The 72,089-nt window shown below is 39.9% G+C and overlaps 3 non-coding genes across 3 annotated transcripts; 1 reads left to right on the top strand and 2 right to left on the bottom strand.

Annotated features, from left to right (window-relative positions):
* Positions 1–17,716: 17,716 nt before the first annotated feature.
* Positions 17,717–17,820, bottom strand: LOC112804808 (small nucleolar RNA R71). Its single transcript, XR_003203426.1, has one exon. It is a non-coding gene; the product is annotated as a small nucleolar RNA R71 (small nucleolar RNA).
* A 7,615-nt stretch (positions 17,821–25,435) lies between these two features.
* Positions 25,436–25,543, bottom strand: LOC112804143 (small nucleolar RNA R71). The gene has a single exon (XR_003202762.1). It is a non-coding gene; the product is annotated as a small nucleolar RNA R71 (small nucleolar RNA).
* A 38,337-nt stretch (positions 25,544–63,880) lies between these two features.
* On the top strand, positions 63,881–63,988 carry LOC112804977 (small nucleolar RNA R71). Its single transcript, XR_003203593.1, has one exon. It is a non-coding gene; the product is annotated as a small nucleolar RNA R71 (small nucleolar RNA).
* Positions 63,989–72,089: the final 8,101 nt, after the last annotated feature.

Below are 72,089 nucleotides of genomic sequence, written 5' to 3'. Positions count from 1 at the left end.
GCAAGATAAGCCTATAACTGCAAAGAAGATGGCCAAGGTGTTGGCTGTCAATCCACTTCAAAAGGCTAGAGAGCATAGAGCTCATGCTCATGTGACACAACCACAACAACAAGAGGAAGAGGAGGCAGAGGAGCAACCACAATTTCTGGCACTTCAACCACCACCATACCAACAATACCAATAATTTCCTAAAGGAATGAACTGGGAGCAGCTGCAAGGAGACCTGTACCAAATGAAGGGAGATCTGCATCAACTGAGGGAAGATGTCAACCAATTTCAAAGTAGCCAAAGGGAGCAATAGAACCAAGTGAATGAGAAAATACACAACCTCCAAGGAAGTTTTGAGCAAGCAAGGAAGGAGCAGCAAGAGAAGTTTGATTGGGGTGAGGTGCGAAGTGTACTTAACAAAGTAGTGGAGCAAAACAAATGGCAGCAGAGGAACCTTGCTGAGTTTAGGCATTTCTATGATGCCTGGACCATTTCAAGGAGACAATATGATATCAACACACAAGCGAAGCTGAATCACTTGTGTAATGCTGTGGCCGCCATCAACCCCGGATACCCAACATTCATGCAAGGGCTGGAGGACTTGAGTGCTAGACAAGAGGAGATCCTAGCTAAGCACAAGGAAGATGAAAGAGATTATATGGTAAGGCTGAGTTTCTGGAAGCCCAAGGACAAGAAAGCACAAGAAGGATCCTCCAAAAAGGATGGAGATGACTCCTCCGCCTCCAAGAAGAAGGACAAAGGCAAGGGGCCAATGAACTAAAGAAGCTGCATAAGGTTGTTGAGTTCCATAGTTGACATTTCCCAAAATTCTGAATTCTGTTTAAGTTTTTATCTGTTTACTTTATGTTTGAGAATAATTGATAATGTTAGGATAGTTTACATTTTATTTTACTTGAAGTCTTTTGTGAGTCCTTTGATATGTAAGAAAGAAAATGCAAAGATAACTGTAGTCTTTATTTACATTAATAAAGTAGAGTTTGTCTCCATAAGAGTTGTTGTGAGTGTGTAAGAACAAGAGTAAATGAGACTAAGACCAAGAAAGCTTATTCAAAGAACTAAGGAATAAAAGACTAAGTGAAGAACCTTGAATGAAGTAAAAAGAAAATGAGTCATGAAAGGTAACTAGTCCTAGAAGGCATGACAAGTAGAAGTTGAGAGGTGTTCTTTTAATATCTATAGAACCAAGAAGTAGTAAGCAACAAAGACCCAAGGCTCTGAGCATCAACTACTAGGGAGGGAAGAGAAACATTGAAAAACTAAAAAAAAAAGAGTTAGAAACCCTAGTAGATGCTTTTGGTGAAGATGTGTCAACAAGATGCCTGGTGCACAAAAATTACACTCACACTATGTAATTCCGCACAACTAACCAGCAAGTGCACTGTGTCGTCCAAGTAATACCTTACGTGAGTAAGGGTCGATCCCACGGAGATTGTTGGTTTGAAGCAAACTATGGTTATCTTATTATTCTTAGTCAGGATACCAATAGGGTTCTTTAGCTTTAATTGTCAAAAGTGAAAGGGCATGAAATGAGTAATTGTTACGCAGTAATGGAGAGTATATTGGAGTTTTGGAGATGCTTTGTCTTCTGAATCTCTACTTTCCTACTGTCATCTTCTTCACGCACGCAAGGTTCCTTCTATGGCAAGCTGTGTGTTGGTGGATCACCATTGTCAATGGCTACCATCCGTCCTCTCAGTGAAAATGGTCCAAATGCGCTGTCACCACACGGCTAATCATCTGTCGGTTCTCGATCATGTCGGAATAGGATCCATTGATCCTTTTGCATCTGTCACTACGCCCAACACTCACAAGTTTGAAGCTCGTCACAGTCATCCAATCCCTGAATCCTACTTGGAATACCACAGACAAGATTTAGACTTTTCGGATTCTCAAGGATGCTGCCAATGGATTCTAGCTTATACCACGAAGACTCTGATTAAGGAATCCAAGAGATACTCATTCAATCGAAGGTAGAATGGAAGTGGTTGTCAGGCACGCGTTCATGGGTTGAGAATGGTGATGAGTGTCACGGATCATCACCTTCTTCATATTGAAGTGCGAATGAATATCTTAGATAGAAACAAGCGTGTTGAATAGAAAACAGAAATAATTGCATTAATTCATCGAGACGCTGCAGAGCTCCTCACCCCCAACAATAGAGTTTAGAGACTCATGCCGTCAGAGAATACAAAGTTCAGATCTAAAATGTCATGAGGTACAAAATAAATCTCTAAAAGTTGTTTAAATACTAAACTAGTAACCTAGGTTTACAGAAAATGAGTAAACTTAGATAGATAGTGCAGAAATCCACTTCTGGAGCCCACTTGGTGTGTGTTGGGGCTGAGACTTGAGCTTTTCACGTGCCTGGGCTGTTTCTGGAGTTAAATGTCAGGTTGTAACCTGTTTTGGGCGTTTAACTCTAATTTGCAACCTGTTTCTGGCGTTTAACGCTAGAATGGAACATGGAACTGGCATTAAACGCCAGTTTACGTCGTTTATCTTCGAGCAAAGTATAAACTATTATATATTGATGGAAAGCCCTGGATGTCTACTTTCCAACCCAATTGATAGCGCGCCAATTGGACTTCTGTAACTCCAAAAAATCCATTCCGAGTGCAGGGAGGTCAGAATCAAACAACATCAGCAGTCCTTTTTCAGCTTGAATCAGATTTTTGCTCAGCTCCCTCAATTTCAGCCAGAAAATACCTGAAATCATAGAAAAACACACAAACTCATAGTAAAGTCCAGAAATATGAATTTTGCATGAAAACTAATAAAAACATACTAAAAAGTAGCTAGAACCTACTAAAAACTACCTAAAAACAATGCCAAAAAGCGTATAAATTATCCGCTCATCAATGCCTGGGCAAGTAATTCTCAGGGGTGTTTCAACACCTAGCACCCTAAAGCCAACTGGCTTGGGAGTGTTAATTGAAAGCCTAACTAAAGGGTTGTCTTGAGACAAAATACTTAGAGTCGTGGTCAATAAACAGAAAAGAAGCACAAAAGGAGAAAATGAGCTAACTCTTACTACTTCAAGGTGACAATCAATGAAAAGGACCCCTAAGACACATATTTGGAAAAACCCTTAAGGATCTAGGAGCCCTTTGAGACATTCAAAGCATTCATGCATGTGTTGAGTGATCGAGGAGGATTGCGTTGGTTAGGAATTTCTCTTATAGAAAGAAGAATTTCGTTGTAAGCATAGCTCCAAACCAACAAACAATTCTCACATCAAATTAAAATTATGGTTTTGTCACATGTACAAATCCCAAATAAGAATTAACCGGAGTATTTGGACTCCGGGTCGTCTTACGAGGATTGCAATGAAGTGGTCAATTATTGGCTATAAAGGAATATTTTGGGGTTTTGGAATAAGAGACATGAAAAGTAAATGATAAGAAAATTCAAATAACAAAAAGGCCTTGGCAAGGGTTGGTGGTCAAGGATCTCTATCCTTATCACTAACCACAACATGAGAATTGGCAAGGATCAACCCCATTAAATCATCATCTAACTAATAAAGGAGAGTCAAATGAGCTATGTCAATCCAAGTCCATAAGTCCTAGGTCTCTACCAATTCAATTTGTGAGATCTAAGGTTAATGGCTCCCAATCATCAATCACTTGGACATTAGCAACTCAAGAGTTCCTAAGTTACCTTCCCAAGCCAAGAGCATAAAATTCTACTCTAAGGCCCAACCAAGCATTTTGTCAAACACTTGGTGGGTACAAATGGAAAGCATAGTAAAATTGCAAGAAATGTAAATCTACCAACTACCAATTGCAAGAAAAGTAAATTCACAACTCAAATCAACAATTAAAAGAACATCAAACATTAAATTTCATTAAATGTAAATCAAATTCAACATGAGTTCATCATCACAAAAGAAACATAAAAGAGAAATTAACATGAAAACTAAGAGAATCGAGTAGTAGGAACAAGAAATCATAAAGGGAACAAGATGAAAACATGAAGTTGGTCCTAGATCTAAGATGTAAAATAGCCTAAGAACCCTAATTCTAGAGAGAAGAGGGAGCTTCTCTCTCTAGAAACTAAACTACATGATGCTAACACTTCAAACAACTGCTACCCCCGTTGCTTGGGCTTCAATTCTGCATGAAATACACTCAGAAACAGGTTGGAATTGGGCCTGGGCTGCTTAGAAATCGCCCCTAGCATTTTGCAATTAAGTGAGTCACGTGCGAGTATCGGCGCATATGCGCCATGTGCGCGTGCGCGTCGATTGGCTATTTCTTCATCCACGCGGACGAGTCATGTACGCGTACACGTCTCTATGCGAAATTACTTTTGCGCGTGCGCACCTTGTACACGTGCACGCCCATCGATGCATTCCCAATTATTGTTTCCTCATGCATTCTTCACTTTGCATGCTTTTCTCCTCATTTCTTCCATCCAATACTTTCCTTATGAACCTGAAATCACTCAATAAACACATCAAGAAATCGAATGGAATTAAAGTGAGTTAAAATCACCAATTTAAGGGCCTAAAAAGTATGTTTTTACGCTTAAGCACAATTCAAGGGAGAATTACAAAACCATGCTATTTTATTGAATAAATGTGGGAAAAGGTGATAGAATCCCCCAAATTAAGCACAAAATAAACCACAAAATTAGGGTTTATCAAATCTCCCCACACTTAAACTAAGCATGTCCTCATGCTAAAATTAAGAAAGAAGCAAAGGGGTATCAACATTTACTCAATACAAACTAACTAAATGAAACCTATCTAAATGCAACCTATCTACATGAATGTATCCACTTGGTCAAAACAGGTCAATTTTCAAGAATACATATACAAGCACAAGGGCTAAGGCAATAGCAATCAAATCAACCCATAATTGAATTGAATCATTGAAAGCTTTTACAAACTTGCAAGAAAAGATGATCATGGGTGGAGACATGTAATTGAGCGATCGAACCCTCACCGGATGTGTATCCGCTCTAGGCACTCAAGTGTATTGATTTGATTCACTAAATTCTCCCCTAATCATACTTTCCAAGATTTGTTTTTCATCTAACAATCGACAATTACTTTATACATGCATACAAATATCATGAGGGCTTTCTCATAGGTTGTAATGGGACTAAGGTTAAGGTAAGGATGCATATGGTCAAGTGGACTAGAATTTGAATCTTTGATTAACCTAAGCTTCCCACCTAACCTATATAACAACCTATACAATTCAAAGCTAACCTAACTACCCATTCTTTACTTTTTCACACACTCATGCATTCTATTTTTTGTCACTACACATACGCATTGATTTTTTTTATTGAGCTTTACTTGGGGCCTTTTGTCCCTTTTTTATTGCTTTTCTTTTTTCTTTCTTTTCTTTATTTTTTTTTGTTTTTCTCATTTTTTTTCTTCTTTTCAAACTAAAATATATACAAGAACATCAATGCATATGGTTTACACATGATTAATACATGAGTATGTACCCGATTCCCAAGATTTTTCAACAAAAACACAAACACACTTTTATCTCTACCCAATGTTCCCAACTCTCCCAAAATCAATTGATAAACACTCTCCCTAGCCTAAGCTAATCAAAGATCCAAACATGGGACATTTATTGTTTTTCACTTAGGCTTGTAATGTGCTACAATTATGAACAAATGGGTTAAGTATAGGCTCAAAATTGGCTAACAATGGAAGATAAAAGGTAGGCTACTTGGGTAAGTGAGCTATTTGAACAATGGCCTCAATCATATAAATGCATGTATACATAAAATAATAGACATAAAGAATCAAACAAATCAAAGATTACAATCATAAGAAGAGAATAATGCACACAAGAATGAAAATAAGTTGTTATATATGATGTAACCACACAATTACGGCTCAAATCTCACATGCTTGTGTTCTGAGCTCAAGAACATGATCCACAAAATATATAATTCAAGCAAGTTCTAAAAAACTTTTTTTTTCAATCAATTGGAGTGCCCTCTAGATAAAATCCTTGAAAATTTTCATTATTTTGACTAAGCTTAATATATACATATGCAAAATAAGAAAATGCAAATAAAAATCCTAAAATGAAATGCAAAAAGTGTTGGGATTAGAAACTTGTTACCCAAAAATGCCGCTTGGTCGGACGACCTCCCCAAACTTAAAAATTTGCACCGTCCTCGGTATACTCAAAGATGAGCAAGGGGTACGGCGACCTTCCTAGTTGCCACCTCCAAGTGATGGGTCAATCGGTTGCTACATGTCCTTTTCCTGCTTCCATTGTTGCTTATGATGACTTATCCTAAAAATAGAAAACAGGAGATAATAAGACAAGTAAATGCACAAGCAAGGAAGCATGGATTGTTATAATGAGGTAATTCACTAGAATTGAGTGAGTGAGTTAATGTGACATTGATGAAAAATAGGCGTGTGGGTCCTAACTTGCATGCGGTTTAGAACTCACACCCTATTATTTAAAAGTCATGTCACAATTACACAAAAGAAGTATGCACTTCACTCATTCTAGTGTGCTTGAACTACTTCAAGAGACTTGTAAGTTAAGTCAATCAAACAAGTAGTGAAGAGGCATGGAAGCATTCAAGCAATTAATCAAGCAATTGTGAGATTGGATAATGCATGGACATTGATTGATGTGTAAGTAGACTTAGTGAACAAAATGGTATATGAAACTTACACAACAATCAATGACACATATTGAAGTTGTTGCAACACCTAAGTGACATAGAGGTGAAACACATGGGTGCTATGGAACTTAGGAAAAAGAAGATAGAAGTGGAAATCCATCACATAGGAAGCATAGTCCATAAAGCTTTACAAAGCTCAAAAATATGTCACTTGGTAAGCTTTCGATCCAATTTCACAATTCCACAATCTCAATGCATGAAATAGGCGGTATGAACAAAGCATAGATCACAGACAAGCATCACCTAAAAAATGCAATGATAATATACAATTGCCTAATAATGGATGATGAATGCATGGTGGCCAAAACATGCAATTCAAAGAGGTAAGATGCATGAAAGCAATGTAACATGTACTTGGTGTTCACAAATGTTAAGCATGGAAAGTTCTAAACCAAGTAACCAAATATAATTTCAACAAAGAAATCAAACAATGACAATTAATAACAATGATGTTAAGATAACATCCTATTAATAATGAGCAGTAATAAACAGTAGACAAGATTAGTAATCCAACACTTATAATGGAAAACAAAAATTAAACTAACTAACTAACTAAAAGAAGTGGTGTTACATGATATTTGGTAGTGTTGGATGATATTTGAAGGGTGGAAAGAAAAGAAGAGAAGAGAGAATAAGGGAAGAAATGGAAATAAGAGAAGAAAAGAAAGTGGGTGAAACAGGGGCAATCCACGCGTGCGCGTCATGTGCGTGTAAGCGTGGATTGATGAAATGGTAGCGACGTGTACGTGTAAAGCACGCGTACGTGTGATGAGTTATTTGGAGCGGCGACGTGTATGCGTGAGGTACGCGTGCGCGTGCCTTGGGCACAAAGTTGGCACACTTCAGGCATAACTCTCGGGTGAATGTATGGATGAATGGAATTTTGGATCCACGTGTACGTGTCATGTATGCGTGCGCGTGGATGGTCGAAAATGCTTGGGGCGTGCGTACGTGTGGGGGACGCGTACATGTGGGTTGGAGCTCTGTTTTTCAAAAATTTTCTATGTTTTAGCACCAAACCAAGCATTCCAAACGTCCAAACAACTACCAAAACATTATAAAACCTTATTTAACATACTAAACTCCCAAATAAACATATCTAACCAAACAAAACATAAAACTAAACTAATTATTAGCAATATTTACAAAAGGAAAAAGGAAATATGTTACCATGGTGGGGTGTCTCCTACCTAGCACTTTTGTTTATTGTCCTTAAGTTGGACTTATGGGGAGCTCTCCATCAAGGTGACTTGTGCTTGAATTCATCCTTGAACATCCACCAATGCTTGGACTTCCATTGTAGTTCATCATTCAAAGTTCATAACTCCAAGCTTTGATGGAGTTCTTCACAAACCATAGGCTCCCAAAGTTGATCCTCCTTGTGTGATCCGGGATCCCACACTTTGTTTTCACACCCGTCCTTGAGTTGATCATGGTAATTTCCTCCGGATGGCAAGAGAGATGAATTCTCATGGAAGCACCAAACTAACCTCCTAGACCCATCAAATTGAGCACTAGTCCAACCCTTGCTCCTTGAAGCTTCAACCATAATGAGCCTAGACTTACAACGCCAACCACTAAACATCATCCTCTTACGCTTAATTCTGCAAAGCGCCCTAAGTTGGCCATCCGTCTCAAGCAAACCAAATTCAAGTGGGATAATAAAGCTAAGAGTTAGAAGTTTTACGCACTCAAATGAAGGATTGGATGACAACCTAGGTGGAGGAATTTCCAATGATCTTGACAAGGCGCACTCTACTCTCGTCCATCCTCTACTAGAGGCTTCCACCACTTGGCAAGATTCTTCAAGCTTTACCTCTTGCCAAACTTCCTCAAGTTCCCATTCTTCTTCACCAATGCCTTCAATCTCTTTCTCATCACTCAAATCATAAATAGGAGGTTGAGTGAAGTCTACCTCCTCATCAATTTCGAGCAAAGTGGGGAAGGATTCTTCAAGCTCAAGAGGATCATATGTTGATTCGGAATCATCATAAATGGGAGGGCTTGTTGCTTGGAACCCTTCTTCCAAATCTTCAATCACATTGTGCCTTGGAGGTTATGCACTCTCCTCCTCAACATCAACTTCAAATTCCATGGAAGAAGGCTCTTCAACTTGTGATTCCTCTATGTACTCAACATATCCTAAGGTGCCAACCACTACTTCCCTTGGTTCAATCATCTCTACCTTCTCCTCTTGTTATACTTCTTGATTTAACTCCTCTTCTTCACCTTTGAGCTTCAAGTTCACTCCCTCACTAAGCTCCTTGGTTGCTTCTCGACATTCAACAATGGGAGTGCCTTGATCGTGCAAGCTTAGGCGGGATGAGACTATATTACCAATGGCTTCTACTATAATAGCCATTTTTTCTCTTAACTCCGTAAACTTCTTTTCATCCTCCTCTTGTCGCCTTAAGAGATGAGATTTAAGATCTCTCAATTCTAGCATGGGGGCTTCATCGGGAGGCGATGGTGAAAGAGAGGGTTCATTATTTGGGGGAAGGTTGTTGTAATTGGAAGGTGGTTCATATTGGTGAAATTCTTGAGGTGGTGTGTATGAACTTTGTGGTTCATGGGAGTATGGGTGTTGGTGTGGTGGTGGTTCTACAGATGGTTTATATGGTGGTTGGTATGGTGGATATGGGTTAGGATCATATGGAGGTGAATGGTGGTATGAGGCTTGTGAGTATGGTGGAGGGCTATATTGAGGAGGTGGTTCATATGCATATGATGATTGTGGTCGGAAACCACAATGATGGTCATCACATACATTAGATTGGTATGCATCAAGATTTAAATTGTACCCATAAGAAGCTGGAGGAGGTTGTTGCCAAGAAGGTTGTCCATAAGCTTGGGGCACCTCCACCCTTTGATCTCCAAATCCTTGATGCATGTTATCATTGTAAATTCCATCTCCTACAACATAGTTTGAACCACACTCATAGCCAAAGTCGTGAGAATTCATAGTGATAAGAGAAAATAAAAACAAAAGCTAATAAGAAACAAAGAGACCGAATCCTAAAACTAACAAAACTAACAAACAAACCAAAATCAAGCTATTCACAATATATACAATAGCCAATAACATAGCACAAATGCGCTCCCCGGCAACGGCACCATTAATTTGATCGAGGAGGATTGCGTTGGTTAGGAATTTCTCTTATAGAAAGAAGAATTTCGTTGTAAGCATAGCTCCAAACCAACAAACAATTCTCACATCAAATTAAAATTATGGTTTTGTCACATGTACAAACCCCAAATAAGAATTAACCGGAGTATTTGGACTTCGGGTCGTCTCACGAGGATTGCAAGGAAGTGGTCAATTATTGGCTATGAAGGAATATTTTGGGATTTTGGAATAAGAGACAAGAAAAGTAAATGATAAGGAAATTCAAATAACAAAAAGGCCTTGGCAAGGGTTGGTGGTCAAGGATCTCTATCCTTATCACTAACCACAACATGAGAATTGGCAAGGATCAACCCCATTAAATCATCATCTAACTAATAAAGGAGAGTCAAATGAGCTATGTCAATCCAAGTCCATAAGTCCTAGGTCTCCACCAATTCAATTAGTGAAATCTAAGGTTAATGGCTCCCAATCATCAATCACTTGGACATTAGCAACTCAAGAGTTCCTAAGTTACCTTCCCAAGCCAAGAGCATAAAATTCTACTCTAAGGCCCAACCAAGCATTTTGTCAAACACTTGGTGGGTACAAATGGAAAGCATAGTAAAAGTGCAAGAAATATAAATCTACCAACTACCAATTGCAAGAAAAGTAAATTCACAACTCAAATCAACAATTAAAAGAACATCAAACATTAAATTTCATTAAATGTAAATCAAATTCAACATGAGTTCATCATCACAAAAGAAACATAAAAGAGAAATTAACATGAAAACTAAGAGAATCAAGTAGTAGGAACAAGAAATCATAAAGGGAACAAGATGAAAACATGAAGTTGGACCTAGATCTAAGATGCAAAATAGCCTAAGAACCCTAATTCTAGAAAGAAGAGGGAGCTTCTCTCTCTAGAAACTAAACTACATGATGCTAACACTTCAAACAATTGCTCCCCCTTTTGATTGGGCTTCAATTCTGCATGAAATACAATCAGAAACAGGTTGGAATTGGGCCTGGGCTGCTCAGAAATCGCCCCCAATGTTTTGCCATTAAGTGAGTCACGTGCGAGTATCGGTGCGTACGCGCCATGTGCGCGTGCGCGTCGATTGGCTATTTCTTCATCCACGTGGACACGTCATGTACGCGTGCGCGTCTCTCTGCGAAATCACTTTTGTGCGTGCGTGCCTTGAACGCGTGCGCGCCCATCGATGCATTCCCAATTATTGTTTCCTCATGCATTCTCCACTTTGCATGCTTTTCTCCTCATTTCTTCCATCCAATACTTACCCTATGAACCTGAAATCACTCAACAAACACATCAAGGCATCGAATGGAATTAAAGTGAGTTAAAATCACCAATTTAAGGGTCTAAAAAGCATGTTTTTACACTTAAGCACAATTCAAGGGAGAATTACAAAATCATGTTATTTTATTGAATAAATGTGGGAAAAGGTGATAGAATCCCCCAAATTAAGCACAAAATAAACCACGAAATCGGGGTTTATCATTGAGCACTTAGTCCAATTCTTAGTTATATTGCATCCATTCAAGGTCAAGTCTCAATTCAACAAAAAGACCACTCACATTGATTTGCTTGAGACAAGCAAAGTTAAGTTTGGTGTTGTGATGATTTACATCATCTACCCTTTTTCTTGCATAAAAAGGACTATAAAAGAGGCATAATCTCATTTCATCATTGCAATTCATGCCTTAATTGATGAATATCATAGTACATTGCTTTGAAATGAGTTTGTGTTGAATTTCAGGTGGAAAAGACATCAAAAATGGGAAAGAAAACAACAAAACAAGTGGGGCGTGTGAAGCAGGCGTGCTACTTGGAACAAACGCCACAAAAATGTATTGGCGTGGCACGTCAAAAACTGGGCATGGCACGCTGGTACAACATTCTAGAGAGCAAAAATAAAGATCATCAAAGGGGCGTGGCACGCCAGAAGCAGGGCGTGGCACGCCAATTCATTACTAGAAGAACCATCACTATGGCGTGCCACTTTGTGTCGAAGGCGTGGCACGCCAGCTCCAGACTTCACTTGGGCGTGCCACTTGAGGGTCAAGGCATGGCACGCCAAGCCCAAATGACCCATGATTGAATGGGCGTACCACTTGAACAACAAGGCGTGGCATGCCAGTAAATAAGAAGACAATGCAAAAGCTGGGCGTGCCACTTGGTATCGAAGGCGTGGCACACCAGCTCAAGAAGTCCCACTAAGGCGTGCCACTTGAGTGATGAGGGTGGCACGCCAGCACCTAAGGAGACCAAATAAAGCTGGGCGTGCGACTTGGTATCAAAGGCATGGCACGCCAGTTCAATCATCCCACTTTGGCGTGCCACTTGAACATCCAAGCGTGGCACACCAACCTCTAGGACCAAGGCAAATGAAGGGTGTGACACACCAGTCTCATGGCGTGGCGCGCTGGTAGTGTTTACCAGAGGAGGAATTAAAGGGCCAATGAACTTGGGCGTGCCACTTGAGAGATAAGGCGTGGCACGCCAGCAAGAAGATGAAGCAAATGAAGGGCGTGACACGCCAGTCTCATGGCGTGGCACGCTGGTAGTATTTTCCAGAGAGTAGGAAGAGAAGCCAGTGAACTCAGGTGTGCCACTTGGGAGATAAGGTGTGGCATGCCAGCAAGAGTGTGAAGCTTTAAGAGGGGCGTGGCACGCCAGACCCTGGGCGTGCCACGCTGGTACAAATTTCCAGAAGCATGGAGATGAGGAAAATGACCTTGGGCGTGCCACTTGGTGTCGAAGGCGTGGCACGCCAGGTTACTTGGCCAATTAAAATGTCCTGGGCGTGCCACTTTGGCTCGAAGGCATGGCACGCCAGGGGTGAAATAGAGGATGGCGTGCCACTTGAATGGAGAGGCATGGCACGCCAAGTCAGAAACAGAGGGAGCGTGACACGCCAGAGAAGCGCCAGTCACACGCCAGCTGGAAGATCACGTTTGTTGAGTTTCTTTTCACTCCAAATTGTAATTTTCTTTTCACTTTTGTAATTTTCTTTTATTTTCTAGATCTAGGAGTAGTATAAATACCCTTGGAAGTATGGAAAAGGGGGTTAGCAAGTCACAGAGTTTAGTTTTGATCTCACTTTTTACTTTTCACACTTTATCTCTTCCATCTTTTGTACTTTCTCTCTGAGCTATGAGTAGCTAAATTCCCTCTCATTGAGAGAGGGAGCTCTATTGTACTTGATGGATTAATGATAGTGAATTTCTTCTTCTCTTCATCTTCTCTTTGATTTGCTAGAAGGAATTTCGATTTTCATGCTTAGTGTTCAATTAACTTGGAAAAGAGATTGAATGCAAAATAGGCTTCATGGAAACCTTGGAAAAGGAAACATGAAACCATGCTAGAAATCCCTTCTTACACTTGAGTAGAATCTGGGTTTTCGTGTTTGGATATGGTGACATACAATCCTCCCTCTACTTGGACATATGATGATGTGTGGTATAATCAGGGACCAAGCATATCTCTCTTCAAGATCTGAGAGATTGAGTCACCAAGTGATTAGGGCTCAATCAATCATGATTGCCAAGAGGTCAATAAGTTGCATGATTGAAGAGGATATGAGCTAGATTTAATCCAAAGAGACAATATCTCCTAATCTCAATGAATTCCCCCATTCTTATCTCTCCCATTCTTTTATAGCTTTACTTACATTCTGCAAAATTCCATTCCCGTTTACATTCCTGTTATTTCCATTTCTGCACTTTATTGCTTTCCTTTATTCTTTTGTTATTTATGTTTCTGCCATTTATAATTCTGCACTTACAACTTATTTTGTTGAGCTTGACTAATTCACCAATTAATTAAAATTACTCAAATCTACCAATCTCTGTGGATACGATCCCACTCCACTGTGGGTTAATACTTGACGATAATTTTGGTGCGCTTGCCAGAAGCGGATTCATCAATATTATTGGGAAGAGGTAGTGAATTCCGCTCATCAATTGACATAATGGATACTCTGGTTGAAAAAGCACTTGAAGCAAACCAATATGAAGACCATGGGGAAGCTCAAGACATACAAGAGGAAGATTTGAAAGAGACACAAGCACTGGAAAATTCAAGTGAAGTTAAGGAAGAAGGGGCACCAAAGCAAGAGTTGAAACCTCTCTCCCCTCATCTCAAATATGCATTCCTTGGTGGAGAGAATAGCCTTCCAGTAATCATTAATTCATCCTTGAGCATGCAAGAGGAAGCTAAACTGATTGAGGTGTTAAAAACTCACAAGACAGTTTTACGGTGGACAATTGATGACATTAAGGGTATAAGCCCTGCTATTTGCATGCACGAGATCTTGCTAGAAGAAGACTCAAGACCAGTGGTACAACCTCAAAGGAGGCTTAACCCAACCATGAAGGAAGTAGTTCAGAAGGAGGTGATGAAGTTGTGGAATGCTGGAATCATATATCCAATTTCTGACAGCTCTTGGGTGAGTCTGGTTCAAGTGGTACCAAAGAAGGGAGGTGTGACTATCATTTTTAATGAGAAGAGTGAACTCATCCCTACAAAGACAGTGAGGAGGTGGAGAATGTGTATTCATTATAGAAGGTTGAATGATGCTACAAGGAAGGACCACTTCCCTCTCCCTTTCTTTGACCAGATGCTAGAAAGATTAGTTGGCAATGCTTACTACTGCTTCTTGGATGGATACTCTGGATACAATTAGATAGTGGTGGATCCCAAGGACCAAGAAAAGACATATTTCACCTTTCCATTCGGAGTCTTTGCCTACAGAAGGATGCCCTTTGGGCTATGCAACGCCCCTGCAAACTTTCAAAGGTGTATGCTTTCCAAATTCTCTGACATGGTAGAAAAATTTTTAGAGGTTTTCATGGATGATTTTTCTGTTGATGCCAGGGCATCTAGGCCAGTTTCACTGACCTTTTCTTTACTGTTTTAGTGTAGTTTCATGCATTTTCTTAGGGAAATAAGAAAGTTTTAGATAAAAGAACACTTACATCTTGATTTAGACAAATATTGTGAATTTTACATTATTTCATGAGAATTATGCAAGGAATGAATGTTACATTGGATAATGCATGATTTCATGACTTGGATTAGAGCTTTGATGCACTTTATTTGTGTAATTTCAGGACAAAGGAAGCAAGGAAGAGCCACGTTAGCATCCACGTTAACCTAGTTAATGTAGGTACTAACGTGGAATAGGGATAAAGCGGTAGCATTAATAAGAAAAGTGGACACCAGTAATGCCCTCGAAGCCATCATGAACCACGTTAATTGCCATGTTAACTACATTAATGTGGTAGTTAACGTGGAAAAAAAAAGACTCCAACGTTAGTGGGAATTGTGATCACCACTAACGCTCCAAGATGTGGCAATGAACCACGCTAAGAGCCACGTTATCTAAGTTAACATGGACTCTAACGTGGAAGAGAGGAACAATGCTAACGTTAGTGGCACTCACCTTTGTCACTAACGTTAGATCAAGCTTGCATTGCCCACGTTAGTGGTCACGTTAAGACAACTAACGTGAAAATTAACGTGGAGTTGAAGTTGATGAGCCAACGTTAGTGACACTCACCTTTGTCACTAACGTTGGGATGGCATTCATAACCACATTAAGAGCCACGTTAACTTAGTTAACGTGAGCTCTAACGTGAGAACTAGGGGCATAAGGCAACGTTATTGGGAAAGGTGAGTCCCAATAACGCTTGCGAAGATGAGACATAACCACATTAAGAGCCACGTTAACTTAGTTAACGTGAGCTCTAACGTGGGGACTAGGGGCACAAGGCAACGTTATTGGGAAAGGTGAGTCCCAATAACGCTTGCGAAGGTTTGTAAGGCAACGTTAGTGGTCACGTTAGTACCACTAATGTTGGAGTTAACGTGGGCCATGTGGTGGGAACGTTAGTGAGAAAAGTGATTGCCACTAATGTTCTCGAACCCATAATGTCACTCAGCGTTAACGCCACTAACGCCCCAAGCCAAGGTCCATGCTTACATCACTTTCTCTCTGCAACTAAAGCTGAGCCCGTTGAAGATTCCCAACTGCTTCAACTTAAGATCAAAGGCCCATATCCAAGACTTGCAGAATTAACTAGAAGACCAAGAAGAGTAGTATATATAGGAGTAGTTTTGAACTAGAAAAGGGATTGGCACATTGGAGAAAACTACACTCTGTATATTTTACTTTTCTACAACTTCTAGAGTTAGAATGTATCTTTCTTCTTCTTCATTTCCATTTTCCAGAGTTATGAACAACTAAACCCCTTTCATTGTGTTAGGGAGCTCTGTTGTAATTTGATGGATCAATCATAGTTTTCATTATTCTTCTTCTTTCTTTTCTCTTGATTTTACTAGAAAGCTTTCGATCTTCATCTAATTGGATTGTTATCTTGGGAAAGAAACTCTCCATAATTGGATCTCCTCTGAGCCTTGGAAAAAGGATGAGGAGATCATGCTAGAAATGCTTTCTCATGTTGGACCAAATTGGGGTTTGGATGGGTATTGTGACATTTAACCTTACTAACACTTTGATTTGGAAATACATGTGGTATAATCAGTGACCATGCCTCATCTCTTCTCATGAGCAATTAAATCAAGGAATTGGGTAATTGTTCAAGTTTAGAGAGATTGGATTGCCAAGGAATTGGGATCCAATCACTTAAGATTGCCAAGGAGATCAATGAATGCATTGATTGAGGAAGAGATGAGAATGAACTTGATCCGGAGAATGCAACACCTCCTGAACGCAATGAATTCCCCATTTCTGATCTTACCCATTCTCTTTATTTTCTGTTATTTACTTTCATGCTAATCACCCCCATTTCCCATTTAAGATTATGCACTTTATTTTCTATCATTTATTTTCCTGCCATTTAATTTTTTACAATTCTATATCCACTTTCTGCTTAGCTCAACTAGAGCATCCTTCCAATTAAAATTGCTTGACCAATCAATCCCTGTGGGATTCGACCTCACTCTATTGTGAGTTTTTACTTGACGATAGTTCGGTATACTTGTCGAAGAAAATTTGTTGAGAGACAAATTCCCATGAATCAAGTTTATGGCGCCGTTGCTGGGGATTGATTTTGAATTAACAATGATTAAGTTGGAAGATCACTAGATTGAGCATTTTTTTTCTTTTGTTCATTTTGTTTAGCTGTTTACTTTCAGTTACTTCTTCCCTTTCCTTATCTCCCCTTTTATTTTCCCGTATTATTTACAATAATGTTCACTAACCCACTAACTATTTGACAATTTACACCACTCACACTAACTACCACTTTAACCATTATAATTTCTGCAATTTCTTTCTTGCTGTGACCTGTGCTGGTTGTATGACAGGGAGAAGAGGGGGGACCTCAACATCCTTTAATTCCGAACCTGAGAGAACTCTCCTTAGAAAAAGGAGGGAAGCAAGAGGCAAAAGAGTTGTTGGAGTAGAGGAAGAGGATGAATTCTTTGAAATAATCATGGAGGATAACCATGAAGGAGAAGCTCATAACCTTGCCAGAGATGGCCATGTGAATCATGCTGACCCAGGAAGAAGGGTTCTAGGATCTTACATCAACCCAGACCCAAGCAACTGTGGAAGCAGCATCCAAAAGCCAACCATACATGCCAACAACTTTGAGCTAAAAACCCAGCTCATCACCCTTGTTCAGAACAACTGTTCATTCGGAGGAAGTGCCCAAGAAGACCCAAATCAACATTTAACCACCTTCCTAAGAATATGTGACACTGTGAAGTCCAATGGCGTCCACCCAGATGTTTACAGATTGCTCTTGTTCCCCTTTTCACTCAGGGACAAGGCTTCTAAATGGTTGGAGTCTTTCCCAAAGGAGAGTTTAACAGCATGGGAAGATGTAGTGAACAAATTCTTGGCAAGGTTCTACCCTCCTCAAAGGATCAACAGGCTGAGAGCTGAGGTACAAACTTTCAGGCAACAAGATGGTGAGACTCTCTATGAAGCATGGGAGAGGTTTAAGGATTTGACAAGAAGGTGCCCACCAGACATGTTCAATGAATGGGTACAGCTGCATATTTTCTATGGGGGACTCTCGTATGAATCAAAGAAGGCATTAGACCACTCATCCGGGGGATCTTTGAATAAGAAGAAGACTATTGAAGAAGCCATAGATGTCATTGAGGCTGTAGCTGAGAATGACTACTTCTATGCTTCTGAGAGGAGCAACACTCGAGGTGTAATGGAACTGAACCATGTTGATGCACTACTAGCTCAGAACAAGATGATTGCCAAGCAACTAGCTGACCTTACAAAGCAAATGGAGAAGAACCAAGTTGCAGCCGTCACCACACAATCATCAACCCAAGAAGGAGTAAACACAGAGGAAGGAGGTGAATGGGAGCAAGCCAACTATGTTGGTAATTCACCAAGGTAAAATCATGATCCATACTCTAAAACTTACAATCCAGGATGGAAGAACCACCCCAACTTTGGGTGGGGAAACCAACAAGACCAAGGCCAAGATCAGAGACGTCAAAATCACAATCATAACAACCATGCTGTTCACCAACATTCATCACAAAGATCATATCAACAACCACCTAACCACACTCCTCAACACCCATATCAAAACCAGCATGATCACCCTCACTCTTATAACCCAAACCCACCATCATACTTTGAGGATAGACTTTCTAGAATTGAAACCTTACTTGAAGGTTTATGCAAGGAAGTCCAGAACAACAAAGCATTCAAAGATGAGGTGCGAACCAACATCAAGAACCAAGGAGATACCATCAAAAGGTTGGAATCCCAAGTAGGGTATCTATCCCAGCAAATTCCTAAGTCCACTGACAGCTTCCCAAGTGACATAGAGAAGAACCCTAGAGGATAAGCTAAGAAAGTAAGATGGGAAGAATGCAAGGTGATCACCACTAGTGATGAAGTGAGTGTGGGGGAAGCAGTCACACAAGCAAAACATCTTCAAGACAGTCTAGAAGATAAGCATGAGGAGAGAAATCAGGAACCCAACCCTCCACAAAAGGAGAAGCTAAAAGAAGAAGGTCTGAACCCATATGCACCTTTTCCTCAAAGACTAAAAGTGGTGAAGCAAGAAGAATATACTCAAGGTTCCTTGATATGTTTGCATCTCTTCATATAAACATACCATTCATTAAAGCTCTCCAACAGATTCCCTCATACATTAAGTACATAAAAGAGCTACTGACCAGGAAGAGTTCATTGAAAGGTGGGCAAACAATACTGATGAACAAGGAGTGCAGTGCTCTCATTCAACCACAGCTACCTATAAAAAGAAAAGACCCAGGGAGCTTCCACATCCCTTGTGCTATAGGCGAAACAAAAATTGACAAAGGGCTTTGTGACTTGGGAGCAAGCATCAGCTTAATGCCCCTCTCCCTCATGAAGAAGCTCCAAATCAATGAACTAACTCCTACTGATGTAATTATCAGATTGGCTGACAAAACTCAAAAATAGGCAATAGGAGTAGTTGAAAATATGCTGGTGAAGGTTGGAAACTACTATATCCCCACAGACTTTGTTATCCTAGAGATGGAAGAAAGTCATCTCCATCCAATCATCATAGGGAGGCCATTTTTAGCCACTGTTAGGGCACTTATAGATGTGGAATGGGGAGAGCTAATCTTAAGGATACATGATAAGCAACTCACCTTCAATGTCTTCAAATCATGGAAAGAAGCAAGTCAAGAAAACAAAGAATCAAGAGAAGAGCATAATGAAGCATTGAGGTAAGGAACAAGCAGTGAAGCACAAATAACACAATTGAAAACCCCATTGGTTGAAAAGCCATATATTCAGGAAGAACCACATTCAGAGGTAACTCAAAGAGAGCTGAGGCAACCAGAGTTATGCAAAACTAGCAACAAGGATCCCTTAAAGAATCTATAGAAAGCAAGACAGCATCAAGAGAAACAAGGAGGAAAGTACCCAGAAGATGGAGAAACAAGAAGATCCCTACAGAGGATTTCTCTTCAGGAGATGAAGTGATCTCTGGTCACTATCCAACCATCCCACCTCATCTTCCTACCATCCCATCTCAGCTACCTCAAGTGTACACCATCAACAAAATCTTGTCCCTAGAGCATATGGAGCTTATCAACAAGGCCAATGGACATAGGTTCACTGCAAGGGGAGAAGATTTCAAACACTGTCAGCCACCTTGACAAGGACCAAACATCAAGCTAATGACACTAAAGAAGCGCTTCATGGGAGGCAGCCCATGTTCTATGCCTTCTTCTTTTAATTTTTAATAGTAGTAATAAGGCAAATTTCATGGGTTTTTAAATCAATTTTGACAACCAATATAAGGCTTATTTACATGCAGCCTATAGTGCATAATAAGTTTGGTGTTCAAGGCACACCAAGTGGGCTTGAACACACTTTATGAGGTAAAATTATTCCCCAAACTTGTTGCACCATTTGATCACAAACAAGTTTGGTGTATCAACGTTGCATGCATGGGGGGGTTTAGTTGTTGATTGATTTGCATTCATGGAAAGCATTTAGCCATTTAAAAACAAAAGAAAAAAGATATTTTCTGTTAGCTAGCTCACACCTTAAATTTTTCCACCAAAAATTTCAATTAACCAATTGCAATTTTTCTTCGTGTATAGGGAATCAAAAAGGACATTGATGGTACTTGATAGGACAATTAAGGAAGGGAGATTCCGCCACTATACCAAGGAAATCTCACACTTGTCTTCAAGGGGAATATCCTTGGAAGTGTTGCCATGCAACATTGGGAGTTGGATAGCTTTGGGGACCCGAACCAAGACCCTCATAAAATATGATGATCCTTGTGCTCACCTTGTGCCAAACCCCAACCGTTCACTATCAAAATCGTACCATTCATCTACACCTTTCAACTCTCACCACCGGCTTATATAAGGAACCCTCACCACTCTAGCCCTTCTCAACTAGTCATCTAACTCACCTCTCTTCCTTCTCTCAAAACACATTCCTCTAAGGCACATATCGCCTCAAACCAACCGAACTCTATCTTCAAACTCATATCCTTCACCACCTTCACAAACCAATTCTCACTTATGGCATCATCAAGCTTCAAGAGGCAAAAGAGGAAGGAACCAGTGGAGAGCAGTCCCTTCGATGGAGGGAGATTCAAAATAGCCTTCCATGAGCTCGAGTTCGAACGAATAAAGAACAAAAAGATACTGCCTGAGTTAACATTCCAGTTCAACGAAGATGAATGTCCACAAATTCCAGAGAAGATTGAGCAAAGGGGTTGGCAAAAGCTCACCAATCCGGAAACAAGGATTATTACAACTCCTCTACCTCAGCGAAGGCAAAGAAAAAGAGTGGCTCATCAAGTTATAGAAGGACAAAACCAAGAGGAACAAGACCCAACCACTTTGAACATGCATCAACTACAAGAAGCCATAGATAACCTATCCAGGCAATACTTGGAAACCCAAGGGGCACAAAAAGAGCTTCAATTACAGATGATGAGTCACCAAGAGGAATCATTTTCCAATTGGAGAAGTCAGCAGAATGAGTGGCAGAAACAATTGATGGAGCAACAACTAGAACAAGGGGGGCAGTGGGGAGAAGCATTCAATTCAATAAGCCAAAAACAAGATCAACAGCAAGAAGCCATCCAAAGGCTAATCCACATCCAAGCACACCAAGGTGCACACATTCATGATATGCATCGAAGATAAAAAGAGCAAGCAGATATATTCGATGAATACAAAACTTTTTCTGAAGGAGTGTATATGAGCGAGACAGGATATCACATAAACACTCAAGCTAGGATCGGATATCTAGTTGGACAACTACCCATGCTGCATCCAGGAATCACAAAGTATGAGGATGTAAAAGATGAGTGATGAGCAGATAATTTATACGCTTTTTGGCATTATTTTTAGTATGTTTTTAGTATGTTTTAGTTAGTTTTTATTATATTTTTATTAGTTTTTAGTTAAAATTCACTTTTCTGGACTTTACTATGAGTTTGTGTGTTTTTCTATGATTTCAGGTATTTTTTGGCTGAAATTGAGGGACCTGAGCAAAAATCTGATTTAGAGGCTGAAAAGGACTGCAGATGCTGTTGGATTCTGACCTCCCTGCACTCGAAGTGGATTTTCTGGAGCTACAGAAGCCCGATTGGTGCGCTTTCAACTGTGTTGAAAAGTAGACATCCTGGGCTTTCCAGCAATGTATAATCATCCATACTTTGCCCCAGATTTGATGGCCCAAACAGGCGTTCCAAGTCAGCTCAAGAATTTTGGCGTAAAACGCCGGAACTGGCACAAGAATGGGAGTTAAACGCCCAAACTGGCACAAAAGCTGGCGTTTAACTCCAAGAAGAGTCTCTACACGAAAATGCTTCAATGCTCAGCCCAAGCACACACCAAGTGGGCCCGAAAGTGGATTTTTACGTCATTTACTCATCTTTGTAAACCCTAAGCTACAAGTTCTCTACAAATAGGACCTTTTGCTATTGTATTAGACATCTTGGTAGCTATCTTTGAGTACTCTTATGCTATCTTAGATCATGGGGGCTGGCCTCTCGGCCATGCCTAGACCTTGTTCTTATGTATTTTCAACGGTGGAGTTTCTACACACCATAGATTAAGGTGTGGAGCTCTGCTGTACCTCGAGTATTAATGCAATTACTATTGTTCTTCTATTTAATTCAGCTTATTCTTGTTCTAAGATATCACTTGTTCCTCAACTTGATGAATGTGATGATCCGTGATACTCATCATCATTCTCACCTATGAATGTGTGTCTGACAACCACCTCCGTTCTACCTTAGATTGAATGAATATCTCTTGGGTTCCTTAATCAGAATCTTCGTGGTATAAGCTAGAATTGATGGCGGCATTCAAGAGAATCCGGAAGGTCTAAACCTTGTATGTGGTATTCTGAGTAGGATTCAAGGATTGAATGACTGTGACGAGCTTCAAACTCGCGATTGTGGGGCGTTAGTGACAGACGCAAAAGAATCACTGGATTCTATTCCGACATGATCGAGAGCCGACAGCTGAATAGCCGTGCTGTGATAGAGTGCGTTGAACATTTTCACTGAGAGGACGGGACTGTAGCCATTGACAACGGTGATGTCCAACATACAGCTTGCCATGGAAAGGAGTTAGAAGGATTGGATGAAGACAGTAGGAAAGCAGAGAGACGGAAGGGACAAAGCATCTCTATACGCTTATCTGAAATTCTCACCAATGAATTGCATAAGTATCTCTATCTTTATTTTATGCTTTATTCATTTATAACCATTTGAATCTGCCTGACTGAGATTTACAAGATGACCATAGCTTGCTTCGTACCAACAATCTCCGTGGGATCGACCCTTACTCGCGTAAGGTTTATTACTTGGACGACCCAGTGCACTTGCTGGTTAGTTGTGCGAAGTTGTGATAAAGAGTTGAGATTGCAATTGAGCGTACCATGTTGATGGCGCCATTGATGATCACAATTTTGTGCACCAAGTTTTTTGGCGCCGTTGCCGAGGAATTAAATGTCCTAACTACAATTTCGCATTTGTTCCCTGCAATAACAGTGCCAAGTTTTGATCCGGCAACAACACCAAGTTTTTGGCGCCGTTGCTGGGGATTGTTTGAGTTTGGACAACTAACGGTTCATCTTGTTGCTTAGATTAGGTATTTTTCAAAATTTTTAAGAATGAATTCTAGTGTTTCAAGGTGATGTTCTTATCATCACCAAAGCTGATTGATCTTCATCAATTTAGCTCTTGAATGTAATGTTCTGCTGAAGCTTGGCTAGCCATGTGTAATTCCTTTAGACTAAAGCTTTAGACTAACATTGCATGATTCCTGGAATTCTTATTAAAAATTTTGAATCTTTTTATTTTCTTCTCCATATAATTTTCAAAAAATCCAAAAAATTACAAAGTCATAAAAACCAAAAATATTTTATGTTTCTTGTTGAGTCTAGTGTCTCATTTTAAGTTTGGTGTCAATTGCATGCATTCTTTGAATTCAATCATGTGTCTTCATTGATCTTCAAGTTGTTCTTGATGATTTCATTGCTCTGATCTTTAAATTCTCTTGTCTTGAGTGTTTTGTTGTTTCTCATATGCATTCTCAACTTGTTAGTGCTAGATAGTATACAAACTTCTAAGTTTGGTGTCTTGCATGCATTGTTTATTTGATTTTAGTTGTATTTTGATTATTCCTCATCATTAAAAATCCAAAAAAAAAAATTTTAAATTGTGTCTTTTCAAGTCAATAATACAGAGAATTGAAGATTCAGAACATGCAGCAGAGGAATTACATAGAAAAAGCTGGGCGTTCAAAACGCCCAGTGAAGAAGGAAAACTGGCGTTTAAACGCCCAGCCAGGGCGTTTAACGCCCAAAAGGGTAGTATTTTGGGCGTTAAACGCCAGAATGGATACCATTCTGGGCGTTTAACGCCAGGATGGCACAAGAGGGAAGATTTTGTTTTTAATTCAAATTTTTTTCAAGTTTCCATAATTTTTCAAAATTAAATCTTTTTCAAATCATATCTTTTCAATCATATATTTTCAAAATCAATTTCTTTCCATTTTTAAAAATACTTGCTAACAATTAATGATTTGATTCAACATTTCAAGTATGTTGCCTTTTCTGTTGAGAAAGGTTTAATGTCTGAATCATATCTTTTAAATTTCTTGTTAGTTAAGTCATTAATTATAAAAATCAAATCTTTTTAAATTGTTTTTCAATCATATCTTTTTAATCACATCTTTTTCAAAATTGTTTTCAATCATATCTTTTTTATTTCTAATTTCAAAATCTTTTTCAAAAATCACTTTATTTCTTTCTCAATCTTAGTTTTCGAAAATCATCAATCAAATTTTCAAAATTTCTTTTAATTGTTTCAAAATCTTTTACTTTATTTTCGAAAATTCTTCCCCTCTTCTCACATCCTTCTATTTAAGGACTAACACTCCTCCACTATCAACAATTCGAACTCTATCTCTCTTGATAAGTTCGAATTCTTCTTCTTCTACCTCCTCCTTCTATTTTTCTTTTTCTCTGACACCTCAAGGAATCTCTATATTGTGACATAGAGGATTTCATATTTTCTTGTTCTCTTCTCTTTCATATGAGTAGGAGCAAAGACAAAAGCATCCTTGTTGAGGCTGACCCTGAACCTGAAAGGACTTTGAAGCGAAAACTAAGAGAAGTTAAGGCATAACTCTCTGTAGAGGACCTAACAGAAATCTTCAAAGAAGAAGACATGGCAGCCAAAAACAACAACAATGCCAACAATGCAAGGAAGGTGCTGGGTGACTTTACTGCACCTACTCCCGACTTTTATGGGAGAAGCATCTCTATCCCTGCCATTGGAGCAAACAACTTTGAGCTTAAGCCTCAATTAGTTTCTCTAATGCAACAGAATTGCAAGTTCCATGGACTTCCATTGGAAGATCCTCATCAGTTTTTAGCTGAATTCTTGCAAATTTGTGACACTGTCAAGACCAATGGGGTTAACCTTGAGGTCTACAGACTTATGCTATTCCCTTTTGCTGTAAGAGACAGAGCTAGGATATGGTTGGATTCACAACCTGAAGAAAGCCTGAACCCTTGGGAAAAGCTAGTCAATGCCTTCTTGGCAAAGTTCTTTCCACCTCAAAAATTGAGTAAGCTTAGAGTGGAAGTCCAAACCTTCAGACAGAAGGAAGGTGAATCCCTCTATGAAGCTTGGGAAAGATACAAACAATTGATCACAAAGTGTCCTTCTGACATGCTTTCTGAATGGAGCATCATAGGTATCTTCTATGATGGTCTGTCTGAACTGTCCAAGATGTCATTGGATAGCTCTACTGGAGGATCTCTTCATCTGAAGAAGACGCCTGCAGAAGCTCAAGAACTCATCAAAATGGTTGCGAATAACCAATTCATGTACACTTCTGAAAGGAATCCTGTGAACAATGGGACGAATCAGAAGAAAGGAGTTCTTGAGATTGATACTCTGAATGCCATACTGGCTCAGAACAAAATATTGACTCAGCAAGTCAATATGATTTCTCAGAGTCTGTCTGGAATGCAAGCTGCACCAGGCAGTACTAAGGACGCTTCATCTGAAGAAGAAGCTTATGATCCTGAGAACTCTTCAATGGAAGAGGTGAATTACATGGGAGAACCCTATGGAAACACCTATAATCCTTCATGGAGAAATCATCCAAATCTCTCATGGAAGGATCAACAGAGACCTCAACAAGGTTTCAACAACAATAATGGTGGAAGAAATAGGTTTAGCAATGGCAAGCCTTTTCCATCATCTTCTCAGCAACAGACAGAGAATTCTAAGCAAAGCCACTCTGACTTAGCAACCATGGTCTCTGATCTAATAAAAAACACTCAAAGTTTCATGACTGAAACAAGGTCCTCCATTAGAAACTTGGAGGCACAAGTGGGTCAGCTGAGTAAGAAAGTTACTGAACTCCCTCCTAGTACTCTTCCAAGCAATACAGAAGAGAATCCAAAAGGAGAGTGCAAGGCCATCAACATGGCCGAACTTGGAGAGGAGAAAGAGGCAATGAGCGCCATTGAGGAAGGCCTCAATGGACATCCACTGGCCTCTAATGAGTTCCCTAAAGAGGAACCATGGGAATCTGAGGCTCACACTGAGACCATAGAGATTCCATTGGATTTACTTCTGCCATTCATGAGCTCTAATGAGTATTCTTCCTCTGAAGAGGATGAAGATGTCACTGAAGAGCAAGTTGCTAAATACCTTGGAGCAATCATGAAGCTAAATGACAAGTTATTTGGTAATGAGACTTGGGAGGATGAACTCCCTTTGCTCACCAAAGAACTGGATGACTTGACTAGGCAGAGATTACCTCAAAAGAGACAGGACCCTGGGAAGTTCTCAATACCTTGTACAGTAGGCACCATGACCTTCAAGAAGGCTCTGTGTGACCTATGGTCAAGCATAAACCTCATGCCTCTCTCTGTAATGGAGAAGCTAAGGATCTTTGAGGTGCAAGCTGCAAGAATCTCACTAGAGATGGCAGACAATTCAAGAAAACAAGCTTATGGACTTGTAGAGGATGTTCTGGTAAAAGTTGAAGACCATTACATCCCTGCTGATTTCATAGTCCTAGAGACTGGGAAGTGCATGGATGAATCCATCATCCTTGGCAGACCCTTCCTAGCCATAGCAAAGGCTGTGATTGATGTTGGTAGAGGAGAATTGATCATTCAAGTGAATGAAGAATCCTTCGTGTTTAAGGCTCAAGGATATCCCTCTGTAACCATGGAGAGGAAGCATGAAGAGCTTCTCTCAAAACAGAGTCAAACAGAGCCCCCACAGTCAAACTCTAAGTTTGGTGTTGGGAGGCCACAACCAACTTCTAAGTTTGGTGTTGAACCCCCACATTCAAACTCTAAGTTTGGTGTTGGGAGGTTCCAACATTGCTCTGAGTATCTGTGAGGCTCCATGAGAGCCCACTGTCAAGCTACTGACATTAAAGAAGCGCTTGTTGGGAGGCAACCCAATGTTATATTTATCTATTTTCCTTTGTTATTTTATGTTTTCTGTAGGTTGATGATCATGGGAAGTCACAAAATCAATTGAAAAAGCAAAAACAGAATGAAAAACAAAAAGAAAAATAGCACACCCTGGAGGAAATATTTGCTGGCGTTTAAACGCCAGTAAGGGCAGCAAATGGGCGTTTAACGCCCAGTCTGGCACCATTTTGGGCGTTTAACGCCAGAAAGGGGCACCAGACTGGTGTTAAACGCCAAGAAAGGGCAAGAAGGTGGCGTTAAATGCCAGAAATAGGCACCAGCCCGGTGTTTAATGCCAGAATTGGCAGAAAGAGCATTTTTACTCGCCACTTGGTGCAGGAATGAATTTTCCTTGACACCTCAGGATCTGTGGACCCCACAGGATCCCCACCTACCCCACCACTCTCTCTTCTCTTCAACCATTCACCAATTACCTCAACACCTCTTCCCCAAAAACCCCTCACCTATCAAATCCCACTATTCTCTTCACCACTCATATCTATCCTTCATAAAACCCACCTACCTCACCATTCAAATTCAAACCACTTTCCCTCCCAAACCCACCCATCCATGACCGAACCCTACCCCTCTCCCCACCCCTATATAAACCCTTCTTCACTCCTTCATTTTCACACAACCTAAACACTACTTCTCCCCCTTGGCCGAACCACAAAGCCACCTCCATCTCCTCTATTTCTTCTTCTTCTACTCTCTTCTTTCTTCTTTTGCTCGAGGACGAGCAAAACTTCTAAGTTTGGTGTGGTAAAAGCATTGCTTTTTGTTTTTCCATAACCATTTATGGAATCTAAGGCCGGAGAAACCTCTAGAAAGAGGAAAGGGAAGGCAAAAGCTTCCACCTCCGAGTCATGGGAGATGAAGAGATTCATCTCAAGGATGCATCAAGACCACTTCTATGAAGTTGTGGCCATGAAGAAGATGATCCCCGAGGTCCCTTTCAAACTCAAAAAGAGTGAATATCCGGAGATCCGACATGAGATCCGAAGAAGAGGTTGGGAAGTTCTTACCAACCCCATTCAACAAGTCAGAATCTTAATGGTTCAAGAGTTCTATGCCAATGCATGGGTCACCAAGAACCATGATCAAAGTGTGAACCCGGACCCAAAGAATTGGCTTACAATGGTTCGGGGAAAATGTAAGGTTAGCATTCAACTTGCCCATGATGCAAGGAGATGAACACCCTTACACTAGAAGGGTCAACTTTGATCAAAGGTTGGACCAAGTCCTCATAGACATTTGTGAAGAGGGCGCTCAATGGAAGAGAGATTCAAGAGGGAAGCCAGTTCAACTGAGAAGGCATGACCTCAAGCCTGTGGCTAGGGGATGGTTGGAGTTTATCCAACGCTCAATCATTCCCACTAGCAACCGGTCCGAAGTTACTATAGACCGGGCCATCATGATTCATAGCATCATGATTGGAGAGGAAATAGAAGTTCATGAGATTATATCCCAAGAACTTTATAAGGTGGCGGACAAGTCCTCTACCTTGGCAAGGTTAGCCTTCCCTCATCTCATTTGTCACCTCTGTTATTCAGTCGGAATTGACATAGAGGGAGACACCCTCATGGATGAGGACAAGCCCATCACTAAGAAAAGGATGGAGCAAACAAGAGATCTCACTCATCATGAAATCCATGAGATGCCTCAAGGGATGCACTTTCCTCCACAAAACTATTGGGAGCAAATCAACACCTTCCTAGGAGAATTGAGTTCCAACATGGGACAACTAAGGGTGGAGCACCAAGAACATTCCATTCTCCTCCATGAAATTAGAGAAGATCAAAGAGTCATGAGAGAGGAGCAACAAAGGCAAGGAAGAGACATTGAGGAGCTCAAGCACTCCATAAGATCTTCAAGAGGAAGAACAAGCCGCCATCACTAAGGTGGACCCGTTCTTTAATCTCCTTGTTCTTTATTTTCCTTTTTTTTTGAATTTTTATGCTTATGTTCATCATCTATGTTTGTGTCTTATGATCATTAGTGTCTTAATGTCTATGCCTTAAAGTTATGAATGTCCTATGAATCCATCACCTTTCTTAAATGAAAAATGTTCTTAATTGGAAAAGAGAAGAATTGCATGAATTTTGAATTTTATAACAGATTAATTATTTTGATGTGGTGGCAATACTTTAACTTCTGAATGTATGCTTGAATAGTGCATATGTCTTTTGAATTTGTTGTTCATGAATGTTGGCTCTTGAAAGAATGATGAAAAAGGAGACATGTTATTGAGGATCTGAAAAATCATAAAAATGATTCTTGAAGCAAGAAAAAGCAGTGAATTCAAAAAAAAAACGAAAAAAGGGGAAAAGAAAAAGAAAAAAATAAAGTTGTGATCCAAGGCAAAAAGAGTGTGCTTAAGAACCCTGGACACCTCTAATTGGGGACTCTAGAAAAGCTGAGTCACAATCTAAAAAGGTTCACCCAGTTATATGTCTGTGGCATGTATGTATCCGGTGGTAATACTGGAAGATAGAGTGCTTTGGGCCACAGCCAAGACTCATAAAGTAGCTATGTTCAAGAATCATCATACTTAACTAGGAGAATCAATAACACTATCTGGACTCTGAGTTCCTATAGAAGCCCATCATTCTGAATTTCAAAGGATAAAGTGAGATGCCAAAACTGTTCAGAGGCAAAAAGCTAAAAGCCCCGCTCATCTAATTAATACTGATTTTCATAGATGTTTTTGGAATTCATTGCATATTCTCTTCTTTTTATCTTATTTGACCTTCAGTTGCTTGGGGACAAGCAACAATTTAAGTTTGGTGTTGTGATGAGCGGATAATTTATACGCTTTTTGGCATTATTTTTAGTATGTTTTTAGTATGTTTTAGTTAGTTTTTATTATATTTTTATTAGTTTTTAGTTAAAATTCACTTTTCTGGACTTTACTATGAGTTTGTGTGTTTTTCTGTGATTTCAGGTATTTTCTGGCTGAAATTGAGGGACCTGAGCAAAAATCTGATTTAGAGGCTGAAAAGGACTGCAGATGCTGTTGGATTCTGACCTCTCTGCACTCGAAGTAGATTTTCTGGAGCCACAGAAGCCCAATTGGCACGCTCTCAACTGCGTTGAAAAGTAGACATTCTGGGCTTTCCAGCAATGTATAATAGTCCATACTTTGCCCGAGATTTGATGGCCCAAACAGGCATTCCAAGTCAGCTCAAGAATTCTGGCGTAAAACGCTGGAACTGGCACAAGAATGGGAGTTAAACGCCCAAACTGGCACAAAAGCTGGTGTTTAACTCCAAGAAGAGTCTCTTCACGAAAATGCTTCAATGCTCAGCCCAAGCACACACCAAGTGGGCCCAGAAGTAGATTTTTACGTCATTTACTCATCTTTGTAAACCCTAAGCTACTAGTTCTCTACAAATAGGACCTTTTGCTATTGTATTAGACATCTTGGTAGCTATCTTTGAGTAGTCTTATGCTATCTTAGATCATGGGGGCTGGCCTCTCGGCCATGCCTAGACCTTGTTCTTATGTATTTTCAACGGTGGAGTTTCTACACACTATAGATTAAGGTGTGGAGCTCTGCTGTACCTCGAGTATTAATGCAATTACTATTGTTCTTCTATTTAATTCAGCTTATTCTTGTTCTAAGATATCACTTGTTCCTCAACTTGATGAATGTGATGATCCGTGACACTCATCATCATTCTCACCTATGAACGTGTGCCTGACAACCACCTCCGTTCTACCTTAGATTGAGTGAATATCTCTTGGGTTCCTTAATCAAAATCTTCGTGGTATAAGCTAGAATTGATGGCGGCATTCAAGAGAATCCCGAAGGTCTAAACCTTGTCTGTGGTATTCTGAGTAGGATTCAAGGATTGAATGACTGTGATGAGCTTCAAACTCGCGATTGTGGGGCGTTATTGACAGACGCAAAAGAATCACTGGATTCTATTTCGACATGATCGAGAACCGACAGCTGAATAGCCGTGCTGTGATAGAGCGCGTTGAACATTTTCACTGAGAGGACAGGACTGTAGCCATTGACAACGGTGATGCCCAACATACAGCTTGTCATGGAAAGGAGTAAGAAGGATTGGATGAAGACAGTAGGAAAGCAGAGAGACGGAAGGGACAAAGCATCTCCATACGCTTATCTAAAATTCTCACCAATGAATTGCATAAGTATCTCTATCTTTATTTTATGCTTTATTCATTTATAACCATTTGAATATGCCTGACTGAGATTTACAAGATGACCATAGCTTGCTTCATACCAACAATCTCCGTGGAATCGACCCTTACTCGCATAAGGTTTATTACTTGGACGACCCAGTGCACTTGCTGGTTAGTTGTGCAAAGTTGTGATAAAGAGTTGAGATTGCAATTGAGCGTACCATGTTGATGGCGCCATTGATGATCACAATTTTGTGCACCAATGAGCTAGCACGAGAGGAAAGAGAAAGGGCTGAGAAGATCCATGAATTAGTAAGGAAGGCATTAGAAGATTGGAAGAAAGCCAGAATGACAAGATTGCAGGGAAGTACAAGTGAACACAAAGAAGACAAGGAAGCAAAAGAGCATGATCAACCTCATGAGTAAAAGATGGTGGAGTTCCTTCTTGTTCTCTACCTTTTCACAACTTTAAATAAGGAAAATCATGTATGAAATAGAACATGCTTCCATAGTAGTTTAGGATTTTCAATTCTGCATTTAAGTTTCACTGTTGTTAAAGTCTATGATTACTAATCTAGTGTCCCTGGTTTTTAACTTCATCTTGCTTAGTTGTATGTTTGTCCCTTAAGCCAAATGAAAAGAAATGAGATGAAAAACAAGAGTGGAGTTATTTTGTGAAGTGAATCATATATGTTTGTGATAGGAAGATTAGTTAGCTAAGTTGGTTCACCAACAAGGAAAGAAGGCAATTATCTATCCTGAATCCTATGCTTGAAACACATCCTTTGGGACTAACTAAATAATAAGATCCCAATAAGAAAAGAAAAAGAGCAATAAAAAAAGGAAGAGAACACAATAAGAAATAATGCTAGGCACCAAGGGTTTTAAGATGGAGGCATGTGTTTGTGGTGTTTATGTATAAGGGATTTACTTGGATGAATAAGCTCTCAGGAGTGTCTTATCACTTGATAACTTGGGTTAACTAACTCGGGATTATCAGCTGAAAGTCTACTATCAAGAGTAACCCTTGCTACAGAACACTTAGTAACCCAAAGAGGTGCTGGACACCAAGGTCTCAAGAAAGAAAAATAACATACCATCTACCTATGATGTGTATGTATGAGGGAAAGAGACTTGAGGGAGTAAGTCCTTAGGGGTGTCTCAACACCTAGCACCTTGAACCAACTTGTTCGGGAGTGTTGACTGAAAGCTTATCATAAAGAGTCGCCTTCTTACAGAGCACTTAGCCAAAGGAAGAATGCAATAAATCTTGAGAAAACAAAAGAAGGAAGGACCAATAACTAGGAAGTCTCAGGGGATATAAACAAGCAAGTGTTCAAGGGTATGATAAAGGTCTGAAACATGGTAAAGGAATGAACCTAAGTTGCTATGCATGAAACTCCATAAAACTAAGGATTTGACTTCCACAATAATGATTCATTCATATTGCCTTTTCATTCATCATTCATGTTTCAGTACTTGCTTAGGGACAAGTAAGATTTAAGTTTGGTGTTGTGATGCCAGGGCATCTAGGCCAGTTTCACTGACCTTTTCTTTACTGTTTTAGTGTAGTTTCATGCATTTTCTTAGGGAAATAAGCAAGTTTTAGATAAAAGAACACTTACATCTTGATTTAGACAAATATTGTGAATTTTACATTATTTCATGAGAATTATGCAAGGAATGAATGTTAGATTGGATAATGCATGATTTCATGACTTGGATTAGAGCTTTGATGCACTTTATTTGTGTAATTTCAGGACAAAGGAAGCAAGGAAGAGCCACGTTAGCATCCACATTAACCTAGTTAACGTAGGTACTAATGTGGAATAGGGATAAATCGGCAGCGTTAATGAGAAAAGTGGACACCAGTAATGCCCTCGAAGCCATCATGAGCCACGTTAATTGCCACGTTAACTACATTAACGTGGTAGTTAACGTGGAAACAAAAAAGACTCCAACATTAGTGGTAATTGTGATCACCACTAATGCTCCAAGATGTGGCAATGAACCACGTTAAGAGCCACATTAACTAAGTTAACGTGGACTCTAACGTGGAAGAGAGGAACAATGCCAACGTTAGTGACACTTACCTTTGTCACTAACGTTGGACCAAGCTTGCATTGCCCACGTTAGTGGTCACGTTAAGACCACTAACGTGAAAGTTAACGTGGAGTTGGAGTTGATGAGCCAACGTTAGTAACACTCACCTTTGTCACTAACGTTGGGATGGCATTCATAACCACGTTAAGAGCCACGTTAACTTAGTTAACGTGAGCTCTAATGTGAGAACTAGGGGCACAAGGCAACGTTATTGGGAAAGGTGAGTCCTAATAACGCTTGCGAAGATGAGACATAACCAAGTTAAGAGCCACGTTAACTTAGTTAACGTGAGCTCTAACGTGGGGACTAGGGGCACAAGGCAACGTTATTGGGAAAGGTGAGTCCCAATATCGCTTGCGAAGGTTTGTAAGGCAACGTTAGTGGTCACGTTAGTACCACTAACATTGGAGTTAACGTCGGTCATGTGGTGGGAACGTTAGTGAGAAAAGTGATTGCCACTAACGTTCTCGAACCCATAATGTCACTCAACGTTAACGCCACTAATGCCCCAAGCCAAAGTCCATGCTTACATCACTTTCTCTCTGCAACTAAAGCTGAGCCCACTGAAGATTCCCAACTGCTTCAACTTAAGACAAAGGCCCATATCCAAGACTTGCAGAATTGACTAGAAGACCAAGAAGAGTAGTATATATAGGAGTAGTTTTGAACTAGAAAAGGGATTGGCACATTGGAGAAAATTACACTCTGTATATTTTACTTTTCTGCAACTTCTAGAGTTAGAATGTATCTTTCTTCTTCTTCATTTCCATTTTCCAGAGTTATGAACAACTAAACCCCTTTCATTGGGTTAGGGAGCTCTGTTGTAATTTGATGGATCAATAATAGTTTTCGTTATTCTTCTTCTTTCTTTTCTCTTGATTTTACTAGAAAGCTTTCGATCTTCATCTAATTGGATTGTTATCTTGGGAAAGAAACTCTCCATAATTGGATCTCCTCTGAGCCTTGGAAAAGGGATGAGGAGATCATGCTAGAAATGCTTTCTCATGTTGGACCAAATTGGGGTTTGGATGGGTATTGTGACATTTAACCTTACCAACACTTTGATTTGGAAATACATGTGGTATAATCAGTGACCATGCCTCATCTCTTCTCATGAGAAATTAAATCAAGGAATTGGGCAATTGTTCAAGTTTAGAGAGATTGGATTGCCAAGGAATTGGGATCCAATCACTTAAGATTTCCAAGGAGATCAATGAATGCATTGATTGAGGAAGAGATGAGAATGAACTTGATCCGGAGAATGCAACACCTCCTGAACCCAATGAATTTCCCATTTCTGATCTTACCCATTCTCTTTATTTTCTGTTATTTACTTTCATGCTAATCACCCCCATTTTCCATTTAAGATTCTGCACTTTATTTTCTGTCATTTATTTTCCCGCCATTTAATTTTCTGCAATTCTATATCCACTTTCTGCTTAGCTCAACTAGAGTATCCTTCCAGTTAAAATTGCTTGACCAATCAATCCCTGTGGGATTCGACCTCACTCTATTGTGAGTTTTTGCTTGACGATAATTCTGTATACTTGCCGAAGAAAATTTGTTGAGAGACAAATTCCCATGAATCATCTGTCTTTGGTAATTCTTTTGACACTTGCTTGCATCATCTTACCCTAGTTTTGAAAAGATGCCAAGAAACTAATTTAGTTTTCAATTGGGAAAATGTCATTTTATGGTACCTAAGGGGATTGTTCTTGGGCATAAAATTTCAAGCAAGGGTATAGAAGTTGACAGAGCCAAGATAGAAATTATAGAAAAGCTTTCTATACCAGTTAATGTGAATATAGTGAGAAGTTTCCTTGGACATGCTGGGTTTTATAGGAGGTTCATGACGATCGGACTTTCTATCGGTAAAGAATTTCACAAATATAATCGCGTTGTAAGTATAGTTTCTAAACCAACAGAGAATCCTTTCGTACAAAAGTTTGGTTGTCACAAGTAACAAGCCCAGTAAAATTTATAAACCGAGGTATTCAAACCTCGGGTCATCTTCTCAAGGAATTACAAGGAAGTATGATTTATTATTGGTTATGGAAAACAATATTTTTGGGTTTTTGAAAGGTTGAACAAGGAAAATAGATTGCAGGGAATTAAATCAATAGCAAAGAAAACTCTTGGCAAGGTATGAAAACTGGAAGTCCTATCCTAGTTATCCTTATCAAGTCCTAGTCAACTCCTAAGGAAAGACTAGAGTTATAGGAATCTAAATCAATCAGCAAAGATAACAATTATCAATTACGATGAGTTTGACAACTCAAGAGTCATCAATTAATCAACCAGAACCAAGAATATAGAAAGCTAAATAAAAATCGTATATCTGAAATACCTCAAATTGCATTAATAAAAGAAATCAAATCTAACATGGAAAAGTTCATAAGTTAAATTGGAAAAATAAATAAAAGGAACATTAAACCTGGAAATTGAGAAGAAGAAATCCTAAATCCTTTAAGAGGAATCCTAATCCTAAATCCTAAGAGAGAGGAGAGAGCCTCTCTCTCTCTAAAACTACATCTAAAAACTAAAATTATGAATTATGAATGAATGATGATGAATTCTTTAATGAATGAATGGATTTCTCCACTTTATAGCCTCTAATCTGTGTTCTCTGGGCTTGGATCTAGACCGAAAAGGGTCCAGAAATCACTGGGGCCGACTTCTGTAATTTTCTGCACGTGGGATCCGTCACGCGTTCGCGTGGGTCACGCGTCTGCATCATCTGGAGTTTTTCTCTTCCACGCGTCAGCGTCAGTCATGCATCTGTGTCGTCCATGCATTCGCCTCGACGCCATTTTGCGCAAGGCACGCGGTCGCGTCGTCCATGCGTTGGCGTCGCTGCCGATTCTTCAAAAACTCCATTTTGTGCGTTCCTTCCATTTTTGCGTGTTTCCTTTCTGTCTTCTAAGTCATTCCTGCCCTATGAAACCTGAAAATACTTAACACACAAATCACGGCATCGAATGGTAATAAAGGATAATTAAATTTAATATTTTTAAAGCATAGGAAACATGTTTTCTCATATATCATAAAATAAGGAAGGAATAGTAAAACCATACAATTTGCATGAATAAGTGGGTGAAGATTTGATAAAAACACTCAATTAAGCACATGATGAATAATAAAATAGGGGTTTATCAGTTCATTAGAGACTTTTCAAAAATAGCTAAACCACTAAGCAACTTGTTGGTGGTTGACAATCCTTTTGTCTTTGATGATAGCTGTAAGTATGCTTTTGAAACCTTGAAAACTAGACTCATTACAGCACTAATCATCACACCTCCAAATTGGGAATTGCCTTTTAAACTCATGTGTGATGCAAGTGATTTTGCAATTGGTGTTGTATTGGGACAAAAAAAGGATAAGCTGCATCATGTTATATACTATGCAAGCAAGGTGTTAAATGAAGCACAAAAAAATTACACCACCACAGAAAAAGAACTCTTGGAAATTGTATATGCATTTGATAAGTTTAGACAGTACTTGATTGGTTCAAAAGTTGTAGTGTATACTGACCATGCTGCTCTCAAGTATCTCATGTCTAAACAGGATGATAAGCCAAGGCTTATTAGGTGGGTGCTATTACTACAAGAGTTTGATACTGAAGTAAGGGATAGGAAAGGAAGTGAGAACCAAGTTGCAGACCATCTGTCAAGGTTACCACAAGGGACTAACCAAGAAGCTTCACAACCAGTGAATGAGAAATTTCCAGATGAACATCTCTTGCAAGTCTAACAAGCTCCTTCATTTGCAAATATGGCAAACTACAAGGCAGGAAGAAGTATCCCACAAAATTACACTAGGCAACAAGTGAAGAAGTTGCTCACTGAAGCCAAATTATTCTTATGGGATGAGCCTTTTCTGTTCAAAAGATGCCTAGATGGAATGATTAGGAGATGTGTACCAGAAGGGGAAATGAGAAATGTTTTATGGCATTGTCACAACTCAAGCTATGGTGGCCACTTTGGGGCTGAGAGGGTAGCTGCAAAAGTCCTTCAGAGTGGATTCTATTGGGCCTCGATCTTCAAGGATGCTAGAGAATTTGTATGCCAATGCAATGAATGCCAAAGAATAGGAGACTTAACAAGGAAGAATAAGATGCCTCAAAAGTTTATTTTGGAGGTGGAACTATTTGACATATGGAGAATTGACTTTATGTGCCCCTTCCCTCCATCCTACACATTCAAATACATATTGGTGGCTATAGAATATATTTCAAAATGTGTGGAAGCTATAGCTACCACTATATGTGATGCCAATGTGGTCCTACAGTTTCTTAGAAGGAACATTTTCACCAGGTTTGGAGAACCCAAAAAGCTTATAAGTGATGGTGGAAGTCACTTTTGCAACAAACATCTAAACACCCTTCTTCATAGATATGGAGTGACCCACAAGGTAGCTACACCTTACCACCCACAGACCAATGGCCAGGCTGAGCTAGCAAACAGAGAGCTAAACAAGATTTTGGAGAAAATTGTGGGAGCCACCAGAAAAGACTGGGTAAGGAAACTAGATGATACCCTCTGGACATACAGAACAGCATTTAAAACTCCTATTGGGAGGTCTCCTTTCCAGTTAGTATATTGTAAAGCTTGCCGTCTCCCTATGGAGGTTGAGCATAAAGCTTTATGGGCCATAAAACTTCTCAATCTGGATGCCCAAGCAGCAAGGGAGAAGAGATTATTGCAGCTAAATGAATTGGAATAATTCATACTTGAAGCATATGAGAATACCAGGATATACAAAGAAAGACCAAAGAGGTGGCATGATAAGAGGATTACACCAAGGACATTTGAACCAGGCCAGAAAGTATTGCTTTTTAATTCAAGATTGAAAATTTTCCCTGGAAGCTTGATGAGAAATTTTTATGCCGGTGTAGAAATTATCAATAAATCCAATCATGAGTATAGTCTAACTGACACGCAAATTTCACATCAAACAATTCTAAAGTCTATAACCGAGAGTATTAGTCTCGAGTCATCTTCCTGGGAATTGCCTTAGAATGCACATCATTGATTAGGAAGTCTTTTGTGGTTTTGAGAGTTTGATGCAAGAATTTAAGCTAACAAAAATGAACAATAATCAATTATGAAAAAAAGCCTTGGCTAAGGGTGAGCATAGGAAATTCCATCATTATAGCTTCCATCAATTGTAACAACAATCAATCATTGCCTCACTTAATTGACCCCTAATCATGAAGGAAAGTCAAGTGAAAGTAATCAACTTTGAGTCACAAGTTCTAATGAAGTTTAGCTCTAGTGGCCTATAAGTCAATTAACAATTCTCAATTAATAGTCAACAATTGATATTAATTATTCAGGTGTTTCCAATAACTCAACCCCTAAGCCAAGAAAGAAGAATCTACTCCATAACTACGGTTGTCATTTCCTCAAACAATTGGTGAGCAATAGTAAGAGACATCATGAAATTAAGAAAAGGAATTGAATTCAAACTATTTAATTCAAGCAAACACCAACAATCAAGCAATTGAATGAAATTCCTCACTTCATTGATCAAGATCAAAGTAACAAAATCACAAATCTAAGATCCAAAGTGAATGAATCAAAAGAATACTAATTGAGAAAAGAAGAGTAGATCTACAACTTGAATCAAAGTAAGAGTGAATTAGCAATTGATCTCACCAAAGGAATCCAAGAGAAATTGAGGTAGAAAGAGCAAAATCCTAGAGAGAAGGTGGAGCTTCTCTCTCTACAAAATATAACTAACTTCTAAAAATATCTAAAATGTGTGTAATGTGAGTGAATGGATGTGGATCTTTCAATCCTTGGTCTTGTTATGCTCTTTTCCGCTAGAATTCTGCTCCAAACAGGGTCTGTAACTGCCCTGAAATCGATGGTCACATTTTCTCTTTAAAAATCATGTGCGGCATTGGTGGACGAAATTGTGATTGCCCTCTTTGTATTTACATGAGATTTATTTAATGGCTCTTTGGCATATATTATCACAACTACGTTCAACTTAACCAGCAAGTGTACTGGGTCATCCAAGTAATACCTTACGTGAGTAAGGGTCGATCCCACAGAGATTGTTGGTATGAAGCAAGCTATGGTCACCTTGTAAATCTCAGTTAGGCAGATTAAATAGTTTATGATGAGTTCGAAAATTAATAATAAACAGAAAATAAAATAGGATAGAAATACTTATGTAAATTAATGGTGGGGATTTCAGATAGGCGTGTGGAGATGCTAGAATCCTCTCGAATCTCTATTTTCTTATTACATTCATCCAATCCTTCCTACCCCTTTCCATGGCAAGTTGTATGTAGGGCATCACCATCGTCAATGGCTACTTTTAATCCTCTCGGGAAAATGGTCCTATGCGCTGTCACTGCATGGCTAATCGTCTGGAGGCATCACCCTTGCCAATGGCTACATCCCATCCTCTCAGTGAAAATGGTCCAAATGCTCTGTCACAGCACGGCTAATCATCTGTCGGTTCTCAATCAGGTTGGAATAGAATCCATTGATTCTTTTGCGTCTGTCACGAACGCCCAGCCTTCAGGAGTTTGAAGCTCGTCACAGTCATTCAATTCTGGAATCCTACTCAGAATACCACAGACAAGGTTAGACTTTCCGGATTCCCATGAATGCCGCCATCTATTTAGCTTATACCACGAAGATTCTGTTGGGGAATCTAAGAGATATGCGCCCGGCCTAAGGTAGAACGGAAGTGGTTGTCAATCACGCGCGTTCATAGGTGAGAATGATGATAAGTGTCACGGATCATCACATTCATCAAGTTGAAGTGCAACGTATATCTTGGAATAAGAATAAAAGAGAATTGAATAGAAAATAATAGTAATTGTATTGAAACTTGAGGTACAGCAGAGCTCCACACCCTTAATCTATGGTGTGTAGAAACTCCACCATTGAAAATACATAAGTGAAAGGTTCAGACATGGCCGAGAGGCCAGCCCCCTGAATGATCAAAAGACCGAATGGCCAAAAGATGACTAATACACTAGTAAAAAGTCTTATTTATACTAAACTAGCTACTAGGGTTTACATGAGTAAGTAATTGATGCATAAATCCACTTCCGGGGCCTACTTGGTGTATGTTTGGGCTGAGCTTGATCTATCCACGAGCTGAGGCTTCTCTTGGAGTTGAACGCCAAGTTATAACGTGTTTTGGGCGTTCAACTCCGGGTTGTGATGTGTTTCTGGCGTTTAACTCCAAACAGCAGCATGTACTTGGCGTTGAGCGCCACTTTACGTCATCAATTCCCGAATAAAGTATGGACTATTATATATTGCTGGAAAGCTCTGGATGTATACTTTCCAAATCCGTTGAGAGCGCGCCATTTGGAGTTCTGTAGCTCCAGAAAATCTATTTTGCGTGCAGGGAGTTCAGATTGCAACAGCATCAGCAGTCCTTTGTCAGCCTCCTATCAGAGTTTTGCTCAAGTCCCTCAATTTCAGCCAGAAATTACCTGAAATCACAGAAAAACACACAAACTCATAGTAAAGTCCAGAAATGTGAATTTAACATAAAAACTAATGAAAACATCCCTGAAAGTAGCTTAAACTTACTAAAAACTACCTAAAAACAATGTCAAAAAGTGTATAAATTATCCGCTCATCACAACACCAAACTTAAATTGTTGCTTGTCCCCAAGCAACTTAAAATCAATTAGGATAAAAAGAAGAGAATATACTATAAATTCCAGAATATCAATGAATATTAATTATAATTAGATGAGCGGGACTTGTAGCTTTTTGCTTCTGAACAGTTTTGGCATCTCATTTTTTTCCTTTGAAGTTTAGAATGATTGGATTCTCTAGGAACTTAGAATTTTGGATAGTGTTATTGACTTTCCTAGTTAAGTATGTTGATTCTTGAACACAGCTACTTATGAGTCTTGGCCGTGGCCCTAAGCATTTTATTTTCCAGTATTACCACCGGATACATAAATGCCACAGACACATGACTGGGTGAACCTTTTCAGATTGTGACTCAGCTTTGCTAGAGTCCCCAGTTAGAGGTGTCCAGAGCTCTTAAGCACACTCTTTTTGCTTTGGATCACGACTTTAACCACTCAGTCTCAAGCTTTTCACTTGGGCCTTCATGACACAAGCACATGGTTAGGGACAGCTTGATTTAGCCGCTTAGGCCTGGATTTGATTTCCTTGGGCCCTCCTATCCATTGATGCTCAAAGCCTTGGATCCTTTTTACCCTTGCCTTTTGGTTTTAAGGGCTATTGGTTTTTTCTGCTTGCTTTTTCTTTTTCTTTCTATTTTTTTCGCCATTTTTTTTCGCAAGCTTTTCTTTTTTTTTCACTGCTTTTTCTTGCTTCAAGAATCAATTTTATGATTTTTCAGATTGTCAATAACATTTCTCTTTGTTCATCATTCTTTCAAGAGCCAACAATTTTAACATTCATAAACAACAAGATCAAAAATATGACTGTTCAAGCATTCATTCAGAAAACAAAAAGTATTGTCACCACATCAATATAATTAAATTAAATTCAAGGATAAATTCGAAAGTTATGTACTTCTTGTTCTTTTGAATTAAAACATTTTTCATTTAAGAGAGGTGAAGGATTAATGGAATTTATTCATAGCTTTAAGACATAGTTACTAACTACTAATGATCATGAAGTAGAGACACAAAACGTAGATAAACACAACATAAAAACCGAAAGGCAGAAAGAAATAAGAACAAGGAATGAATCCACCTTAGTGGCGTCTTCTTCTTGAAGGACCAACAATGTCCTTAAGCTCTTCTATGTCCCTTCCTTGCCTTTGTTGCTCCTCCCTCATTGCTCTTTGATCTTCTCTTATTTCATGGAGAATGATGGAGTGCTCATGATGTTCCACCCTTAATTGTTCCACATTGTAGCCCAAATCTTCTAAGGAAGTGTTGAGTTGTTCCCAATTGTTGTTGGGAGGAAAGTGCATCCCTTAAGGCATCTCAGGGATTTCTTGATGATGAGCTTCCTCATGCATCTCTTGAGATCCGTGGAGGGTCTCTCTTGCTTGCTCCATCCTCTTCTTGGTGATGGGCTTATCCTCTTCAATGGGGATGTCTCCTTCTATGATAACTCCAGCTGAGTAATATAGATGGCAAATAAGGTGAGGAAAAGCTAGCCTTGCCATGGTGGAGGGCTTTTCGGCTATTTTGTAGAATTCATTGGAGATGACTTCATGAACTTCTACTTCCTCTCCAATCATGATGCTATGAATCATGATGGCCCGATCTACAGTAACTTCAGATCGGTTGCTAGTGGGAATAATGGAGCGTTGAATGAACTCCAACCATCCTCTAGCCACAGGCTTGAAGTCCAGTCTTCTTAGTTGAACTGGCTTGCCTTTGGAGTCTCTTTTCCATTGAGCTCCTTCCACACATATGTCCATTAGGACTTGGTCCAACCTTTGATTAAAGTTGACCCTTCTAGTGTAGGGGCGTTCATCTCCTTGCATGATGGGCAAGTGAAACGCCAACCTCACATTTTCCGGACTAAAATCTAAGTATTTCCCCCGAACTATTGTGAGATAATTCTTTGGATTCGGGTTTATCCTTTGATCATGGTTCCTAGTGATCCATGCATTGGCATAGAACTCTTGAACCATTAAGATTCCGACTTGTTGCATGGGGTTGGTTAGAACTTCCCAACCTCTTCTTCAGATGTCATGTCGGATCTCCGGATACTCATTTTTCTTGAGCTTGAAAAGGACCTCAGGGATCACCTTCTTCTTTGCCACAACATCATAGAAGTGGTCTTGATGGCTTTTGGAGATGAATCTTTCCATCTTCCATGACTCGAAGGTGGAAGCTTTTGTCTTCCCTTTTCCTTTTCTAGAGGATTCTCCGGCCTTAGGTGCCATTGATGGTAATGGAAAAACAAAAAGCTTATGCTTTTACCACACCAAATTTAAAATATTGCTCGCCCTCGAGCAAGAGAAGAAAGAAGAGAAGAAGAAGAAGAAGAAAATATGGAGGAGAAGGGGGAGTGTAGGTTTCAGCCAAGGTATAGAAGAGGGGGTTTGTGATGTGTGAAAATGAAGTAGAATGGAAGGGTATATATAGGAAAATGGGAGAGGGTAGGTTCAGCCATTTAGGGTGGGTTTGGGTGGGAAAGTGTTTTTGAATTTTGAAGGTAGGTGGGGTTTTTGGGGAAGAGTGGATGGATGTGAGTGGTGAAGGGGGTAATTGGGAAGAGAGATTGAAGTTGATGGGAAGTGTGACATGGGGAAGAGTGAAATAGGATTAGGAGGTAAGGTGGGAATATGTTAGGTGGGGATCTTGTGGGGTCCACAGATCCTGAGGTGTCAAGGAATTACATCCCTGCACCAAATAGGCATGTAAAATGCCTTTGCATACCATTCTGGCGTTTAAACGCCGAGGTGATACACGTTCTGGGCGTTCAACACCCATGTATAGCATGTTTCTGGCATTGAACGCCAGTTCCATGCTTGTTACTGGCGTTCAGCGCCAGCTTTTCTCAAGGCACATTCCTGGCGTTCAAACGCCAGAATGTTGCTTGTGTCTGGCGTTCAGTGCCAGATTCATGCTCTGTTCTGGCGTTGAACGCCAGCCAGATGCTCCTTACTGGCGTTGAACGCCAGTCTGCCTTTCCTCCAGGGTGTGATTTTTCTTTTGCTGTTTTTGATTCTGTTTTTAATTTTTATATTTTTTTTTCGTGACTCCTCATGATCATGTACCTAATAAAATACAAAATAAAATAAAAATTAGATAAATAAAATTGGGTTGCCTCCCAACAAGCGCTTCTTTAATGTCAATAGCTTGACATTGTGCTCTCATGGAGCCACAAAGGTGATCAGGTCAATGTTGTATAAACCCAACACCAAACTTAGAGTTTGGATATGGGGTCTTAACACCAAACTTAGTGTTTGGTTGTGGCCTCCCAACACCAAACTTAGAGTTTGACTGTGGGAGCTCTTCTTGACTCTGAACTGAGAGAAGCTCTTCATGCTTACTTTCCTTTATCACAGAGGGATGGCCATGAGCCTTAAACACAAGGTAGTCCCCATTCAGTTGAAGGACTAATTCACCTCTGTTGACATCTATCACAGCTCCTGCTGTGGCTAGGAAAGGTCTTCCAAGGATGATACATTCATCCTCTTCCTTCCTAGTGTCTAAGATTATGAAATCAGCAGGGATGTAAAGGCTTTCAACCTTTACTAACACGTCCTCTACTATTCCATAAGCTTGTCTCAATGACTTGTCTGCCAATTGTAATGAGAACAAGGCAGGTTGTACCTCAATGATTTCCAGCTTCTCCATTACAGAGAGTGGCATAAGATTTATCCCTGACCCCAGATGACATAGAGCTTTTTCAAAGGTCAATGTGCCTATGGTACAAGGTATTAAGAATTTGTCAGGATCTTGTTTCTTTTGAGGTAAAATTTGCTGAATCCAGGTATCTAGTTCACTAATGAGCAAGGGAGGTTCACTTTCCCAAGTCTCATTACCAAACAACTTGGCATTCAGCTTCATGATAGCTCCTAAATATTGAGCAACTTACACTCCAGTCACATCTTCATCCTCTTCAGAGGAAGAATAGTCTTCAGAGCTCATGAATGGCAGAAGGAGATTTAATGGAATCTCTATGGTCTCTATATGAGCCTCAGATTCCTTTGGATCCTTAATAGGAAACTCCTTCTTGCTTGAGAGACGTCCCAGGAGGTCTTCCTCACTAGGATTTTCGTCCTCCTCCTCCCTTGTGCATTCGGCCATATTGATTACATCAATGGCATTGCACTCTCCTTTTGGGTTCTCTTCTGTATTGCTTGGGAGAATACTGGGAGGAGTTTCAATAATTTTCTTACTCAGCTGGCCCACTTGTGACTCCAGATTTCTGATGGAGGATCTTGTTTCACTCATGAAACTGAGAGTGGCCTTTGACAGATCAGAGACTAAATTGGCTAAATTAGAAGTGTTTTGTTCAGAATTCTCTGTCTGTTGCTGAGAAGATGATGGAAAAGGCTTGCTATTGCTCAGCCTATTGCGTCCACCATTGTTAAAGCCTTGTTGAGGCTTTTGTTGATCCTTCCATGAGAAATTTGGATGATTTCACCCATGTAATTTACCTCTGCTATTGCAGGGTTCTCAGGATCATAAGCTTCTTCAGAAGCTGCCTCTTTAGTACTGTTGGATGCATTTTGCCATCCATTCAGACTTTGAGAGATCATGTTGACTTGCTGAGTCAACACTTTATTCTGAGCCAATATGGCATTCAGAGCATCAATCTCAAGAATTCCCTTCCTCTGAGGCGTCCCATTATTCACGGAATTCCTCTCAGAAGTGTACATGAATTGGTTATTTGCAACCATGTCAATGAGTTCTTGAGCTTCTGCAGGTGTTTTCTTTAGGTGAATAGATCCACCTGCAGAATGGTCCAATGACATTTTCGAAAACTCAGATAGACCATAATAGAATATATCTAATATGGTCCATTCTGAAAACATGTCAGATGGACACCTTTTGGTCAGCTGCTTGTATCTTTCCCAAGCTTCATAGAGGGATTCACCATCTTTTTGTTTGAAGGTCTGAACATCCACCCTTACCTTGCTCAGCTTTTGAGGAGGAAAGAATTTATCCAAGAAGGCCGTGACCAGCTTCTCCCAAGAGTCCAGGCTATCCTTAGGTTGTGAATCCAACCATATTCTAGCTCTGCCTCTTACAGCAAAAGGGAAAAGCATGAGCCTGTAGACTTCAGGATCTACTCCATTCGTCTTAACAGTCTCACAGATCTGCAAGAATTCAGTTAAAAACTGATAAGGATCTTCAGATGGAAGTCCATAAAACTTGCGGTTTTGTTGCATTAAGGCAACTAACTGAGGTTTCAGCTCAAAATTGTTTGCTCCAATGGCAGGAATGGAGATGCTTCTTCCATCAAATTTGGACGTGGGTTTGGTAAAGTCACCAAGCATCCTTCTTGCATTATCATTATTGGGTTCGGCTGCCATCTCCTTCTCTTGTTCGAAATTTTCTGAAAGGTTACTTCTGGATTGTTGTAATTTAGCTTCTCTTAGTTTCCTCTTCAAAGTCCTTTCAGGTTCAGGATCAATTTCAACAAGAGTGCCTTTTTCGTTGTTCCTGCTCATATGAAAGAGAAGAAAACAAGAAAAGAAAGAGGAATCCTCTATGTCACAGTATAGAGATTCCTTTATGTTAGTAGAAAAAGAAGGGGATAGAAGAAAGAAAAGTGAAGAATCCAAACACAAGGGATAGATTGGGTTCGGATTTTTAGATGAAGAGAGGTGAAGAGAAGTGTTAGTAAATAAATAATTAAATAGAATAAGAAAAGAGATAGAGAATTTTGAAAATAATTTTGAAAAAGTGGTTGGTGATTTTCGAAAATTAAAGATAAGATATGATTAAAATTAAAATTTAAAACAATTAAAAAGAATTTTTTAAAAAGAGAGAGGTATTTTCGAAAATTAGAGAGGGATAGGTAGTTAGTTGGTTTTGAAGAAGATAAGAAACAAACAAAAAGTCAAATAGTTAGTTAAAAAAAGATATTAAAATTAAATTTGAAAAGATGAGAAGATAAGAAGTTAGATAAGATATTTTGAAATCAAATTTTGAAAAAGATAAAATTTTTGAAAAAGATAAGATAAAAGATAAAAAGATTTAATTCAAAAATTTTAAAATTACTTACTTCACTAACAAGAAACTACAAGATAAGATTCTAGGACTTAAAGATTGAACCTTTCTTAACAAGAAAGTAACAAACTTCAAATTTTTGAATCAATCACATTAATTATTAGTGAGTTTTCGAAAATGTGATATAAAGATAAGGAAAAGATTTTGAAAATAATTTGAAAAAGAATTTTTGAAAATTTTCGACAAACAAAGATAAAATTGAAAAGATATGATTTTTGAAAAAGATTGTGAAAAGATAAGATTTTTAAAATTGAAAATTTGACTTGACTTGTAAGAAACAACTAATTTTAAAAATTTTTTACTAAGTCAACTCAAATTTTCGAAAATTTGGAGAAAAATAAGGAAAAGATATATTTTTTTTGAATTTTTAATGATGAGAGAGAAAAACACAAAAATGACCCAAAACATAAAAAATTTGGATCAAAACCAATGATGCATGCAAGAACACTATGAATGTTAAGATGAACACCAAGAACACTTTGAAGATCATGATGAACATCAATAGCATATTTTTGAAAAAATTTTTGATGCAAAGAAAACATGCAAGACACCAAACTTAGAAATCTTTAATGCATGGACTCTAACAAACAAAAAATGCATATGAAAAACAACAAACAACACAAAACAAGAAAACATATCAAGAACAACTTGAAGATCATGAAGAACACTATGAATGCATAAATTTTCGAAAAAATGCAAGAAAAATTTTTAAAGCATGCAATTGACACCAAACTTAAAAATTAACTCAAGACTCAAACAAGAAACACCAAATATTTTTGATTTTTATGATTTTCTAAATTTTTTTGGATTTTTATAAATTTTTTTCGAAAATATTTTTGGAAAAACGAAAAAGAAAAGAAAGTTTTGAAAAAGATTTTTGAAAAATTTTGAAAAGAAAATTACCTAATCTGAGCAACAAGATGAACCGTCAGTTGTCCATACTCGAACAATCCCCAGCAACGGCGCCAAAAACTTGGTGGACGAAATTGTGATTGCCCTCTTTGTATTTGCATGAGATTTATTTAATGGCTCTTTAGCATATGTGATCACAACTACGTTCAACTTAACCAGCAAGTGTACTAGGTCATCCAAGTAATACCTTACGTGAGTAAGGGTCGATCCCACAGAGATTGTTGGTATGAAGCAAGCTATGGTCACCTTGTAAATCTCAGTTAGGCAGATTAAATAGTTTATGATGAGTTCGAAAATTAATAATAAACAGAAAATAAAATAGGATAGAAATACTTATGTAAATTAATGGTGGGGATTTCAGATAGGCGTGTGGAGATGCTAGAATCCTCTCGAATCTCTATTTTCTTATTACATTCATCCAATCCTTCTTACTCCTTTCCATGGCAAGCTGTATGTAGGGCATCACCGTCGTCAATGGCTACTTTTAATCCTCTCGGGAAAATGGTCCTATGCGCTGTCACTGCATGGCTAATCGTCTGGAGGCATCACCCTTGCCAATGGCTACATCCCATCCTCTCAGTGAAAATGGTCTAAATGCTCTGTCACAGCACGGCTAATCATCTATCGGTTCTCAATCAGGTTGGAATAGAATCCATTGATTCTTTTGCATTTGTCATGAACGCCCAGCCTTCAGGAGTTTGAAGCTCATCACAGTCATTCAATTCCGGAATCCTACTCAGAATACCACAGACAAGGTTTGACTTTCCGGATTCCCATGAATGCCGCCATCTATCTAGCTTATACCACGAAGATTCTGTTGGGGAATCTAAGAGATATGCGCCCGGCCTAAGGTAGAACGGAAGTGGTTGTCAATCATGCGCGTTCATAGGTGAGAATGATGATGAGTGTCACGGATCATCACATTCATCAAGTTGAAGTGCAACGTATATCTTGGAATAAGAATAAAAGAGAATTGAATAGAAAATAATAGTAATTGTATTGAAACTTGAGGTACAGCAGAGCTCCACACCCTTAATCTATGGTGTGTAGAAACTCCACCGTTGAAAATACATAAGTGAAAGGTTCAGGCATGGCCGAGAGACCAGCCCCCTGAATGATCAAAAGACCGAATGGCCAAAAGATGACTAATACACTAGTAAAAAGTCTTATTTATACTAAACTAGCTACTAGGGTTTACATGAGTAAGTAATTGATGCATAAATCCACTTCCGGGGCCCACTTGGTGTATGTTTGGGCTGAGCTTGATCTATCCACGAGCTGAGGCTTCTCTTGGAGTTGAACGCCAAGTTATAACGTGTTTTGGGCGTTCAACTCCGGGTTGTGACGTGTTTCTGGCGTTTAACTCCAGATAGCAGCATGTACTTGGCGTTGAGCGCCACTTTACGTCGTCAATTTCCGAATAAAGTATGGATTATTATATATTGCTGGAAAGCTCTGGATGTCTACTTTCCAACGCCGTTGAGAGCGTTCCATTTGGAATTTTATAGCTCCAGAAAATCCATTTTGAGTTCAGGGAGGTCAGATTCGAACAGCATCAGCAGTCCTTTGTCAGCCTCCTATCAGAGTTTTGCTCAAGTCCCTCAATTTCAGCCAGAAATTATCTGAAATCACAGAAAAACACACAAACTCATAGTAAAGTCCAAAAATGTGAATTTAACATAAAAACTAATGAAAACATCCCTGAAAGTACTTAAACTTACTAAAAACTACCTAAAAACAATGCCAAAAAGCGTATAAATTATCCGCTCATCAGGCATCGACGCGTACGTGAGCTGCGCGCGTACACATCCCTCGAGCTTTACGATCCACGCGCATGCGTCTAGCATGTGCGTCCATGAGGTTCTGGCTTAGCCATGCAAATGCACCGGCTTCTGGCTTTGGCTTCTTCGAGCCGATCTTGGTGGCGCGCATCCACACATATGCGCAAAGCATGCGTACGCATCACTACTCAAACTTCCAAAGCTCCATTTTCCTTGCTTCTTTCCTTTATGCATGCTTCCTCCCTCTCTTCCAAGCCATCCTTGTCCGATAAGCTCTGAAATCACTTAACAAACACATCACGGCATCGAATGGTAATAAAGGAGGGTTAAAATATATCTAATTTGATGTAAAAGAGGCATGTTTTCATCCATGAAGCAAAGTTAGGAAAGGAACACAAAATCATGCATTTTTATAGGAATAAGTGTGAAAGATCATTGATAAACCCTCAAAATCCATACAAGATAAACCCTAAAACCGGGGTTTATCAACCTCCCCACACTTAGACTATAGCATGTCCTCATGCTAAAGGGAAGCAAAAGACTAAAGGATTACAAGAGAATAAGGTTCATGAAACACAATCTATATATATGAATGCAACTAAGATGAGTGTTATTATCTACTTGATCACAAGCAAATCAATCTTCCAAGAGCAAACATAAGCACGTAGGGCAAAATGATAAGCAATGCATGAATTCTACCAATTTTGATCATCAAAGTGAAATGCACACAACTTGCATGAAGAACGCTCGTGAGAGCCGGGAATAAGGAATTGGGCTTCGAACCTTCACCGGAAGTGTTTGCACTCTATTCGCTCGGTGTATAGGGTTAATCACTCAATTCTCTTCTATTTCATGCTTTCTAAAATTTATTCTTCCTCTAACAATCAACAATTATTATATACATGCATACATATATCATGAGGTCTTTCCTTAGGTTGTAATGGGGCTAGGGTCAAGGTATGGTTATATATTTGGCTAAGTAGACTAAAATTTGATTTCTTTGATTAACCTAAGCTTTCCACCTAACCTATATATCATCCTATACAATTATGTAATAATCTAACTACCCATTCCTCACTTTTTCACATACTCATGCATTCACTCTTGATCACTACACATATGCATTGATTGTTATTGAGTCTTACTTTGAGGCATTTTGTCCCCTTTTCCTTTCTTTCTTTTCTCTTTTCTTTTTCTTTTCCTTCTATATATCTTTTTTTCATTATTTTTTTCATTATTCATTCTTTTTCTTTTCTTTTTGTTTTTTTTCTCTTCTTTTTTTTCTTGTCAATGCATATAGTCTACATTTTTTAGTCAACACATGAGTATGTATCCACTCCCCAATATTTTAACACAAACAACAACATGCTCTTACCTCAACCAATGTCCTCCCCCCGGTCTTCCTACACTTGAATGACACACACACAACTAGCCTAAGCTAATCAAAGATTCAAATAGCGACATTTATGGTTTTTCGCTTTTGGCTTGTAATGTGCTAAAATTAAGAACAAGTGGGTTACGCACAGGCTCGAAGTTGGTTACAAAGGTTGTTATAAGGTAAGGCCATTTGGGTAAGTGGCTAAGCAAAATGATGGCCTCAATCATATACATGCATTCATACATACAACAATGGACATATAGAGTCAAACAAATTAAGGATCACAATCATAGAGAGAGAACAATGTACACAAGAAGGAAGATAAGTGGCCATAAGATGTAGCCACGTAATTAGACTCAAAACTCACTTGCTTGTATTCTCACTCAAAATCCATGTTCCAAATTACATTCTTCAAACAAGCTTAGCATCAAAATTTTCAAAATTAGTAGGGTTGCCCTAAAACTCTAGTTTCTTAGGAAAGGAATCATTACTCTAACCAAGTAGACCTAACAAGACATAACTATCATGTAAATGGTGTCAAAAGAAAAAAAAACTAATCATGCAATCTATCCTAATTAACAAAAGAGATTCAAAATTTATTCGGGTGTTACCTATGGAGATCGGTCGATCGACCTCCCCACACTTAAAACTTAGCACGTCCTCCGTGCTATGAGTGATGCATAATGGGCGACCAGCTCCGGAATGTCCATCATCTCCCTCATCATCGCTATCTTCACTTGAGGTTTCGGTAGATGTGGAGATATCCGGTTCCTCCATAGGTGGGGTGACAACACTTAGAAGCTTCTTCACATAAGCAATTCGGCGTTGGTTATGCCGCTCATAACGATATATCTTCTTGTGGAGATCCTCAAGGCATTGGTGGGGTGATCTTGGTGGTGCAGATGAAGCAGTGGAGACGCCCACAGGGATGGCTATATCAATGTTGCTGGTGTCCACCGGAGGTTTGAGACATTTCCTGGTCGAAATAACATTACCATCAACTGGGATCATGGCCCTCTGATCCTTAGTTTCTCGGGAAACACCAGCTGCGGCAACTAACTCCGTCACTAAAGCGGGGAAGGATAAGTTTCCCTTGTCATGGATATGCCCCATAGCTTGACAAATGATAGATGGGATGTTGACCGGTTTCTCGGTAAGAATGCACCAAATCAATAAGGCGAGCTCAGTGGTGATAGATGACCTGTGGGTGCTCGGAAGCACATAATGGGCTAATATTTGGGCCCATGCCTGAGCCTCCACAGTGAGATAACGTGCATCAATACCCTTGGATCGGGGTCGCATCCTCCCTCAGATCCAAACCACTTCGGGTATGGCGATGACCCAGAGAATGGCACCCCAATCAAAACCATATTCACAACGTGCTGATAAGACATCTTGGTAGGCATCAATCCCATCCGCTAATGGCCCGGTCCTAAGCACTCCTTGAATAACTTCCTCCGTGATGGGGACTTATTTCCGACGCACAAAAACCGATGCAAGAGAAGGTGAGTGATAGTTGGAGTAAAACTCCACCACCCAGGATAGGTTGGCCTCTTTTGGTTATCTCATGAGAAACCCCCATTTCTGCCTTTCGATGTGGGGTATAACAAACGGAACAACATGAGTCAGAGGGGCAAGAAGAGGCTCCGCGTGATAGTTCATTTCAATTATCATGGGGTAGACAAGCTCGCAGTATCGGTTGGGGAACTTGTTTGGATCCTTCTAAGGGTTATCCTTCTTTAGGGCATCAATATTAACGATGCTCCTTGGCTTCTTGAGGAGGGGCTTGGCCGTAGTGGCCTTAGTGGCCGGTTTCTTTGGTGCTTTTTCCTTATCCTTCTTGATTACCATCCTGTAAAAGTGGGAAAGAAAGAGACATTAAACTCAAAGAAGCACTCATAAATGGTAATCATGCAAGTGAAGAGCAAGGCCATAAGAGAATAGGTGTCTTAGATGCATGACAGCTGCAACATGTAACTAAAACAACAATGGACACAATGGCAAGTCATTAGCATGAGATGCAAGAGTGATATAAGCATGCAAATAAGAGGCATGAGAAGAATATACTCAAACATCTATAACAAGAAGCAAGTCCTAAGGGTTGAGCATATGAATATGAAACATGAAGAGTAATAAGCTCAATGCACATAGGAATAAGCAAGTGAGTGAGAAAGAACACTAAGGGGAAACCGTTAAGTCAAATTTGAAAGAAAAACTCATATGTGCATTTTCATCAAACACTTGGTGTGCAACCCTTAAGTAACATACAAATGGAGGAAATGTAACAACGTAGCATCCCACAAAGCATCATCAATCATCATAGAGCACCATATATTACAAGAAAATCAAATATAACAATTGAACCCACTAATGCAAGAGAAATCTCTACCCACAACACCCATGAAAAATAGAAAAAAGGGAGAAAAGCAAACAAACAAGTAAGCATGAATAGGAAATTAACTAAGAAAGAAAGCAAAAAAATGTAACTAAAGAAAGAAAGAGAAAGAAGTAGGACAAATAAAAAGGAAAGGTAAGAGTAACTTGAGAGGGAGAAGATGGTAATGGGGAACGTGAGTGAGAGAAGAGAAGAAGAAAAGTGGAGAAAGGGAAGAGAGAGAAGAGTGTGGGACTGCCGAAAGTGGTGGTCGCCGGTACATAGTGCCGCCGGTAAGAGGGGCTGAGAGAGGGTGGTAGAAGTGATAGAAGCAGGGGTGAGGTAGAGAAATAAGATGGAAGTGTAAAGAAGTTGGGAATGTTTTGAAAAAAGGGGAACGCTGTAGTGTTTTTTGCGTCGTAGCATCGACGCGCGCACGCCATCCTCGTGTACGCGTGGATGGGTAGAAGATAGTAAGGATGCGGAGACGTCGCCCACGTGTACGTGTGGGCAGCATAACAACAAGGGCGCGTACACGCCAGGTGCGCGCACGCGTGAGCGGTAGTTGTGCTGGTGGCACAGTGCTGGCCTGAAACTTGCTCAACTCTTGGGAAAATTGTACCAAGGGTTGGCTGCAGTAGGATCGACGCGTACGCGCACGGTGCGCGCACACGTGGATTGGTAGAGAGCAGAGGCAGGCACCATTTTGATGAGATATTTTTATGCCGGTGTAGAAATTATCAATAAATCCAATCGTGAGTATAGTCTAACCGACATGCAAATTTCACATCAAACAATTCTAAAGTCTATAACCGAGAGTATTAGTCCCGAGCCGTCTTCCCTAGGAATAGCCTTAGAATGCGCATCATTGATTAGGAAGTCTTTTGTGGTTTTGAGAGTTTGATGCAAGAATTTAAGCTAACAAAAATGAACAACAATCAATTATGATAAAAGCCTTAGCTAAGGGTGAGCATTGGAAGTTCCATCATTATAGCTTCCATCAATTGTAACAACAATCAATCATTGCCTCACTTAGTTGACCCCTAATCATGGAGGAAAGTCAAGTGAAAGTAATCAACTTTGAGTCACAAGTTCTAATCAAGTTTAGCTCTAGTGGCCTACAAGTCAATTAATAATTCTTAATTAATAGTCAACAATTGATATTAACTATTCAAGTGTTTCCAACAATTCAACCCCTAAGCCAAGAAAGAAGAATATACTCCATAACTAGGGTTGTCATTTCCTCAAACAATTGGTGAGTAATAGTAAGAGACATCATGAAATTAAGAAAAGGAATTGAATTCAAACTATTTAATTCAAGCAAACATCAACAATCAAACAATTGAATGAAATTTCTCACTTCATTGATCAAGATCAAAGTAACAAAGTCACAAATCTAAGATCCAAAGTGAATGAATCAAAAGATCACTAATTAAGAATAGAAGAGTAGATCTACAACTTGAATCAAAGTAAGAGTGAATTAGCAATTGATCTCACCAAAGGAATCCAAGAGAAATTGAGGTAGAAAGAGCAAAATCCTAGAGAGAAGGTGGAGCTTCTCTCTTTACAAAATGTAGCTAACTTTTAAAAGTATCGAAAATGTGTGTAATGTGAGTGAATAGATGTGGATCTCTCAATCCTTGGTCTTCTTATGCTCTTTCCCGCTAGAATTCTACTCCAAACAGGGTCTGTAACTGCCCTAAAATTGCTGGTCACATTTTCTCTTTAGAAATCACGTGCGGCATCGATGCGTACACGTACAGCACGCGTACGCATCCCTGTAGCTTTACGATCCACGCGCATGCGTCAAGCATGCGTGCGAGTCCATGAGGTTCTGGCTTAGCCATGCAAATGCGTCGGCTTCTGGCTTTGGCTTCTTTGAGCCGGTCTTGGTGGCGCGCATCCACGCATATGCGCAAAGCACGCATACGCATCGCTGCTCAAACTTCCAAAGCTCCATTTTCCATGCTCCTTTCCTTTATGCATGCTTCTATCTCTCTTCTAAGCCATTCATGCCCTATAAGCTCTGAAATCACCTAACAAATGGATCATGGCATCGAATGGTAATAGAGGAGGGTTAAAATATATCTAATTTGATGTAAAAAAGGCATGTTTTCATCAATGAAGCAAAGTTGGGAAAGGAACACAAAATCATGCATTTTTATAGGAATAAGTATGAAAGATCATTGATAAACCCTCAAAATCCATACAAGATAAACCCTAAAAACAGGTTTATCAAAGCTTAGATCCAAGTGGACTGGTCCCTATCTCATCACCAGAGTTCTCCTCATGGTTACTTAGAGCTACTTGATGAAGCTTCTAAAGAGACATTCATAGTCAATGGAGCACTACCTTGGTAGATCATGGGACAAGGAGGAAAGCGTACATTTGTTGACATTAGCAAAGAAGTTGCAACGTCAAGCTAATGACGATAAAAGAGCGCTTCATGGGAGGCAACCCATGTATAGTATCCTTTAACTTTTATGCTTTGGTAGTTAGAAATAAAATGTTTCTTTATTTGTACTCAAGGAAACAAAATCAATTGCAACAGAGAGTCACTAAGGTTACATGTAGCCTATGATGAACACCAAGTTTGGTGTGAACGAAGACACTCTAAGATAGTAGCCGGAGACATTAACTTTAATTGAGTCTATCTGAGTGATCTGATTCATTAATTTTGCAGCATATAATCACAATCTAAGTTTGGTGTCCATATAAGCTACATCCATATTAAATTCTAGAACACAATTTGATTTAGTTTCCCTGAGCATAAGAAAGCAACGGAAATCATTTTCTATTCACTCCTTTAAAGAAAAATCAATTTTGTCTCTCACAACCAACTATTCAAATGAGTTGATGTTTTGTTTTATTTTGCAGGAAAACTAAAAAGATTATGTGATGGAAGCAAGGGAGGATTTGGACAGCATAGGGTAATCACATGGCTTGGAAGTTTGCACCTTGGGAAAAGCACCTTGACATGCATTAGCCAGACGACTTACACTCCCAATGCCATGACTGAATCCTTGTCTTCACTCCACCTCCTTATATGAGTCGTCCGTCTTCATTATACTCACTCAATCCTCACCTTCATTTCCATTTAACCGAATACAAACTCCCCCACTTGGCCTGCAACAAAAACTCGTTCCCTTGCTTTAAATTATAATAAGCAACATTTCCTTTTCCTTCAACCTCATACCTTTTGCTTTACTAGCTCTCCTATACCAACCAAACATACATCCCTCTTGCTATTCACTCTCCTACCGTGCTCATAAATCTTCCACCATTTTCTTCTTAAACCTTGCTTATACCGTGTTCCTCCACTATATACTCTAACCCTTTTCTTCTTAGCTTTGCTCTTAGATTTTTTTTGTGTGCTTGAGGACAAGAACCAATCCAAGTTTAGTGTTGAAGATTTGGCCTTCGCCTTCTCCATTCAATGGCCTCACCAAATTCCAAAAGAAGAAAAGGGAAGCAACCGGCTGAGCCACCCACCTATGATAAAAAGAGATTTAAATCTCAATTCCATGAGCTTCAATATCATGGATGGATGGAAGAAAAAGAAGTCACCCCGGAGATAGGATTCAAATTGGGGGAAGATAAGTACCCTATAATGAGAGAAGTGATTCAAAAGAGAAGATGGAAACTCCTGTGTGACCCCTATACAGACATAAGTACAACTCTTACACGGAAGTTCTATGCAAATACAGTTATGGAAAGCAAAACCAGTCCCCACTACAAAAGTTATGTAAGGCGGGTAGAAGTAGACTTCAGCCCAGCATCAATCATGAGGGTTCTATAGATAAGATCAATACCATTCAAAGAGCCCAGTTTTGAAGAAAGAATGAAGGCCAAAAATGATCCTGAAGAGATAGTGAATGATATATGTTTGGATGGCAAAGATTGGGTGAGAGATTTAAAAAGGAATTGGTGCACGAAATTGTGATCAATACTTTTCACAACTCAAATAATCCCCGGTAATGAATCCAAAAACTTGGTATTCAACACCATGGCATAAACACAACTTCGCATAACTAACCAGCAAGTGTACTGGGTCGTCCAAGTAATAAACATTACGCGAGTAAGGGTCGATCCCACAGAGATTGTTGGTATGAAGCAAGCTATGGTCACCTTGTAAATCTTAGTCAGGCAAACTCAAATGGGTATGGTGATAAACGCATAAAACATAAAGATAAAGATAGAGATACTTATGTAATTCATTGGTAGGAACTTCAGATAAGCGTATGAAGATGCCTTCCCTTCCGTCTCTCTGCTTTCCTACTGTCTTCATCCAATCCTTTTTCCTCCTTTCCATGGCAAGCTTAAGCAAGGGTTTCACCGTTGTCAGTGGCTACCTCCCATCCTCTCAGTGGAAATGTTCAACGCACCCTGTCACGGCACGGCTATCCATCTGTCGGTTCTCGATCAGACCGGAATAGAATCCAGTGATTCTTTTGCGTCTGTCACTAACGCCCTGCCCTCAGGAGTTTGAAGCACGTCACAGTCATTCAGTCATTGAATCCTACTCAGAATACCACAGACAAGGTTAGACCTTCCGGATTCTCTTGAATGCCGCCATCAGTTCTAGCCTATACCACGAAGACTCTGATCTCACGGAATGGCTGGCTCGGTTGTCAGGCGAGCACTCGGTTGTCAGGCGATCAACCATGCATCGTGTATCAGGAATCCAAGAGATATTCACCCAATCGAAGGTAGAACGGAGGTGGTTGTCAGTCACACGTTCATAGGTGAGAATGATGATGAGTGTCACGGATCATCACATTCATCAAGTTGAAGAACAAGTGATATCTTAGAACAAGAACAAGCGGAATTGAATAGAAGAACAATAGTAATTGCATTAATACTCGAGGTACAGCAGAGCTCCACACCTTAATCTATGGTGTGTAGAAACTCCACCGTTGAAAATACATAAGAACAAGGTCTAGGCATGGCCGAATGGCCAGCCTCCCAAAGTGATCAAAAGATCTAAAGATCAAAAGATTCCAAAGATCAGAAGATGAAAATACAATAGTAAAAGGTCCTACTTATAGAGAACTAGTAGCCTAGGGTGTACAGAGATGAGTAAATGACATAAAAATCCACTTCCGGGCCCACTTGGTGTGTGCTTGGGCTGAGCAATGAAGCATTTTCGTGTAGAGACTCCTCTTGGAGTTAAACGCCAGCTTTAGTGCCAGTTTGGGCGTTTAACTCCCATTTTGGTGCCAGTTCCGGCGTTTAACGCTGGGAATTCTGAGGGTGACTTTGAACGCCGGTTTGGGCCATCAAATCTTGGGCAAAGTATGGACTATCATATGTTTCTGGAAAGCCCAGGATGTCTACTTTCCAACGCCGTTGAGAGCGCGCCAATTGGGCTTCTGTAGCTCCAGAAAATCCGCTTCGAGTGTAGGGAGGTCAGAATCCAACAGCATCTGCAGTCCTTTTTAGTCTCTGAATCAGATTTTTGCTCAGGTCCCTCAATTTCAGCCAGAAAATACCTGAAATCACAGAAAAACACACAAACTCATAGTAAATTCCAGAAAAGTGAATTTTAACTAAAAACTAATAAAAATATACTAAAAACTAACTAGATCATACTAAAAACATACTAAAAACAATGCCAAAAAGCGTACAAATCATCCGCTCATCACAACACCAAACTTAAATTGTTGCTTGTCCTCAAGCAACTGAAAATCAAATAAGATAAAAAGAAGAGAATATGCAATGAATTCCAAAAACATCTATGAAGATCAGTATTAATTAGATGAGCGGGGCTTTTAGCTTTTTGCCTCTGAATAGTTTTGGCATCTCACTCTATCCTTTGAAATTCAGAATGATTGGCTTCTTTGGGAACTTAGAATCCAGATAGTGTTATTGATTCTCCTAGTAAAGTATGATGATTCTTGAACATAGCTGCTTATTGAGTCTTGGCCGTGGCCCAAAGCACTCTGTCTTCCAATATTACCACCGGATACATACATGCCACAGACACATAATTGGGTGAACCTTTTCAGATTGTGACTCAGCTTTGCTAGAGTCCCCAATTAGAGGTGTCCAGGGTTCTTAAGCACACTCTTTTTGCCTTGGATCACAACTTTATTTCTTTCTTTTTCTTTCTTTTTCTCTTTCTTTTTCTTTCTCTCTTTTTTTTTCGAAATTTTTTTTTTTTGCTTTTTCTTGCTTCAAGAATCATTTTTATGATTTTTCAGATCCTCAGTAACATGTCTCCTTTTTCATCATTCTTTCAAGAGCCAACATTCATGAACCACAAATTCAAAAGACATATGCACTATTTAAGCATACATTCAGAAAACAAAAGTATTGCCACCACATCAAAATAATTAAACTGTTATAAAATTCAAAATTCATGCAATTCTTTTTCTTTTTCAATTAAGAACATTTTTCATTCAAGAAAGGTGATGGATTCATAGGACATTCATAACCTTAAGGCATAGACACTAAGACACTAATGATCACAAGACACAAACACAGATAAACATAAGCACTAAAATTCGAAAAACAGAAAATAAAGAACAAGGAGATTAAAGAACGGGTCCACCTTAGTGATGGCGGCTCTTTCTTCCTCTTGAAGATCCTATGGAGTGCTTGAGCTCCTCAATATCTCTTCCTTGTCTTTGTTGCTCCTCTCTCATGATTCTTTGATCTTCTTTAATTTCATGGAGTGTTCTTGATGCTCCACCCTTAGTTGTCCCATGTTGGAACTCAATTCTCCTAGGGAGGTGTTTAGTTGCTCCCAATAGTTTTGTGGAGGAAAGTGCATCCCTTGAGGCATCTCAGGGATCTCATGATGAGTGGGGTCTCTTGTGTGCTCCATCCTCTTCTTAGTGATGGGCTTGTCCTCATCAATAGGGGTGTCTCCCTCTATGTCAACTCCAACTGAATAACAGAGGTGACAAATGAGATGAGGGAAGGCTAACCTTGCCAAGGTAGAGGACTTGTCCGCCACCTTATAAAGCTCTTGAGCTATAACCTCATGAACTTCTATTTCTTCTCCAATCATGATGCTATGAATCATGATAGCCCGGTCTATGGTAACTTCGGACCGGTTGCTAGTGGGAATGATTGAGCGTTGGATAAACTCCAACCATCCTCTAGCCACGGGTTTGAGGTCATGCCTTCTCAATTGAACCGGCTTCCCTCTTGAATCTCTCTTCCATTGGGCGCCCTCTTCACAAATAACTGTGAGGACTTGGTCCAACCTTTGATCAAAGTTGACCCTTCTAGTGTAAGGATGTTCATCTCCTTGCATCATGGGCAAATTGAATGCCAACCTTACACTTTCCGGACTAAAATCCAAGTATTTCCCCCGAACCATAGTAAGATAATTCTTTGGATCCGGGTTCACACTTTGATCATGGTTCTTGGTGATCCATGCATTGGCATAGAACTCTTGAACCATTAAGATTCCGACTTGTTGAATGGGGTTGGTAAGAACTTCCCAACCTCTTCTTCGGATCTCTTGTCGGATCTCCGGATATTCACCCTTTTTGAGTGAAAAAGGGACCTCGGGGATCACCTTCTTCAAGGCCACAACTTCATAGAAGTGGTCTTGATGCACCCTTGAGATGAATCTCTCCATCTCCCATGACTCGGAGGTGGAAGCTTTTGCTTTCCCTTTCCTCTTTCTAGAGGTTTCTCCGGCCTTGGATGCCATAAATGGTTATGGAAAAACAAAAAGCAATGCTTTTACCACACCAAACTTAAAAGGTTTGCTCGTCCTCGAGCAAAAGAAGGAAGAAGAGAGTAGAAGAAGAAGAAATGAGGAAGAAGGGAATGGCGTTGTGTTCGGCCAAAAGGGGGAGAAGTGGTGTGTATGTTGTGGGAAAATGAAGGAATGAAGGAGGGTTTATATAGGAGTGGGGGAAGGGTAGGATTCGGTCAATTGAGGGTGGGTTTGGGTGGGAAAGTGGTTTGAATTTGAATGGTGGGGTAGGTGGGGTTTTATGAAGGATGGATGTGAGTGGTGAAGAGAAAGATGAGATTTGATAGGTGAAGGGTTTTTGGGGAAGAGGGGTTGAGGTGATTGGTGAATGGGTGAAGAAGAGAGAGAGTGGTGGGGTAGGTGGGGATTCTGTGGGGTCCACAGATCCTGAGGTGTCAAGGAAAAGTCATCCCTGCACCAAATGGCAAACAAAATCTCGTTTTGTGCCAATTCTGGCGTTAAACGCCGGGCTGGTGCCCATTTCTGGCGTTTAACGCCAGCTTCTTGCCCTTTTCTGGCATTTAACGCCAGTCTGGTGCCCCTTTCTGGCGTTAAACGCCCAGAATGGTGCCAGACTGGGCGTTAAACGCCCAACAGCTAGCCTCACTGGCGTTTAAACGCCAGTGGGTTCTTCCTCCAGGGTGTGCTATTTTTCTTTCTGTTTTTCATTCTGTTTTTGCTTTTTTCATTGATTTTGTGACTTCTCATGATCATCAACCTACAAAAGACATAAAATAACAAAGGAAAATAGTCAAAATATAATATTGGGTTGCCTCCCAACAAGCGCTTCTTTAATGTCAGTAGCTTGACAGTGGGCTCTCATGGAGCCTCAGAAATGCTCAGAGCCATGTTGGAACCTCCCAACACCAAACTTAGAGTTTGAATGTGGGGGTTCAACACCAAACTTAGAGTTTGACTGTGGGGGCTCTGTTTGGCTCTGTTTTGAGAGAAGCTCTTCATGCTTCCTCTCCATGGTGACAGAGGGATATCCTTGAGCTTCAAACACAAAGGTTTCTTCATTCACTTGAATGATCAATTCTCCTCTATCAACATCAATCACAGCCCTTGCTGTGGCTAGGAAGGGTCTGCCAAGGATGATGGATTCATCCATGCACTTCCCAGTCTCTAGGACTATGAAATCAGTAGGGATGTAATGGTCTTCAACTTTTACCAGAACATCCTCTACAAGTCCATAGGCTTGTTTTCTTGAATTGTCTGCCATCTCTAGTGAGATTTTTGCAGCTTGCACCTCAAAGATCCTTAACTTCTCCATTACAGAGAGAGGCATGAGGTTTACATTTGACCCTAAGTCACACAAGGCCTTCTTGAAGGTCATGGTGCCTATGGTACAAGGTATTGAAAACTTCCCAGGATCCTGTCTCTTTTGAGGCAGGTTCTGCCTAGACAAGTCATCCAGTTCTTTGGTGAGCAAAGGGGATTCATCCTCCCAAGTCTCATTTCCAAATAACTTGTCATTTAGCTTCATGATTGCTCCAAGGTATTTAGCAACTTGCTCTTCAGTGACATACTCATCCTCTTCAGAGGAAGAATACTCATCAGAGCTCATGATTGGCAGAAGTAAGTCCAATGGAATCTCTATGGTCTCATTTTGAGCCTCAGATTCCCATGGTTCCTCATTGGGGAACTCATTGGAGGCCAGTGGACGTCCATTGAGGTCTTCCTCAGTGGCGTTCACTGCCTCTCCTTCCTCCCAAAATTCGGCCATGTTGATGGCCTTGCACTCTCCTTTTGGATTTTCTTCTGTATTGCTTGGGAGAGTACTAGGGGGGAGTTCAGTAATTCTCTTGCTTAGCTGACCCACTTGTGCCTCCAAGTTTCTAATGGAGGACCTTGTTTCAGTCATGAAACTTTGAGTGGTTTTGATTAGATCAGAGACCATGGTTGCTAAGTCAGAGGTATTCTGCTTAGAACTCTCTGTCTGTTGCTGAGAAGATGATGGAAAAGGCTTGCTATTGCTAAACCTGTTTCTTCCACCATTATTGTTGTTGAAACCTTGTTGAGGTCTCTGTTGATCCTTCCATGAGAAATTTGGATGATTTCTCCATGAAGGATTATAGGTGTTTCCATAGGGTTCTCCTATGTAATTCACCTCTTCCATTGAAGGGTTCTCAGGATCATAAGCTTCTTCCTCAGATGAAGCTTCCTTAGTACTGCTTGGTGCATTTTGCATTCCAGACAGACTTTGAGAAATCATATTGACTTGTTGGGTCAATATTTTGTTCTGAGCCAATATGGCATTCAGAGTGTCAATCTCAAGAACTCCTTTCTTCTGACTAGTCCCATTGTTCACAGGATTTCTTTCAGAAGTGTACATGAATTGGTTATTTGCAACCATTTCAATCAGCTCTTGAGCTTCTGTAGGCGTCTTCTTCAGATGAAGAGAGCCTCCAGCAGAGCTATCCAAAGACATTTTGGATAGTTCAGAGAGACCATCATAGAAAATACCTATGATGCTCCATTCAGAAAGCATATCAGAAGGACACTTTCTGATTAATTGTTTGTATCTTTCCCAGGCTTCATAGAGGGATTCTCCTTCCTTCTGTCTGAAGGTTTGGACTTCCACTCTAAGCTTACTCAATTTTTGAGGTGGAAAGAACTTTGCCAAGAAGGCATTGACTAGCTTTTCCCAAGAGTCCAGGCTTTCTTTAGGTTGAGAGTCCAACCATGTTCTAGCTCTGTCTCTTACAGCAAAAGGGAATAGCATAAGTCTGTAGACCTCAGGGTCAACCCCATTAGTCTTGACAGTGTCACAGATTTGTAAGAATTCAGCTAAGAACTGATGAGGATCTTCCAATGGAAGTCCATGGAACTTGCAATTCTGTTGCATTAGAGAAACTAATTGAGGCTTAAGCTCAAAGTTGTTTGCTCCAATGGCAGGGATAGAGATGCTTCTCCCATAGAAGTCAGGAGTAGGTGCAGTAAAGTCACCCAGCACCTTCCTTGCATTGTTGGCATTGTTGTTGTTTTCGGCTGCCATGTGTTCTTCTTCTTTGAAGAATTCGGTTAGGTCCTCTACAGAGAATTGTGCCTTAGCTTCTCTTAGCTTTCTCTTCAAGGTCCTTTCAGGTTCAGGATCAGCCTCAACAAGAATGCCTTTGTCTCTGCTCCTGCTCATATGAAAGAGAAGAGAACAAGAAAATGTGGAATCCTCTATGTCACTGTATAGAGATTCCTTTAGGTGTCAGAGGAAAAGAAGAGTAGAAGATAGAAGTAGAAAATTCGAACTTATCAAAGAAGATGGAGTTCGAATTTTGCATTAAGGAATAATGTTAGTCCATAAATAAAAGGATGTGAGAAGAAGGGAAGTAATTTTCGAAAATTGAGTGAAAGATTTTGAAAACATTTTGAAAAACACTAATCAATTTTCGAAAATGAGTGGAAAAGAAATCAAGTGATTTTTGAAAAAGATTTTGAAATTAGAAATCAAAAAGATTTGATTGAAAACTATTTTGAAAAAGATGTGGTTAAGAAGATATGATTAGTTTTAAAAAAAATGTGATTGAGAAGATATGATTTGAAAAACATTTTAAAAAAGATTTGATTTTTTTTTAAATTAAAAACTTGGCTAACAAGAAAAGATATGATTCAAACATTAAACCTTTCTCAACAGAAAAGGCAACATACTTGAAATGTTGAATCAAATCATTAATTGATAACAAATATCTTTGAAAATAGAAAGAAATTGATTTTGAAAACATATGATTGAAAAGATATGATTTGAAAAAGATTTGATTTTGAAAAACTTTGAAAACTTGGAAAAAATTTGCATTGAAAACAGAATCTTCCCTCTTGTGCCATCCTGGCGTTAAACGCCCAGAATGGTGCACATTCTGGCGTTTAACGCCCAAAACTATACCCTTTTGGGCGTTAAACGCCCAACCAGGTACCCTGGCTGGCGTTTAAACGCCGGTCTGTCCTTCTTCACTGGGCGTTTTGAACGCCCAGCTTTTTCTGTGTAATTCCTCTGCTGTATGTTCTGAATCTTCAATTCTCTGTATTATTGACTTGAGAAGACACAAATTAAAAATATTTTTGGATTTTTAATAATAAGAAAAAATCAAAATGCAACAAGAATCAAATAACAATGCAAGCAAGACACCAAACTTAGCAGTTTGTATACTATTGACACTAATGAGAATGCATATGAGACACATAAACACTCAAGTCAAGAGAATTCAAAGATCAGAGTAAGAAATCATCAAGAATTATTTGAAGATCCTTAAGACACATGAATGAATGCATGCAATTGACACCAAACTTAAAATGAAACACTAGACTCAAACAAGAAACACACAATATTTTTGGATTTTATAATTTTGTAATTTTTTTTGTGTTTTTCGAAAATTAAGTGGAAAAAGATATCAAAATTCTTAATGAGAATTCCAGGAATCAGTGCAATGCTAGTCTAAGACTCCGGTCCAGGAATTAGACATGGCTTCACAGCCAGCCAAGCTTTCAAAGAAAGCTTCGGTCCAAAACACTAGACATGGCCAATGGCCAGCCAAGCCTTAGGAGATCACTGCTCCAAAAGCAAGATTGATAGAAATCAACAAGCTCTTGTGATGATAAGTTGAAACCTCGGTCCAATGAAATTAGACATGGCCTCTCAGCCAGCCAGACTTCAACAAATCATCATGAAACTCTAGAATTCATCTTCAAGAATTCCGAAAAAAAATACCTAATCTAAGCAACAAGATGAACCGTCAGTTGTCCAAACTCAACAATCCCCGGCAACGGCGCCAAAAACTTGGTGCACGAAATTGTGATCAATACTTTTCACAACTCAAATAATCCCCGGTAATGAATCCAAAAGCTTGGTATTCAACACCATGGCATAAACACAACTTCGCACAACTAACCAGCAAGTGTACTGGGTCGTCCAAGTAATAAACCTTACGCGAGTAAGGGTCGATCCCACAGAGATTGTTGGTATGAAGCAAGCTATAGTCACCTTGTAAATCTTAGTCAGGCAAACTCAAATGGGTATGGTGATAAACGCATAAAACATAAAGATAAAGATAGAGATACTTATGTAATTCATTGGTAGGAACTTCAGATAAGCGTATGAAGATGCCTTCCCTTCCGTCTCTCTGCTTTCCTACTGTCTTCATCCAATCCTTCTTCCTCCTTTCCATGGCAAGCTTAAGCAAGGGTTTCACCGTTGTCAGTGGCTACCTCCTATCCTCTCAGTGGAAATGTTCAACGCACCCTGTCACGGCACGACTATCCATCTGTCGGTTCTCGATCAGGCCGGAATAGAATCCAGTGATTCTTTTGCGTCTGTCACTAACGCCCCGCCCTCAGGAGTTTGAAGCACGTCACAGTCATTCAGTCATTGAATCCTACTCAGAATACCACAGACAAGGTTAGACCTTCCGGATTCTCTTGAATGCCGCCATCAGTTCTAGCCTATACCACGAAGACTCTGATCTCACGGAATGGCTGGCTCGGTTGTCAGGCGAGCACTCGGTTGTCAGGCGATCAACCATGCATCGTGTATCAGGAATCCAAGAGATATTCACCCAATCGAAGGTAGAACGGAGGTGGTTGTCAGTCACACGTTCATAGGTGAGAATGATGATGAGTGTCACGGATCATCACATTCATCAAGTTGAAGAACAAGTGATATCTTAGAATAAGAACAAGCAGAATTGAATAGAAGAACAATAGTAATTGCATTAATACTCGAGGTACAGCAGAGCTCCACACCTTAATCTATGGTGTGTAGAAACTCCACCGTTGAAAATACATAAGAACAAGGTCTAGGCATGGCCGAATGGCCAGCCTCCCAAAGTGATCAAAAGATCTAAAGATCAAAAGATTCCAAAGATCAGAAGATGAAAATACAATAGTAAAAGGTCCTACTTATAGAGAACTAGTAGCCTAGGGTGTACAGAGATGAGTAAATGACATAAAAATCCACTTCCGGGCCCACTTGGTGTGTGCTTGGGCTGAGCAATGAAGCATTTTCGTGTAGAGACTCCTCTTGGAGTTAAACGCCAGCTTTAGTGCCAGTTTGGGCGTTTAACTCCCATTTTGGTGCCAGTTCCGGCGTTTAACGCTGGGAATTCTGAGGGTGACTTTGAACGCCGGTTTGGGCCATCAAATCTTGGGCAAAGTATGGACTATCATATGTTGCTGGAAAGCCCAGGATGTCTACTTTCCAACGCCGTTGAGAGCGCGCCAATTGGGCTTCTGTAGCTCCAGAAAATCCGCTTCGAGTGCAGGGAGGTCAGAATCCAACAGCATCTGCAGTCCTTTTTAGTCTCTGAATCAGATTTTTGCTCAGGTCCCTCAATTTCAGCCAGAAAATACCTGAAATCACAGAAAAACACACAAACTCATAGTAAAGTCCAGAAAAGTGAATTTTAACTAAAAACTAATAAAAATATACTAAAAACTAACTAGATCATACTAAAAACATACTAAAAACAATGCCAAAAAGCGTACAAATCATCCGCTCATCACAACACCAAACTTAAATTGTTGCTTGTCCTCAAGCAACTGAAAATCAAATAAGATAAAAAGAAGAGAATATGCAATGAATTCCAAAAACATCTATGAAGATCAGTATTAATTAGATGAGCGGGGCTTTTAGCTTTTTGCCTCTGAATAGTTTTGGCATCTCACTCTATCCTTTGAAATTCAGAATGATTGGCTTCTTTAGGAACTTAGAATCCAGATAGTGTTATTGATTCTCCTAGTAAAGTATGATGATTCTTGAACATAGCTGCTTATTGAGTCTTGGCCGTGGCCCAAAGCACTCTGTCTTCCAATATTACCACCGGATACATACATGCCACAGACACATAATTGGGTGAACCTTTTCAGATTGTGACTCAGCTTTGCTAAAGTCCCCAATTAGAGGTGTCCAGGGTTCTTAAGCACACTCTTTTTGCCTTGGATCACAACTTTCTTTCTTTCTTTTTCTTTCTTTTTCTCTTTCTTTTTCTTTCTCTCTTTTTTTTCGAAATTGTTTTTTTTTTGCTTTTTCTTGCTTCAAGAATCATTTTTATGATTTTTCAGATCCTCAGTAACATGTCTCCTTTTTCATCATTCTTTCAAGAGCCAACATTCATGAACCACAAATTCAAAAGACATATGCACTATTTAAGCATACATTCAGAAAACAAAAGTATTGCCACCACATCAAAATAATTAAACTGTTATAAAATTCAAAATTCATGCAATTCTTTTTCTTTTTCAATTAAGAACATTTTTCATTCAAGAAATGTGATGGATTCATAGGACATTCATAACCTTAAGGCATAGACACTAAGACACTAATGATCACAAGACACAAACACAGATAAACATAAGCACTAAAATTCGAAAAACAGAAAATAAAGAACAAGGAGATTAAAGAACGGGTCCACCTTAGTGATGGCGGCTCTTTCTTCCTCTTGAAGATCCTATGGAGTGCTTGAGCTCCTCAATATCTCTTCCTTGTCTTTGTTGCTCCTCTCTCATGATTCTTTGATCTTCTTTAATTTCATGGAGTGTTCTTGATGCTCCACCCTTAGTTGTCCCATGTTGGAACTCAATTCTCCTAGGGAGGTGTTTAGTTGCTCCCAATAGTTTTGTGGAGGAAAGTGCATCCCTTGAGGCATCTCAGGGATCTCATGATGAGTGGGGTCTCTTGTGTGCTCCATCCTCTTCTTAGTGATGGGCTTGTCCTCATCAATAGGGGTGTCTCCCTCTATGTCAACTCCAACTGAATAACAGAGGTGACAAATGAGATGAGGGAAGGCTAACCTTGCCAAGGTAGAGGACTTGTCCGCCACCTTATAAAGCTCTTGAGCTATAACCTCATGAACTTCTATTTCTTCTCCAATCATGATGCTATGAATCATGATAGCCCGGTCTATGGTAACTTCGGACCGGTTGCTAGTGGGAATGATTGAGCGTTGGATAAACTCCAACCATCCTCTAGCCACGGGTTTGAGGTCATGCCTTCTCAATTGAACCGGCTTCCCTCTTGAATCTCTCTTCCATTGGGCGCCCTCTTCACAAATAACTGTGAGGACTTGGTCCAACCTTTGATCAAAGTTGACCCTTCTAGTGTAAGGATGTTCATCTCCTTGCATCATGGGCAAATTGAATGCCAACCTTACACTTTCCGGACTAAAATCCAAGTATTTCCCCCGAACCATAGTAAGATAATTCTTTGGATCCGGGTTCACACTTTGATCATGGTTCTTGGTGATCCATGCATTGGCATAGAACTCTTGAACCATTAAGATTCCGACTTGTTGAATGGGGTTGGTAAGAACTTCCCAACCTCTTCTTCGGATCTCTTGTCGGATCTCCGGATATTCACCCTTTTTGAGTGAAAAAGGGACCTCGGGGATCACCTTCTTCAAGGCCACAACTTCATAGAAGTGGTCTTGATGCACCCTTGAGATGAATCTCTCCATCTCCCATGACTCGGAGGTGGAAGCTTTTGCTTTCCCTTTCCTCTTTCTAGAGGTTTCTCCGGCCTTGGATGCCATAAATGGTTATGGAAAAACAAAAAGCAATGCTTTTACCACACCAAACTTAAAACGTTTGCTCGTCCTCGAGCAAAAGAAGGAAGAAGAGAGTAGAAGAAGAAGAAATGAGGAAGAAGGGAATGGCGTTGTGTTCGGCCAAAAGGGGGAGAAGTGGTGTGTATGTTGTGGGAAAATGAAGGAATGAAGGAGGGTTTATATAGGAGTGGGGGAAGGGTAGGATTCGGTCAATTGAGGGTGGGTTTGGGTGGGAAAGTGGTTTGAATTTGAATGGTGGGGTAGGTGGGGTTTTATGAAGGATGGATGTGAGTGGTGAAGAGAAAGATGGAATTTGATAGGTGAAGGGTTTTTGGGGAAGAGGGGTTGAGGTGATTGGTGAATGGGTGAAGAAGAGAGAGAGTGGTGGGGTAGGTGGGGATTCTGTGGGGTCCACAGATCCTGAGGTGTCAAGGAAAAGTCATCCCTGCACCAAATGGCAAACAAAATCTCGTTTTGTGCCAATTCTGGCGTTAAACGCCGGGCTGGTGCCCATTTCTGGCGTTTAACGCCAGCTTCTTGCCCTTTTCTGGCATTTAACGCCAGTCTGGTGCCCCTTTCTGGCGTTAAACGCCCAGAATGGTGCCAGACTGGGCGTTAAACGCCCAACAGCTAGCCTCACTGGCGTTTAAACGCCAGTGGGTTCTTCCTCCAGGGTGTGCTGTTTTTCTTTCTGTTTTTCATTCTGTTTTTGCTTTTTTCATTGATTTTGTGACTTCTCATGATCATCAACCTACAAAAGACATAAAATAACAAAGGAAAATAGTCAAAATATAATATTGGGTTGCCTCCCAACAAGCGCTTCTTTAATGTCAGTAGCTTGACAGTGGGCTCTCATGGAGCCTCAGAAATGCTCAGAGCCATGTTGGAACCTCCCAACACCAAACTTAGAGTTTGAATGTGGGGGTTCAACACCAAACTTAGAGTTTGGTTGTGGCCTCCCAACACCAAACTTAGAGTTTGACTGTGGGGGCTCTGTTTGGCTCTGTTTTGAGAGAAGCTCTTCATGCTTCCTCTCCATGGTGACAGAGGGATATCCTTGAGCTTCAAACACAAAGGTTTCTTCATTCACTTGAATGATCAATTCTCCTCTATCAACATCAATCACAGCCCTTGCTGTGGCTAGGAAGGGTCTGCCAAGGATGATGGATTCATCCATGCACTTCCCAGTCTCTAGGACTATGAAATCAGTAGGGATGTAATGGTCTTCAACTTTTACCAGAACATCCTCTACAAGTCCATAGGCTTGTTTTCTTGAATTGTCTGCCATCTCTAGTGAGATTTTTGCAGCTTGCACCTCAAAGATCCTTAACTTCTCCATTACAGAGAGAGGCATGAGGTTTACACTTGACCCTAAGTCACACAAGGCCTTCTTGAAGGTCATGGTGCCTATGGTACAAGGTATTGAAAACTTCCCAGGATCCTGTCTCTTTTGAGGCAGTTTCTGCCTAGACAAGTCATCCAGTTCTTTGGTGAGCAAAGGGGATTCATCCTCCCAAGTCTCATTTCCAAATAACTTGTCATTTAGCTTCATGATTGCTCCAAGGTATTTAGCAACTTGCTCTTCAGTGACATACTCATCCTCTTCAGAGGAAGAATACTCATCAGAGCTCATGAATGGCAGAAGTAAGTCCAATGGAATCTCTATGGTCTCATTTTGAGCCTCAGATTCCCATGGTTCCTCATTGGGGAACTCATTGGAGGCCAGTGGACGTCCATTGAGGTCTTCCTCAGTGGCGTTCACTGCCTCTCCTTCCTCCCAAAATTCGGCCATGTTGATGGCCTTGCACTCTCCTTTTGGATTTTCTTCTGTATTGCTTGGGAGAGTACTAGGGGGGAGTTCAGTAATTCTCTTGCTTAGCTGACCCACTTGTGCCTCCAAGTTTCTAATGGAGGACCTTGTTTCAGTCATGAAACTTTGAGTGGTTTTGATTAGATCAGAGACCATGGTTGCTAAGTCAGAGGTATTCTGCTTAGAACTCTCTGTCTGTTGCTGAGAAGATGATGGAAAAGGCTTGCTATTGCTAAACCTGTTTCTTCCACCATTATTGTTGTTGAAACCTTGTTGAGGTCTCTGTTGATCCTTCCATGAGAAATTTGGATGATTTCTCCATGAAGGATTATAGGTGTTTCCATAGGGTTCTCCCA

This window comes from Arachis hypogaea, chromosome 5, assembly GCF_003086295.3.
Source record: "Arachis hypogaea cultivar Tifrunner chromosome 5, arahy.Tifrunner.gnm2.J5K5, whole genome shotgun sequence".
Lineage (NCBI taxonomy): Eukaryota > Viridiplantae > Streptophyta > Magnoliopsida > Fabales > Fabaceae > Arachis > Arachis hypogaea.
This window is presented reverse-complemented; position numbering and strand designations above follow the sequence as displayed.